The following is a 72,089-nucleotide window of genomic DNA, read 5'->3' as shown; positions in this document are numbered from 1 at the left end:
AAATTCATATGGAACCACAAAAGGCCCCGAATAGCGAAAGTAATTTTGAAGAAGACCAAAGCAGGAGGCATCACAATCCCAGACTTTAGCCTCTACTACAAAGCTGTAATCATCAAGACAGCATGGTATTGGCACAAAAAAGACACATAGACCAATGGAATAGAATAGAAACCCCAGAAATAGACCCACAAAAGTATGGCCAACTAATCTTTGACAAAGCAGGAAAGAATATCCAATGGAAAAAAGATAGTCTCTTTAACAAATGGTGCTGGGAGAACTGGACAGCAACATGCAGAAGGATGAAACTAGACCACTTTCTTACACCATTCACAAAAATTAACTCAAAATGGATAAAGGACTTGAATGTGAGACAGGAAACCATCAAAACACTAGAGGAGAAAGCAGGAAAAGACCTCTCTGACCTCAGCTGCAGCAATTTCTTACTTGACACATCCCCGAAGGCAAGGGCATTAAAAGCAAAAGTGAACTATTGGGAACTCATGAAGATAAAAAGCTTCTGCACAGCAAAGGAAACAATCAACAAAACTAAAAGGCAACCAACAGAATGGGAAAAGATATTTGCAAATGACATATCAGACAAAGGGCTATTATCCAAAATCTATAAAGAGCTCACCAAACTCCACACCCGAAAAACAAATAATCCAGTGAAGAAATGGGCAGAAAACATGAATAGACACTTCTCTAAAGAAGACATCCAGATGGCCAACAGGCACATGAAAAGATGCTCAACGTCGCTCCTCATCAGGGAAATACAAATCAAAACCACACTCAGATATCACCTCACACCAGTCAGAGTGGCCAAAATGAACAAATCAGGAGACGATAGATGCTGGAGAGGATGTGGCGAAACGGGAACCCTCTTGCACTGTTGGTGGGAATGCAAACTGGTGCAACCACTCTGGCAAACAGTGTGGAGTTTCCTCAAAAAATTAAAAATAGACCTCCCCTATGACCCAGTAATAGCACTGCTAGGAATTAACCCAAGGGATACAGGAGTACTGATGCATAGGGGCACTTGTACCCCAACATTTATAGCAGCACTCTCAATAATAGCCAAATTATGGAAAGAGCCTAAATGTCCATCAACTGATGAATGTATAAAGAAATTGTGGTTTATATACACAGTGGAGTACTACGTGGCAATGAGAAAGAATGAAATATGGCCCTTTGTAGCCATGTGGATGGAACTGGATAGTGTGATGCTAAGTGAAATAAGCCATACAGAGAAAGACAGATACCATATGTTTTCATTCTTATGTGGATCCTGAGAAACTTAACAGAAACCCATAGGGGAGGGGAAGGAAAAAAAAAAGAGGTTAGAGTGGGAGAGACCCAAAGCATAAGAGACTCTTAAAAACTGAGAACAAATTGAGGGTTGATGGGGGGTGGGAGGGAGGGGAAGGTAGGTGATGGGTATTGAAGAGGGCATCTTTGGGATGAGCACTGGGAATCCAATTTGGGAAACCAAATTGGGAAACCAATTTGACAATAAATTTCATATATTAAAAAATAGAAAAAAAATTTAAAAAAAAGCTTTCAAAATATCCTACATTCCTTGGCTTTTGAATTTTAAGTGTGTGTGTTTGCGTGTGTGTGTGTGTATGTGCGTTGACAGGGGCCAGGTGGTTCAGGAGGCTTTGTCGATAAGTTTCTAATTCTTTAATTATAAACAAAACCACACCAGAGTAATATGTTTTAATTAGAAATCTAGAACCAGAGAGGGTTATCTCAGGAAAGTATTTATTTTCATGTCTGCAGAGCTCATAGAAAGGTCTTATCATTGGAGAAAACAGTGAAATAAAGAATGTGACAGAAGTATCTAAGAGACAGTAGATACCCTGAGTAAGAAGAAGTTTGGAGAAAGTTCTCCAAATCAAAGTTGATGGTTGTTTGCAAAATATATCTTGAAAACAAATTCTGTTAATATCAGGTTGGGAGATTTTATGGCATTTCTCAGATAATAGGGTGAAAGAAATGTATTACCAGTCTCTGATTAAAATAGTGTAGCTTGTAGTTATTTTTACAGTAACTTGCTTTTACAAGTTGCAAGGGGAGAGTGAGCTCACTGATTTAAGTCTGATTTTGTAATAATAAAAAACATATATTGTAAGCAATGCAGAGAATAATATAACACCCATGTTTTGCAGAGCATGCTGCAATATTGTTGCGAACATCTCTTCTACTGTCTAGAGGTCTTTAGGGTAATTCCTAGAAGTTTAATTGTGTCCTAGGGTGTAAGCATCTCCAACTTTAGTAGAGATTGTCCACTGCATTTGAAAGAAGTAATGCCAATTTATACTCCCACCACCAGCAGTGTTTGGAAGACTGAGTGATCCTCTTTCCTCACATCTTTGTCAACACCTGGCTGGCATTTATTCTTTTAGCAACTGTTTATTGAGTAGCTAATGTGGTGGTATAGCAATAAAATAGTCCTTCTCCTCATGGAGCCTTGATCCCATGGGAAAGAGACAGACACTCTACAAATGTTTGCAGGTGGTTATGAGTAAATAAGGTAAGAGATAGCAAATATAAGGATGGGATGGGAGGGGTATGGTGAACTTTATTAGATCAGGCAAATCTTGCTAGATGAAATGACATTTAAGCAGGAACATGATTGAAATGGGGAAGCAAGTCATGTGGATATATGGGGGAATATGGGTAGGGGAAATAGTAAGTGCAAAGGCCCTGAGGTGGGGAGGATCCTTGTCTTTAAAATTTTTGTCAGTCTTAGGGCACCTGGGTGGCTCAGTAGGCTACGCATCCAACTTCAGGTCAGGTCATGATCTGATGGTTCATGAGTTTGAGCCCTGGGTTAGGTTCTGTGCTGACAGCTTAGAGTCTGGAGCCTGGAGCCTGCTTTAGATTCTGTGTCTCCCTCTCTTCTGTCTCCCTCTCTCTCAAAAATAAATAAACATTAAAAAAGTTAAAATTTTTGTCAGTCTCATAAGGTATGAGATAGTATCCTGTTATTTTGATGAACGTTTCCCTTATTATAAGGTTATTGATCATTCAGTTTCTTCTCTGTGTAGCCAGTTTCATTTTTCATTTTTTCTTATTGGTCAGTAGAATTTCTTTAGATAGTTTAGATACTATTTATCAGTTTCCTGTGTTTTGCACATCTTTCAAAAATAATTAAAATTATTATTTCTTTGCATAGGCCATACACTCAAAAGAGTTTCTAATAATTTATTTCTGGAAACACACAAATCCCTATAAAGCAAACTTAAACATAGGAGACAGTGTTTATAGTAGAAAACCTCTTGGGTATAGAAAAAGTTAATCACCTTAATAATTTTTGGACAAACCAGTAATGAAAAGAATTTGTTTTTGAAAAAAAATCTGAATTCTTTGGAAAATTTTCTTAATTCTCTACTTATAAATTACTTGTATATCCACATCCTTAGAAAGAGTTTAGTCACAATTATTTAGATCAGCACAAACAGAAATATAATGTGAGCCATAAATGGAAGCCACAGATGCAATTAAAAATTCTCCTAGAGTCACATTAAAAAAGGTAAAGGGGTGCTTGGGTGGCTCAGTCAGTTAAGCATCGGACTTCAGCTCAGGTCATAATCTCGCGGTTCGTGAGTTGAAGCCTGCATTGGGCTCTGTACTGACAGCTCAGAGCCTAGAGCCTGCTTCGGATTCAGTGTCCGCCTCTCTGCCCCTACCCTACTTGCACTCCACTCTCTCTGTCTCTGTCTCTCTCTCTCTCTCAAAAATAAACATTAAAAAAAAAAAAAGGTAAAAAGAAACAGGTAAACTTCAATTTAGTTATTTATATCTTTTATTGAACTCAGCATATTAAAAATGTTTGATTTCAGCTTATAATCACTTTAAAAATTGTTGAAATATTTTATATTACTTAAAAAATACTAATTCTTTGAAATCTGATATGAATTTAGTTACAGCATATTTCGGTTGGGATTAACTACATTTGAAAAGCTCAATAGCCACATGAGGTGGATGCCTACTGTATTGGACAGTGTTACTCTGTATCACTTGACATGATACAGTGCCCTCTACCCCCAGTTGTCTGTGAAGTTGTATAGATCTAAAAGCCCAGAGCTTAACAGGATTCCAAAGTAGCTAGGTTAATATTTTCTCCTTGTAAGGAGTGATACATACTGCTACTCCAAAAAAAGGATTTGAAATTTGAACTGTTTTAACACTGCTGGATAAAAGTGGTGCTTGCCAAGAAAACCAAAAAAATACAGTCTGTTTTGAAAAACGTTTCTATGATATCATTTGTAAAATTAGCAAAGAATCAAGTGAAAGATTGCTTTAAGGACTAGAATATACAGATGGCCAATAAGCACATGAATAGATGCTTAACATCACTAATCATTAGGGAAATGCAAATCAAACCACAATGAGATACCACTTCACACCCATTAGGATGGCTGTTATTTAAAAAAACAAAACAAAACAACCAAACCCAGAAAACAAGTGTTAACAAGGATGTTGAGAAATTGGATCTCTTGTGCACTGTTGTTGGAATGTAAAATGTTGCAGCTGCTGTGGAGAACAGTATGGCAGTTCCTCAAAAATTAAAAATAGAATTACTATAAGATGTAGCAATTCTACTTCTGGGTATATGCCCAAAAGAATTGAAAGTGGGATCTCAAAGGGATATGTGTGCACCGTGGTCAGAGTGGCTTTGTTCATAGCGATCAGAAGCTGGAAGCAGCCTAAGTGTCCACCAGCAGCTGAATGGGTAAACGAAATGTGATACATACACCTGATGGAATATTATTCAGCCTTAAAAAGGATGGAGATTCTGACACATGCTATACCATTGATGAACCGTGAGGTCATTATGCTAAGTGATGTAAGCTGATCACAAAAGGACAAATACTCTATGATTTTACACATATGAGATACTTAGAGTAGTCAAATTCATAGAGACAGAAAGTAAAATGGTAGTTACCGGGGCTGAGGAGAGGGGGAAATGGGAAGATACTGTCGAATGGGTACATAATTCCAGTTTTGCAAGATGAAAACCATTCTGTGGATAAATGGTTTGAGATGGTTGCATAACAATATGAATGTACTTAATGCCAGTGAACTGTACACTTAAAAAAATGGTTAAATGGTAAATTTTAGGTTATGTATATTTTACCACAATTAAAATAAGTAAATTTTTAAAAAGTACAAGGTTTCTTTGAAAGCAGTCTGCATTACTATCTTTTGTCTGTTCTTTATTTTCTTTTTCCTCCATTAAAACTTATTATCCTCATTTTCTTCTTTTTAAAAGTTTTTTAATTTTTTTTTGTTTTATTTTTTTATTTTGAGAGAGAGAGAGAGAGGCAGAGGTAGAGAGGGAGAGAGAGAATTCCAAGCAGGCTCTGCTGTGTCAGTGCAGATCCCAATGTGGGGTCCAAACCCAGGAACCCTGAGACCATGACCTGAGCAGAAACCAAGAGATAGACACTTTACCGACTGAGCCACCCAGGTGCCCCTTAATTATCTTCATTTTATTTCTTTCTTTCTTTTTTAATATTTTTATTTATTTTTGAGACAGAGAGAGACAGAGCATGAGCAGGGGAGGGGCAGAGATAGAGGGAGACACAGAATCTGAAGCAGGCTCCAGGCTCTGAGCTGTCAGCACAGAGGCCGACGTGGGGCTCAAACTCATGAGCTGTGAGATCACGACCTGAACTGAAGTCAGATGCTTAACTGACTGAGCCACCCATGCGCCCCATCCTCATTTTCTTAATCCATTGGTCAGTCAATGCTATTTCATATGGGGAGGGGTTACTCCTAGAAAATTCTAAGGTTCTTTCCAATAATTCATATAACATAAAGTCTAAATAGAAAGTCTTGTTGAAAACATGCACATAAAGACTTACATTCTTTTAGCATCTTTACTGGAATTACTGTTTGCCTCACACAAGCAACTTACAGGATTTCAAAAGAGATAAATTATGTAGATTTAAAAAACATAGAAGTAACAACATACTAATAACTGATTTTTTTTCTCTTCTCACTATTTTTAGACCATAATTTTGGTAACTTGAACTAATTATCTGATATTTAATAAGAGCTATGGTTTTGTTTTCTAGCTTATATGTTCTTTGGTAACATACATTCACATTTTCTTTTTTAGGTCCTGAATTTCCCTGAAAGTTCCCCTTATTTCATGAAGAACTTGATTAAATCTTGGTTCTTACTCTACTTGGTCAATTACATACTCAGGTAACACTGGGATTTAGAGCCCTCTTATAAAACATTCTGAGAAGTCCAGATTTTTACTGTGTGGCTCAGAGAAGATTCATAAAATTTAAAGCAAACATGTAAAGGTTAAACATTTATAGGTGCTCTCTGTTTTAAACAAATTTCACTATAACTTCTAACATGAGTAAGTACAAAACAAGTTAATTTTTTATCCCTCATGCTTCTTTAAAATGTACTCTCTGAGGTGCCTGGATGGCTCAGTCGTTAAGCATCTGACTTTGGCTCAGGTCATTATCTCAAGGTTCATGAGTTTGAGTCCCACATTGGGTGAGCAAGAGCCCTGCCTTGGGTGAGCCTGCTTCTCTCTCTCTCTCTCTCTCTCTATCTCTCTCTCTCTCTCTCTCTCTCTCTCTCTCTCCTTCCCTCCCTCTAAGGATTCTCTTTATGCCCCTTGCTCACTTGCACTCACCCCCCTCAAAAAATAAAAATAAAATGAAATATACTCTCTGGAAGTGGATTTCCTCCCTAAGGATGAAATCTGAGCAGGCCCTAAAACTTTTCTTGTGACTTTAAATAATAAAAAGTCCTAGAGTTACATTAAGCTCCAGATAGTCTCAATTCAGAAAATGGAATGCCCAATGTCCCAATAATTTTCAGGATTCTTAATGTGATTTAATATAAATTCTTTTCCCTCCCCCTGGAAGGACCTAAGGCAGCTGCTGAGGATAGAGGACAGGAAGCTTTTTACTTTCTTACATGACATCCTTTCCATTTGCTAGTTTTGGAGTGGGGAGGGTGGAGGGGTGGGAGGATCTGGATGTTCCTTCTTGTACAGACAGTGGAACAGGATGGTGGTGTGTTGTAGTGTAAGAGTCTGATGGTGATTTTGACTGTAATATAAGTGCCCGACACTAAGCTTTTGGTTGCCTAGGCATCCACTTCAAAGACCTTCAGCTCAGATAAACACAATACCAAGCACACAACCAGATGCAGAGCCAGGCTGTCTCACCCATGAAGTCCCTCTTTCTGGAAAGAGCTGGTTGATCTGGATAACTGACCGTTTGACTGCTTGTCTTCCCCTTTCTGCTTTTTATTTTATTTTAATCTTTTTAAAATCTTTATTTATTTTTGCTAGAGACAGAGAGAGGTAGGGGCAGAGAGAGAGGGAGACCCAGAATCTGAAGCAGTCTCCAGGCTCTCAGCTGTCAGCACAGAGACCAATGTGGGGCTCACTCACGAACCACGAGATCATGCCCTGAACCGAAGTTGGCCACTTAACTGACTGAGCCACCAAGGTGCCCCTCCCTTTCTGCTTTTTAATTCCACTCTTTATATATATATGTGTGTATATATATAGTATATATATAAATATATATATATATTTTTTTTAAATATGAAATCTATTGTCAAATTGATTTCCATACAACACCCAGTGCTCATCCCAACAGGTGCTCTCCTCAATGCCCATCACCCTCTTTCCCCTCCCTCCCACCCCCCATCAACCCTCACTTTATTCTCAGTTTTTAAGAGTCTCTTATGGTTTGCCTCCTTCCCTCTCTGTAAGTTTTTTTTCCCCTTCACCTCCCCATGGTCTTCTGTGCAAACATATGGTATATGTCTTCCTCTGTATGACTTAGTTCACTTAGCATAACACTCTCCAGTTCAATCCTCGCTGCTACAAAAGGCCGTATTTCATTCTTTCTCATTGCTAAGTAGTACTCCGTTGTGTATATAAACCACAACTTCTTTATCCATTCATCAGTTGATGGACATTTAGGCTTGTTCTATAATTTGGCTGTTGTTGAAAGTGCTACTATAAACGTTGGGGTACAAGTGCCCCTATGCATCAGCACTCCTGTATCCCTTGGGTAAATTCCTAGCAGTGCTATTGCTGGGTCGTAGGGTAGATCTGTTTTTAATATTTTGAGGAACCTCCACACTGTTTTCCAGAGTGGCTGCACCACTTTGCATTCCCACCAACAGTGCAAGAGGGTTCCCATTTCTCCACATCCTCTCCAGCATCTATAGTCTCCTGATGTGTTCATTTTAGTCACTCTGACTGGAGTGAGATGATATCTCAAGTGTGGTTTTGATTTGTATTTTCTGGATGAGGAGTGACATTGAGCATCTTTTCATGTTGGCCATACAGATGTCTTCTTTAGAGAGGTATTTATTCATGTCTTCTGCCCATTTCTTCACTGGATTATTTGTTTTTTGGGTGTGGAGTTTGGTGAGCTCTTTATAGATTTTGGATACTAGTCCTTTGTCTGATATGTCATTTGCAAATATCTGTTCCCATTCCGTTGGTTGCCTTTTAGTTTTGTTGATTGTTTCCTTTGCTGTGCAGAAGCTTTTTATCTTCATGAGTTCCCAATAGTTCACTTTTGCTTTTAATGCCCTTGCCTTCGGGGATGTGTCAAGTAAGAAATTGCTGCGGCTGAGGTCAGAGAGGTTTTTTTCCTGCTTTCTCTTCTGGTGTTTTGATGGTTTCCTGCCTCACATTCAGGTTCTTCTTCCATTTTGAGTTTATTTTTATGAATGGTGTAAGAAAGTGGTCTAGTTTCATTCTTGTGCATGTTGCTGTCCTGTTGTCCCAGCACCATTTGTTAAAAAGACTGTCTTTTTTCCATTGGACATTCTTTCCTGTTTTGTCAAAGATTAGTTGGCCATACTTTTGTGGGTCTAGTTCTGGAGTCTCTATTCTATTCCATTGGTCTATGTCTCTGGTTTTTTGTGCCAATACCATGCTGTCTTGATGATTACAGGTTTGTAGTAGAGGCTAAAGTCTGGGATTGTGATACCTCCTGCTTTGGTCTTCTTCAAAATTATTTTGGCTATTCGGGGCCTTTTGTGGTTCCATACAAATCTCAGGATTGCTTGTTCTAACTTCGAGAAGAATGCTGGTGCAATTTTGATTGGGATTGCATTGAATGTGTAGGTAGCTTTGGGTAGTATTGACATTTTAACAATATTTATTCTTCCAATCCATGAGCACAGAATGTTTTTCCATTTCTTTGTATCTTCTTCAATTTCCTTCATAAGCTTTCTATAGTTCTCAGCATACAGATCTTGTACATCTTTGGTTAGATTTACTCCTAGGTATTTTATGCTTCTTGGTGCAGTTGTGAATGGGATCAGTTTCTTTATTTGTCTTTCTGTTGCTTCATTATTAGTGTATAAGAATGCAATTGATTTCTGTACATTGATTTTGTATCCTGCGACTTAGCTGAATTCATGTATCAGTTCCAGCAGACTTTTGGTGGAGTCTATCGGATTTTCCATGTATAGTATCATATCATCTGCAAAAAGTGAAATCTTGACTTCATCTTTGCCAATTTTGATGCCTTTGATTTCCTTTTGTTGTCTGATTGCTGATGCTAGAACCTCCAACACTATGTTAAACAATAGCAATGAGAGTGGACATCCCTGTCATGTTCCTCATCTCAGGGGAAAGCTCTCAGTTTTTCCCCATTGAGGATGATATTAGCTGTGGGCTTTTCTTTTTTTAAAAAATTTTTTTTAAATGTTTATTTATTTTTGAGACAGAGAGAGACAGAGCATGAGTGGGGGAGGGGCAGAGAGAGAGGGAGACACAGAATCGGAAGCAGGCTTCAGGCTCTGAGCCATCAGCCCAGAGCCCGACGCGGGGCTCGAACTCACGGACCGTGAGATCGTGACCTGAGTTGAAGTCAGACGCTTAACCGACTGTGCCACCCAGGCGCCCCGAGGTGTGGGCTTTTCATAAATGGCTTTTATGATGTTTAAGTATGTTCTTTCTATCACAACTTTCTCGAGGGTTTTTATTAAGAAAGGATGCTGAATTTTGTCAAATGCTTTTTCTGCATCGATTGACAGGATCATATGGTTCTTATCTTTTCTTTTATTAATGTGATTTATCACATTGATTGATTTGCAAATATTGAACGAGCCCTGCAGCCCAGGAATGAATCCTACTTGATCATGGTGAATAATTCTTTTTATATGCTGTTGAATTCGATTTGCTAGTATCTTGTTGAGAATTTTTGCATCCATATTCATCAGGGATATTGGCCTGAAGTTCTCTTTTTTTGCTGGGTCTCTGTCTGGTTTAGGAATCAAAGTAATGCTGGCTTCATAGAATGAGTCTGGAAGTTTTCCTTCCCTTTTTTTTTTTTGGAACAACTTGAGAAGGATAGGTATTATCTCTGCTTTAAATGTCTGGTAGAATTCCCCAGTGCAGCCATATGGTCCTGGACTCTTATTTTTGGAAGATTTTTGATAACTGATTCAATTTCTTCGCTGGTTATGGCTCTGTTCAAATTTTCTATTTCTTCCTGTTTGAGATTTGGAAGTGTGTGGGTGCTTCAGAGTTTGTCCATTTCTTCCAGGTTGTCCAGTTTGCTGGCATATAATTTTTCATAGTATTCCCTGATAATTGCTTGTATTTCTGAGGGATTGGTTGTAATAATTCCATTTTCATTCTTGATTTTATCTATTTGGGTCATCTCCCTTTTCTTTTTGAGAAGCCTGGCTAGAGGTTTATCCATTTTGTTCATTTTTTTCAAACAACCAACTCTTGGTTTCATTGATCTGCTCTACAGTTTTTGTAGATTCTATGTTGTTTCTGCTCTGATCTTTATTATTTCTCTTCTTCTGCTGGGTTTAGGGTGTCTTTGCTGTTCTGCTTCTATTGCCTTTAGGTGTGCTGTTAGATTTTGTATTTGGGATTTGTCTTGTTTCTTGAGATAGGCCTGGATTGCAATGTATTTTCCTCTCAGGATTGCCTTCGCTGCACCCCAAAGCATTTGGATTGTTGTGTTTTCATTTTCATTTGTTTCCATATTTTTAAAAATTTCTTCTCTTAGTTTCTTAGGACAAATTCATAATATCTAATTGCCTGGTTGAGCCATTCATTCTTTAGTAGGGTTCTTTAACCTCCATGCTTTTGGAGGTTTTCCAGACTTTTTCCTGTGGGTGATTTCAAGTTTCATAGCATTGTGGTCTGAAAGTGTGCATGGTATGATCTCAGTTATTTTATACTTATGAAGGGCTGTTTTGTGACCCAGTATGTGATATCTTGGAGAATGTTCCATGTGCACTCGAGTAGAAAGTATATTCTGTTGCTTTGGGATGTAGAGTTCTAAGTATATCTATCAAGTCCATCTGATCCAATATATCATTCAGGGCCCTTGTTTCTTCATTGATTCTCTGTCTAGATGATCTATCCATTGTTGTAAGTGGAGTATTAAAGTCCCCTGCAATTACCACATTCTTATCAATAAGGTTGCTTATATTGTGATTAATTGTTTTATATATTTGGGGGCTCCTGTATTCAGTGCATAGACATTTATAATTGTTAGCTCTTCCTGAAGGATAGACCCTGTAATTATTATATAATTATCTTTATCTCTTGTCACAGCCTTTAATTTAAAGTTCAGTTTGTCTGATATAAGTATGATTACTCCATCTTTCTCTTGACTTCCAGTATCATGATAGGTAATTCTCCATCCCCTCACTTTCAATCTGAAGGTGTCCTTAGGAGTAAAATGAGTCTCTTACAGACAGCAAATAGATGGGTCTTGTTTTTTATCCATTCTGATACCCTGTGTCTTTTGGTTCGAGCATTTAGTCCATTTACATACAGTGTTTTTATAGAAAGATAATGGGTTTAGAGTCACTGTGATGTCTGTAGGTTTCATGCTTCTAGTGATGTCTCTGGTATTTTGTGGTCCTTACAACATTTCACTCACAGAATTCTCCTTAGGATCTCTTGTAGGGCTCGTTTAGTGGTGATGAATTCCTTCAATTTTTGTTTGTTTGGGAAAATCTTTACCTCTCCTTCTATTCTGACTTGCTGGAAAAAGGATTCTTGGCTGCATATTTTTTCTGTTCATCCCATTGAAGGTTTCCTGCCATTCCTTTCTGGCCTGCCAACTTTCAGTAGATAGGTTTGCTACTACCCTTATGTGTCTACCTTTGTATGTTAGGGCCTGTTTATCGCTAGCTGCTTTCAGAATTCTCTCTTTATCCTTGTATTTTGCCAGTTTCACTATGATATGTTGTGCAGAAGATCAATTCAAGTTACGTCTGAAGGGAGTTCTCTGTGCCTCTTGGATTTCTATGCCTGTTTCCTCCCCCAGATCAGGGAAGTTCTCAGCTATGATTTGTTCAAGTACACCTTCAGCCTCTTTCTCTCTCTCTTCTTCTTCTGGAATTCCTATGATATGGATATTGTTCTGTTTGATTGCATCACTTAGTTCTCTAATTCTCTCTTCATACTCCTGGATTTTTTTTATCTCTCTTTCTCAGTTTCCTCTTTTTCCATAATTTTATGTTCTAATTCACCTTTTGTCTCCTCTGCCTCTTCAATCTGTCCTATGGCCGTCTCCATTTTATTTTGCACCTCATTTATAGTATTTTTTAATTCATCATGACTATTTTTTAGTCCCTTGATCTCTGTAACAATAGATCTTCTGCTGTCCTCTATGCTTTTTTCAAGCTCAGCGATTAATTTTATGACTCTTATTCTAAATTCTTGTTCCGTTATATTGCTTAAATCACTTTTGATCAATTTGTTAGTTGTCGCTACTTCCTAGAGTTTCTTTTGAGGAGAATTCTTCTGTTTCGTCATTTTGTGTAGTCCCTGCGGTAGCTCCAAACTGCAGGGCACTTCTCCTGTGCTGTCCGGAGAAACTTGTGTTGGTGGGCGGGGCCACAGTCAGACCTGATGTCTGTTCCCAGCCCACTGCTCGGGCCATAGTGAGAGTGGTGTGTACCTTATCATCCCCTCTCCGAGGGGCAGGATTCACTGTGGAGTGGTGTGGCCACTGTCTGGGCTGCTTGCATACTGCCAGGCTTGTGGTGCTGCTTCGATGGGATCCGGCCAAGGGTGTATTAGACACGGTGGTCTAGCTAGCTTTGCCCTCGGTGGTCCCCTTGGAGGGGCCCTGTAGCACTGGGAGGGAGGCAGGCCCGTTGGAGGGATGGATCCACAGAAGCACAGCGTTGGGCGTTTGTGTGGTGCAGGCAAGTTTGGTGATGGGAACTGGTTCCCTTTAGAATTTTGGCTCGGTGATGGGAGAGGGAAATGGCTCTTGCCAGTGCCTTTGTTCCCCCGCCGAGCTCTGTCCTTCTGGGACTCAACAACTCTGCCTTCCGTAGGCCCCAGGGAGTTTTTCAAACTGTGGTTCCAGCTGGTATCCTGTGGGCTCTTTGTCCCGCAGTCTTTTTAGAGGGAGGACATGGCATCCTCTTGCCCTGCCCTCCCTGCTCTCTGAGAGCAGAGGTGTTGACTTTTAACATTCTAGTTGTTAAGTCCCGCTGGCTATCAGAACTCACGCAGTCCGGCTCCTCGGCTTTTGCAGGCCAGACCCCGGGGCTCTGCCTTGCCCGGCAGGCTGCCCCTCCACCACCCCGGCTCCCTCCCGCCAGTCCACGTAGCATGCACCACCTCTCCGCCCTGCCTACCCTCTTCCATGGGCCCCTTGTCTACCCTTGGCTCTTGAGAGTCTCTTCTGCTAGTCTTCTGGCGGTTTTCTGGGTTATTTAGGCAGATGTGGGTAGAATCTAAGCAATCAGCAGAAGGAGATGAGCCCAGCATCCTCCTATGCCACCATCTTCCCAGCAGTCTCTCTTCCACTCTTATATTTTAAATTTACCAGTAAAGAATGAACCCGTGAAACTCCAGGCACTCTACCCTTGAACCTAGTGAAGGCAGAACTTCAGGTCTGTGCTTTCTCTTTCTCTTTCCCATGATGACCTCCTTGTGTGACCCTGGCCCTGGCATACTGTGTTCCTTCCAAGACCTGTTTTTTTTTTTTAAGTTCTCTGGTGGATGTTGCTGAAGTAGGTCTTGCAATCATAATAAGAGCCACAAAGTAGTGTGGGCCCTGGTGAGTGCTCCAGACTTTTCTAGCTGATAGCATTTCTTTTCTTTCTTTTCTTTTTTTAATGTGTTATTTATTTTTGAGAGAGACAGAGCAGGGGTGAGGAGGAGCAGAGAGAGAGAGGGAGACACAGAATCTGAAGCAGACTTCAGGCTCTGAGCTGTCAGCACAGGGCCCAATGCGGGGATCAGACTCAGGAGATTTGAGATCATGACCTGAGCCCAAGTCACAGCTTAACCGACTGGTCCCCCCAGGTGCCCCCTAGCTGAAAGAGTTTCTATTGATAGGCTGAGACCAACCCAAAACTTGTGCTCTCTATGCCCAGCAAGCATTTAAAGCTGCTCCTGTGGACAGGTTTGCAAGCACTTGGAGCCTCCCTTGTGAGGCCCTCTGGCTCTGGATGCCAGGATGACCATCCCTCCGGCCCGGCCCGTAGTTCTCAGGCAGAAGGGACTACCCCTCAGGCAGCCCCTCCCTTTAAGACCCCAACAGCTGTCTCATTGCCCCTCCTTTCAGGGTAGGGTTTTCTTGGGTGAGATTCAAAGAAGTGCAGACTGTTTCATCAGAATGGTCCACATCTAGTCCATGGGAGCTGGTCCCATGTTCTTAGACCTACTGTGGGAAGGCAGAGCTGTTTTTTTCTAGATCTGCTAAGTAGCAGATCTTCACTTTCCAGTAACCAACATTGGGCCAGCTTGTCACTCCTAGTCTACACATTTTCTTTTAGCAGTGCCACTGTGTTTCCCAACAAAACAACAAAATGACAGTATTTTGTCATAGCAAAGACTGGTAAGGCCACAAATCACTTTTTGTATGTGATTAATTGTAATTAACACAATAAAGACAAAGACTTTAGGTAATTTCATAGTGAGATTTACCTTAATTACAAATATCTAGGACTCTCTTTAGTATGAGTTGGCAGATAAATAAATTATTTAGATGAATATTTAGATGAATTATTTAGATGAATCCATTTAGAGAATAGGTGATTTCTATAAAACTGTCCGTATTAAGCTGGTGTCCCACTTTTTTTGTTTTTGTTTTTGTTTTTACATTTTATTTATTTTTGAGAAAGAGAGCGCGCAAGTGGGGGAGAGGCAGAGAGAGAGGGAGACACAGAATCTGAAGCAGGCTCCAGGATCTGAGCTGTCAGCACATAGCCTGACACGGGGCTCGAACCCATGAACCCTGAAATCATGACCTGAGCTGAAGTTGGACGCCCAACCAACTGAGTCACCCAGGGGCCCCCCACTTTGGTTTTAAATGTGCCAAGATGTTCATCTCCTAATTCCTCAGGAGGCCAGGGCAGATCTTGTACACATTTTATCATCTGTGTGTGTTCTAAAAAATGTAGAAAGACCCTGTGTTATACTTCATATTAATGAAAGAGACATTAACATGAGGGTTGAAAATAAATTAAAAAAAAAATCAAACTTAGAGGAATTTTATTATGGGCTTTGGATATGCAAATTGCTATTAGTAATTTCTATGATAAGTGATATCTACTGTCAACTCCTTATAAATGTCAGCAATTAACAGTGCATATCATATGCTTTTGTCATTTCCAAAGCTGACTGGTCTATACTTGTTTTGAAAATATGTCACTCTTTGAAGACTTTTTAGGAAGGACGTATAATTTGTCAGCATCAATCATTTCGAGATTTCTTGGATTTTATGTGACGGGTCTTGCAGTGCTGGCCAAAGTTTAAAGTCTCATATTTGATGCCACATAAACTCACTCACATAGATGATTAGTAATGATCAAGTACTTTTGCTAATCTTTGGGTTTATAAGCATTTGCATGCGTATTATCTCATCTGGTCATGTTTCTATATTAAGTATTGGGCTAACTTTCAGCAACAATGTACAGTTAAATTAAAATTTATTTATATTTTATGGAAATGAAATCTATCTTCATCTTGCTCATGATGGTGTACATAAAATATATTTCTTCCCTTGACATTTGTTTGTGCAAAGAGATGGAAAAGGTAATGACTAAGTGTAATCAAAGTGTCTGTGTCTTCCAGTAGATCAAGCATAGGAAAAATTTTTATTTTTTAATTTACTGTTCTATTAAAAACAACTCTTCATTTCTTTTACCATGGAGACCATTGAATTACCCTGCTGGAACCCAGACCTGATTCTGATAACAATATTTAATCAGGGCTGTGAAGTCGAAAATATTCTTTCCTACCTGATTCTTCTAAGGAGATTGAAGGATTATCTGACCTCCTCTAAAATTTTAGAGAGGGGTTAGAGCTCCAGAGTCAGTTATTTGGTTCTCATTAAGATTTCCTAAAAATCACGAAAGGTGGAGAATCCACTAAGCTTGGTTTGTTCATTTTCCCTTCTGATTCATTACTTCCTGAGAGAAACTTGGCTAAACAGATGGACAGAAATCGCAAACCTCTGTTAGATAGAATGCTTTGAAAGTAAAAGCAAACATAGATTTCCATTTCCTTTATATTCTCAAGAGTGGCACAGAGTTTTGATGCACAAAGTAGGCTAAAATGTTGTTTGTTGATTGAATGAACTAAATTTTGTGAATCCTAAATATGCTGTTGTTAAATGATAGACACATAATGAGGTACCCTTGGTAGCATCATCGTGACATCAAATATTCCCTAAATCGTGCCATTTAACTTAAAGAAATGTTTTGATGCTTTTTGAAAATGCAATTAAAGAAGTATAATTTGTGTACATGCTGATATAGATTAAGATCAGTAAAAACTTTTAAATTACATTCAGTAAACCATTGCTCTATATTGTTTTCCTCAGAATGCAGTAAAGATTACCTTCTTTCTTCAATTTTAACACTTATTCATTGTGTAAAGTTATGAAGTCGAAATAATTCAGCTTGGAAAGTACTGGAGGCTTCACAGTTACTCTCCGGTGGTCCAAAGAGATAGTGTGAAAAAGATACCAGAAACCTAGTTCTTATTAATCAGCAATTGCATTTTCACACGTTCCTGATAGAGGGCAGCAAGAAAATTCAGAACTTGGATGACTTCTTAACATGTGTATATGAGTCATGAAGTGAAAAATATTGAAGGTTTAATGAAAGCTACGTTTACTCAGAAAGGTGTAACAATAGTTACCATCTTTCTCATATAGTCATTAGGTTCTTAATGGCACAGAAGGCAGGTCTGGTTTTCTAGTATGGTTTCATACTTGGGAGCACTTATCAAAATGATTGTGTCTCACTGAAGTGTTAACTTTATTTACAGGAGAAATAGGTGACACAGATGAGTTTCCCCCAGAAACTGACCCTGAAACATTTACAGGCATTCCAACATTTGTTGGAAAGTGATCTGAGCATCAACAGCCATGGGGTAGTGAGGAGGCTGGGTGGAGTAGAAGGAAAAGGATCACTCCAATGTGGTTGTGTGATGGTTATTGATTTATTTTTTTAATTTGCATCCAAGTTAGTTAGCATATAGTACAATATGATTTCAGGAGTAGATTCCAGAGATTCATCCCCTATGTATAACACTCAGTGCTCATCCCAACAAGTGTCTTCCTTAATACCCCTTACCCATTTAGCCCATCCATCCTCCCACAACCCCTCCAGCAACCCTCAGTTTGTTCTCTATATTTAAGAATCTCTTATGTTTTGTTCCCTTCCCTGTTTTTATATTACTTTTGCTTCCCTTCCCCTATGTTCATCTGTTTGGTATCTTAAATTCTACATGTGAGTGAAGTCATATGATATTTGTCTTTCTCTGACTAATTTCACTTAACATAATACCCACTAGTTCCATCCATGTTGCAAATGATAAGATTTCATTCCTTTTGATTGCCAAGTAATACTCCACTGTGTATATATGCCACATTCTTTATCCATTCATCTGTCAATGGACATTTGGGCTCTTTCCATACTTTGGCCATTGTTGATAGTGCTGCTGTAAACATTGGGGTGCATGTGTCCCTTCGAAACAGCACACCTGTATCCCTTGGATAAATACCTGGTAGTGCCATTGCTGGGTCATAGGCTCATTCTATTTTTAACTTTTTGAGGAACCTCCATACTGTTTTCCAGAGTGGCCGCACCAGTTTGCATTCCCACCAGTGGTGCAAAAGAGATCTTCTTCTCCGCATCCTCGCCAACATCTGTTGTTGCCTGAATTGTTACTTTTAGCCATTCTGACTGGTGTGAGGTGGTATCTCATTGTGGTTTTGATTTGTATTTTCCTGATGATGAGTGATATTGAGCATATTTTCATGTGTGTTAGCCATCTGGATGTCTTCTTTGGAGAAGTGTCTATTCATGTCTTTTGCCCATTTCTTCACTGGGTTATTTGGGTTTTTTGGGTGTTGAGTTTGATAAGTTCTTTATAGATTTTGGATACTAACCCTTTGGGTAAAGGGTTAGTATCCAAAATATCTTCTTCCATTCTGTTGGTTGCCTTTTAGTTTTGCTGATTGTTTACTTCGCTGTGCGGAAGCTTTGTGATGGTTAATTTTATTCATCAACTTGACTGGACCATGGGGTGTCCAGATACTTGGCTAAATATTATTTCTCATTGTGTCTGTGAAGGTGTTTCTGGGTGAGATAACACTTGAATGATGGACTCAGTAAGGCAGGCAGATTGCCCTTCCCAATGTGGGTGGATATCATCCAATCCAATGGAGACATGAGTAGAAGAAAAGATGGAGGGAGAATTTATTTCTTTTCTGCCTGTTTGAGCTGTCATAGTGGACTTATGCCATCAGTCTGCAATTACCATCAGCTCCCTTGGTTCTTAGGCCTTTGGCCTGGGGACTGAATTACACCACAGCTTATCTGTGTCTGCAGCTTGACAATGGCAGATCCAGGAACTTCTTGGCCTCTGAAATCATGTGAGCCAATTCCTCATAATATATTGCCATCTCTTTCTCTCTCTCATCTATTGGGTCTGTTTCTCTGCAGAACAGTGACTGAAACAAGTTGCAGCGGGAGCCTCAGTTGACCCCACAGACAGTCCTGGAGCAAGGATGGTCCTCTAGAATTGGCCCAAATTCAGACACAGAAACTGGGCTATTATACCTCTGGGGAGGAGACATGATTTTGGGTGGGGTGGCTTTCTTTAGTGAGAGCAAGGCCAGAAAAGGGACTTTGTTGTAAGTACTTCAGTCCTAGAGTGTCACACTGCAAGTCTACTACTGTAGGTAACCCTTCACAGTCAGTAATTCAAAAAACCTCAGCATATCATCTTTTGCAATCCTGTTGGAATCCAAATTTGGATTTCTAGAGATACAGACCCCCTTTCAATGGCTATTAGGTATATCTTGATCATATGCTCTTTGTTTGGCATTATGCCATATATAATAATAAGACCTACGACTTTCCCTGGGGTGTTGACAATGTATTAGAGGAAGGAGAGTCTTCAGTGGTGGAATACTGAGCATTTCGGTAGACTAAGGGTAAGGATGGACTCATTTCCATTATGGAAGACTTGGTTGTCAGTGCTTCCCATATCCCACTACATAGATGGTTAACCCACTCTTCTTGTTCTTAATGTTACCTCTGATGCTTTCATAGAAATGAAATATGTCTCTTTTGAACCCTATGAACTAGCAGACAGTTTTAACAACTAATGTTTCTCTAGAATTTTTCAGTTTATAAAGTACAACATCCCTTTGTCATTATTTGAAAATACGAAAACAGAGGCCCACAGAGGTTATATGATTTGCTCAGGTTCTACCACTAGAAAATGATGGACCTAGCATTCGCTCTTTTATTTCCCTGTATGACTCTGGTCACCTTGTGGAACTGCCAAGGAACCAAAAAAGGCCACTTAGCCCATAACCACCAACCAGGTGAATCCTTCTTTTCAAGACAGCTGGCTAGTTTTCCTGGGCTATTGCAGTATTTAGTCCTATTATGAGAAAGATTGTTAGAATTTCTTTCCTTATCTTCTTAATTGAAGTTTATTGTCTTTGGATGTATTTTTTAGATTAAAAGATTTATTCATACCTACTCTATTCCCCATGTTTTATTTACCTTTTTTTACAAAGTCTTATTTTCCAGTATTGTAGCTTTTACCATACCCTGTTTTTTCTCTTAAAGCATGAAGATCAAACTCGAGGCCACAAGTTTTATTTTTTTACTTATAACCTTATAAAGGAAAAACCATTATCAAATATGGTTGAAAAAAATTATGGTCTTAAGAACTTTTTATTTTGAGGTATTACAGATTCATATGCATTTGCAAGAAATAGTACAGAGTGCACTTACCCAGTCTTCCTCAGTGGTAATACCTTGTGTACCTAATAGTACAATATCACAGCCAAGTTTACTTTCTATAACTTACGTATTATGTTCTTGCTAAAAAATCCTTTTTTTGTATCATGTGGCTAATTTATTCGGTAGTTAGAGGCAATAGAATGATCATGGGCTTTGGAGTCAGAAATAAGTTTGAGTCTGAAATCACCATTTGCAAGTTAGAAAAGTTGGTTCACTTTAGTTTCCTGTTTTGTACAGTTGGTGTCAAAGAAGGATCAGTGAAGTATTGTATGTAAAATCCCTTTGTCAATCCTAAGGACCTATGCCAGTGATTGCTTTTATTGGTATATTATTGCATGCTGTGTTTGTGGGCCACACAGACAACAATTTCTTGCCCATTGTTTTAACAAGAAAACATTAAGTAAAATTCTTTACATGATTTCTTTCAAAGCCATGCTGGTTATTACCTATTACCTTGTGCTTTTTTTTTCTTTAAAATTTTTTTTTAATGTTTATGTATTTTTGAGAGACAGCGAGAGACAGAGAGAGATAGAGTGCAAGCAGGGGAAGGACAGGGAGACAGGATGACACAGAATCAGAAGCAGGCTCCAGGCTCTGAGCTGTCAGTACAGAGCCTGATGGGGGGCTTAAACCCACAAACCATGAGATCATGACCTGAACTGAAGTTGGACGCTTAACCGACTGAGCCACCCAGGTGCCCCACCTTGTGCTTTTTTCTGTTTTATCAATCAATTATAAAAAAAAGTATTTGGAGGAAGTAACAAAGAGTCAAAGTTAAGATCACTATTTTGCAATTTTCAGAGTTGTTTCTCTCTCTCTTTTTTTTTTAAAAGATGAATAAGACATTTTTCCTTTTAAATAATCAAGGAAACCTCTTCATCTATACAAGTGGTCTTAGGTGACATAATTGGCCATTGATTTAGACATTTATCCTTAAATAGTATCTCTTATTTGAAGACCATATGATAAATATGTATCATCTCCCTATTAGCTAAGTGTATGCTGTTTGTGTGTTACAGTTTTGTTTTTACCAAAAGGACATTAAATTTTATAATAGAGGATGATGTTTCTTTTTGAATTACCTGTTATGTGGGTGCAAAGCAGATGTGTAACACATCTTCAGAATTTTGCAAGGATATGGAACTTCTTGGCTTGTCCTTTTTTTTTTTTTTTTTTGTACTAACCTTACTATTCATGGCACCAATTTACTTTTCTACCCACATTTTCTTTTTATCTCCATTTCTTGCTTGCTTGCTTGCTTGCTTGCTTGCTTTATCTTGTATTTTTAAAGCCTCCTTAAATCTTTTATGGGGCAAGGTAGGGTCTACATAAATGAATAATATCAGAGTCTTAACTTCATCCCATGAAGATGTACAGACTACCACTGTAACTGTGGATATGTTAGGTGTTGTCTGTGCATAGGAATTTAGTATTGTTCAAACTTGTCCACAGAGAGTTTAAAATTCATGTGCCTTAAATTGATTTTATTAAATTGATGCCCTAAAAATTCTCTCAAAGGAAATACATGTTTTTAACAGCTGTTACAAATAAGATAGCTAATTGTTGATAATGATATTATGGAAAGTAAGTAATTATGTTAAAGTATTATAATGCAATTTCACAATGCAAGGGGCTCAGCTCTATGGTAGCAAATAATAAAACTTAAAAGTATGAAGCAAACACTGAAAGATTTGTTGATTTTATGTGTTTGAACAATCAAGTTTGCCACGCACTGTTGCCATAGCGACCAAGCTGTCTATATGAAGTAAGCAACTAAATTTCATTGCTCCTTGGTGTAAAAATAGCCGTTGTTAATGGTTCTTGTCTGTGTTGGAGTGCATAATAAAAAAATAAAACATACCCCCCCCCCCCCCCGCCCCCACATACACCTTTATGCAAATCCCAAGCAGAAGTCAATGGTCAGTGAGAGTGACCAACCTTTCTGGTATTCCTGGGGCTGAAGGCTTTTCCAGCACATGAGATTTTCATTGCAAAAACCAGGGCAGTCCTGGGCAAGCTGGGATGACTGATCATCCTACCAGCCCTTGTCCGTAGTTAGAATCACAGTTTGCCCACAGGTGTACTTCATTTTGTGAAATAGAGTTAAGTTTTGAGCAGGAAAATAACACGATGAAATGCTTTGGGGGATGATATCATGTAGCCTACAGGAAGGAAAGTCTGGAGGCAGGGAGACCAGCTGGAAGGCTATTGCAGCAGCCCAAATATGAGGTAATTGGATCTAAAGTGAACTCTTACCTAAATAAATGTGCTACGTCACACACTAGTGTGTGATTATAAAATAAAGCTACACTTCCATTTTCTAACTAACATTTGGATGGGAGAAGGCCCCATTAACTTGATCGGATGTCCCCAAAAGTTGCTTCACGTAGGCCTACAAGTCAGCCTATTGGATGCCACGTGACACCTATTCACACTGTTCTGGTGCTCACTGTCCAAGCCTACTACCTACCTGCAGAAGTGCTTTGCCACTGCCAATCATAAGATGCCAGTGCGCGTGCTGAGTACTACCTTTGGGTTCTTCCAGAGCCATTGCTTCTTGGAGTCTTGAGCACTGGTTTGTAGAGTAGCCTGCTGTTCAGTTCTGGGCCACGCTTGGTCACTGACCAGTACAACTCTGCTGTGCCAGAGTTTCATAAAATCCCCAACTTCCTTCTCCAAAGGGGTCCCAAAGCCAATTCAAGAGAATAGGTAAGGATCAGATGCCATTCTATCCCCTCTGGGCTCTTGCCTTTCTTCCAACCCTTCTCCAATAAGACTCTTCCCTCCTCTCTGTTTATAAAGCCAAAGCTCTCAAAAACATCAGGAAGGGCAAACCAGTTAGAGTGGGAGGAAGGAAAGGGCAGACATGAGACATTGTTTACAATTTTGGAACAATAGCTCAGTCTGCCAGGATTGCTCTGCTTCCCAGACATCATTAAAGGTAGAGTGGCATTTTGGTTGGTGCTCCTCATGACCAGCAACATAGATACTGTGGGGTGGCATTGGGATATATTTTTGTAGCAACTCTTTTTAAGAAATACACATCACCCCCTAATTCACCACCACCAAATATGAGCTCTGGTGTGGGTTAAGAATCCAAGGACTGAATAAAACATACAGCATAGGGAATATACTAAATGGTATTGTAAAAAGTGTTGTATAGTGACATGGTAGTTACGCAGTGGCAAGCCTAGCAAATGTATACATTAGTATGTTGCATACCTGGAACTAACGTAACATTGTTCCTCAACTATACTTCAAATAAAAAAAAGGAGAATCCAGGGACTCTAAGAAAGAAAGTGTTGCCTTTTATAGATTAGAAATAGAAGTAGTCTGGGACAGATTTACTCTGTTCTCTTCACCCACTGTAGATCTTTGCTTTTCCTTTTGCATCATGCCTTGCCCTTGGAATTTGTCTGTTATGTTGCTGATATTTTTAATGGCATCTCCTTCTCCTCTCTATCAGTGCTCCCTTTTCTACTCTAGCAAGATGGGGCCAGCTCCTTATGTCTTTAGGTCCCAGTCTGTAAGGAAGTGAAAAATAGTGGTTAAGGCCCTGGGTGCAGACTGCCTGGTCATACACCCTGATATTTAACTTTCAGTGCCTTGATTTCCTAATCTTTAAAACAAGAATTAAAACTAGCAACTTCTTGGGCACCTGGGTGGCTCAGTCGGTTAAGCGTCTGACTCTTGGTTTTGGCTCAGGTCATGATCTCACAGTTCCTGAGATCCAGCCCCGTGTTGGGCTCTGTGCTGACAGCATGGAGCCTGCTTGGTATTCTCTCTCTCTCCCTCTCTCTCTGCCCCTTGTGGATGCCCATGCTTTCTCTCAAAATAAATACATAAACTTAAAAAAAATAGCAACTTCTTAATTGGGCCATAAATAAATTACAATGTGTAGAGCAATTAGAGCAGTGTCTAGGCATAGTTAGCACTATGTGTTTGTTATTGCTTTTGAGCCAGTGAGGAGCTATGCAGTTTACATGCAGCAGAGACCAGTTACTGTGCCATAGATTTTGTGAGCCATAGATTTTGCAACAACACAAGTTAGCACACAAATGTCTTCTTTTGAGTGGAAGCATTGGGGTCTTTAGCAGGGATGGCTACAGCTGACGGTATGCAGGAGTGATTTTTGTGTTATCATTTTGTCATCGCCTTTTGATTAGAAACACAAATGATGAACAAGTAAGAAACCCTTCTATTCTTCATTTAACAGCACCATGCTCTAATACTGAATAAATGAGACAAAAATTTCAGATTCTATAAATTAAATAAAGTAAAATTTTCCGTTCTCCAAAAATCACAATTTTGGCATAAAACCCAAATATCCCAAAGCCTTACTTTTTGTGTGGGTACAAAAGAAATTCACATTATGTAATCAGTAATTATATAATATAATTCACAAAAAATAGTATTATAACATATTTCAATATAAGATAGTCATTAAATTAAATTAAAATGATATACTACAAATAAGAGTTCACATCAATGTCTTAAGTGCTGCTGGCAACATAGCCTCCTTTCAGTGCAGGATGTCTAGCTCCATGCAAAGTGTCTTTTCTCAAAGTGCCTCTCATGGATTTATGAACAAGTTTCCTCATGTTTTTCTTTTTTTATTAATTTTTTAAAATGTTTATTTTGAGAGAGAGGGGGGGGGCGGGGGCAGGGGCACAGAGAGAGAGAGAGGGAGATACAGAATCAGAAGCAGGCTCCAGGCTCTGAGCTTTCAGCACACAACCCAACATGGGGCTGGAACTCATGAATCCCGAGATCGTGACCTGAGCCGAAGTCAGACGCTCAACAGACTAAGCCAACCAGGCGCCCCTCTCATGTTTTTCAACTCATTAATATTTGCTATTCTGAAGGCATTTGAAACAATGTTTTATCCTTTTCCTTGCCCCACTGTCTTTCCTAAGAGAAATAACACCCATGCCAGGAGTGCTGGCTTTTTGGCATTCCCAAACATTCAAATTCTTAGGTTGGAGAACAGCAGTAATGTCCCTTATGCTGGGGACACTGGATGTCAGTGTTGTCACTGGGTGGAAGCCATGCAGTGGCCAAAACAGAACAGGCGAGAAGTATACCCATGCACAGAGGAAAGGCTGCTTTAATGGGGGAGACTCTGTGTTCACTGGAGGCTCTCCTAAGGGGCTTTGAACCTTTGAATTGCATGCTGTATTCTGCTGGCTATCCTCTTCTTTCCCCAGTTATTTCCATGCAACATGAGTATTTAGCATACTCAAATGAAGGGTGAAGAGAAAGCTCTAAATTTACTCAAGAATGGCCACCTAGGCTGTTCCTTCCTTATGTCTAATTTAAAACTATCACATATCTCCACCATTAGAGTCGTTATTAGTTCTTCAGTGAGTGCATTTATGTCCTAGTTAATCCCAGGGGGGAGATGTTCATGATATGGAGACAGTTTTTCCTTTTCCTGATAACCAATTTGCACTTAATTCTTCTTAACTTCTTCTCATTCTTTCTATTTAAAATCTTTGTGGTGTTTACAGTTCACAGAAAGAGTCCTAGTAAGCTGTTCTTTCCTCAGGCAAACCAAATGTGTTAAATGACGTTATTTTTCACACAAACATCAATTCTCTTTTCCAAATTACTTTTGATGTTCTCACTGGGGCTTTGGGCAAACTGTGTATATTGAGGTATACCTCCACTTTACAAAATAGATGTATTTCTGAAGAGTGTGTTCAGAATTTTCAAATTGAATTCTACTGTTCCATTGACTGAGGTATGAAATTAGAATTGTGTTTCCCTGGGGGTGGAGGGAAATTCCATAATGGTCTTAATTAAAACTCTTGTTAGAGAAAAGGTGTACATCAAGATTAGTTTCGTGTTATTGTACTGTGATGTTTCCTGGGAGTGTTAGTCTCAGTGGTGGTATATTTTGAGATTTCACAATAAAACCGGGGTGTCTCTAAACATTATGGCCCTTTGGCATAGAAGAAAGGCTTGGTTGCTGCAGCTATTTTCAGGACAGAGGCTGAGCAAGGGACTAGTTGCCATAACCTTTGGCCTCTGGCCCAGGGAAGATGGTACCAATGACCGTGGCCGCCTTTATGAATGCCAGTCAGGCACGGCGACTGCACATTTTGGGTTTTTGAGAACAGCCGAATCTTAAATATTGCCTCTATGGGAATACTTAGGCTTTCTACTATTGTTTTACTATTGTGTTCTGAGAGATGTTAACAGTATAAATGTGAGAAAATGACACCACTGAGAAGTGAATAATATTTATTCATCAGTCTAGAGAATGTAGATATGATTTTCCCATAACTTTATTAATGTAGTTTTAGTAAATTTTATATCTAGTTGATTGATTTTTGTTACCAAGAGACTGACTGTTTATTTCTCTTGTGTGTATATGAAAAGAGAAGAAGTAACTATATACTCAGGCACAGAAGAGAAGCAGACAGGAGGTAAACATCACAACCACTGATAGAAGTGAGAGGAAAACTGAGTTTAGGGAACATTCTTTCTGGAAGTGCTAGATGGGAATAAGAAAAAAAAAAGTGGCTGTTACTTTTCTATAAATAACTTTCTAGTTACATTTCTCCTCATCTAACTTTTAGTATTCCACATCGGTATTATTTTCCTTTTATTCATCATTTTTGTTTTCAATTTCCCTGTTCTCTGCCACATATGTAACCTCCTCAACTAATAGCCTTTCTGAGGGCTTGTTTGGGTTGAGTTGGAGATATTTCACCTTTCTGTATTTTATGTTTTATACTTATGAGGGGTCTTAAGCACATATTCCTGAGTATGGTCTGTGAAATTTCTGAGAAACCTTCTAGGGATAAAATAGCGATCACTGAAGGAAAATGAAAAAGGAAAGTCTAGATGGTAAAGGGATGACTTGGTTTGGAAAGCAGAAACCTGATGATAAGCGAAAGGGAAATAAACAAGAAATTCTAGTAGTTTGAGCCAGTCATAATGGCAGTGAGTCTGACTCTGAATGGACATAGAGAAGGCTCAGAATAATCTCCCTCACTCAACTGCTGTGGGACTTGACATACCATCGAGACAGACTGGTCCTATGGATTCACTCCATGGGCATCGTAATTTAAAATGCAGAGTTCATGGGGTGCCTGAGTGGCTCAGTTGGTTGAGCATCAAGTCATGATCTCACTGTTTGTGGGTTCAAGCCCCATGTTGGGCTCTGTGCTGACAACGCAGAGCCTGGAGCCTGCTTTGGATACTGTGTCTCCCTTTCCTTCTCTCTGCCTCTCCCCCACTTGTGCCCTTTCACTCTCTCTCATAGATCAATAAACAAACATTAAAAAAAAATAAAATGCAGAGTTCTTACATGGCTGGCTCTTACCAAGAAGACAGCCATCATAAAACACCATTTAGCAAGTAGTATGTTAGGGTTATTCCTTTTAGGTACATAGGACCTGAGCACTGAAGGAAATGAAGGTTGTTTTTTTTTTTTTTTTAAGTTTATTTTTTATTTTGAATGAGAGAGAAAGCACATAAGCAGAGGAGGGGGAGAGAGAAAGAGAGAGAAGAATCCCAAGCAGGCTCTGAACTGTCAGTGCAGAGTGACTGTCAGTGCCCTATGGGGGCAAAACCTTTATCTATTTTGTTTATAGCTATTTCCTCAGGGTCTGTCATGTAATAGGTTTTCAATAAATATTTGTTGAGTGAATGAATAAATGCAATTTTAAAATCTACAAAACTTGGACTGTACTGAACATGTATTCTGTTTTATAGCATTATATTTTATAAGCTACTTTTGCATAATATAGCATGAACATTTTTTAATACATTAAGCATTCTTCTACAGCATAGTATTTTATTTTAAGGCTGCAATTTATTGCATTTAGTGGATGTGTCATAGTGTATTTAACCCCTATTATTTCTAATATTTTGATTACTATCTGAATAATATTATAATGAGCATCATCACCCTTAAACTCAATGGAGACGTTGGCCGAGTATATCTTGCTCAATATTCTATCCCAGGTGCCTAGAAAATACTTATCAATTGAGTGAATGTATAAATAAGTACATAGAAAATATTTGACTCATTTTTATTATTTCCTAAAGTAAAAACTTAGAAGTTGAATTGCTGGTTTTATATTTTCATTTTGTCAAACCAATTACTATTGTAAATATTAATAATAATTATTAATATATAATATTAATTAGTGATACAAATGATTAATTAATAATAAGTGTCCTCTTGAAAGTGGTCACTTCGTGTTTACACCGGCGGTTATGAGGGCCTACTACTTTGTCAAAAAATGTTCAACAGGTAAAACTTCCAATTTAATTGATGACATATTTTAATTTGCATTATTTCATATCCAGAGAAGTTACATTTTTAACATTTATTGGCCATTTGCACTGCTTCTTTAATGAATCTCCTGTTCTTGTCCCTTGATGTTTCAGACATGGTTAAAAGTCTAGTAATGAGGTCTGGTCCTGCTATTCGCTAGCTGTTTTGTTTTCATAAGTCACTTAGCTTCTCTGAACTTCTATTTTCCTCACTGTAATGTGGGAAGAATAATGGTGCCTGCCTTATTGGGGCTCCACTGTGTAAGTTGGCAAGGTATCTGGGCTCGAGTCAGCTTCGTGCTTATGGTACTATCCTACCCTTTTTGTACAGCCCAGGAGAGTTGAGTTGTGAAGGAAAAAAAATTTTTTTCCTGGGGTTGTGGTAAGGGGTAAATGAGAAAAGGCATGTAAAATACATAGCACAGTGTCTGGTATAGAGTAAGTGCTAATAAATGGAGCTCCTGTTGCTGTTACTTTATCTTTGTGTTACACTGTGCTGTTCTGGGGGAGATAATCATGTTTCCCGTATCTCTGGAATCCCGGGGCCTAACAGAGTGCCTGGGATACTTGTAACTATTAGTAGTGCCTTAGCTGCTCAATGTTTGTTATAAGATGAAAGACTGTGTAAAACCTTTGGTAACAATGAGACTCTTGTCTTAGCTAATGTTTCTGTCTCTTATTTAGCTACCTATTCATCTGGTTTAGAGTATCTGCCTTGTCTTCAAGCCTGCTTGCTCTTCCAAATCTTGACCTCGGGTTAGCCAGGTTATGGTGTAACAGTTTCATACTGCCAAACAGAATTTTCAGACCTGAGTTTTCCTAGAGAGTTATGAGCTATTGCTGCCGATGAGCTGTCTAAACGGAGAGTCAATAGAGCTGTCGTTTCATCTATTTTTTTCTGTCTCAAAGGTATTTCATTACACATAGCTTCTCTAAAAATATCTTTACTATATTTTATTTAATCACCTGGGGAACACCCAGGAGAAAATAGAATTGTATTTATCCATAAATAACCAGGAGAGGGTCTTCTTTAGAAGTAAAGTGCTCTAAGGGGACTGATAACTGATGGCATTTTCTTTGCCTCTCCAGATATCCTTTAGAGAGATGCCCTAGAGAGATGTATGATGAAGTATGAATAACATGGAAAAAAAAAAAAAGCCCCCAAAGGTGCTTTGAAAAATAAGTAGAGAGAGGACCTAAATTCATGAAATCGAATGTTCCATTAAAATATTTTCCTCTCCCTATTGCCATTACCCATTTAATTTCACTGTGGGCTAGTCTTTTGGGGTTTCTGAAGGTCTCAGTTTAATTTGAGACTTTGCTATGGAACCAACTAGCAAAAAAAGAAAGCCCAGTACAATGAATGCTCTGACTGCACTAATTATATTTATTGATTCCGTGTTGAAATGGTGGTCAAGCTTCCTTTTGGGAAATACTTACTTGATGAGAGAGTTCACATTTAGAGTTGACATTCCTGAATTAACATAACTACGGCTAAAATAATTTTTCTTTTTTATCATTCTTTGCCATGCCTTACTTAATCACTAAATGCTGTCTGCTCTGAGCAACCTTGATAGATGAGGGAACACGCTAGTAAATAACAGATATATTTGTAGTGCTTGCCAAATAAAAAAGAAATGCATCTTTGCCATTGCAATGTAACTGGAACAGATGTGTGAATATTTTAAAACATGGTTGATGTTGTAAATTAAGATTTTGGTCATTAGAATAAATTAAAATTTCTACCTAATCAGTTTATGATGTGGTAGAAAACAGTGTTGTTCACATGGTAGCCCTCTTGACAAGTCACCAGCCATCTGGAGAAAAAACAAACACCCCTCTCCAATTAATTATTAAGATGTTTAAAAAAATATGTATTATAGAAATATTTTGTATTCAAAAGAATAATACATAAATTCTGTAATGAAGCAACGTTTACTCTAACATAGGAAATTCCTAACATAGGAAATAAACTTATTGTAAAATGGTACAGAAAATAATAGCGCAAAAGAACCCGAGTTGTTTGTCTTATTAATTAGCTGATTTATATGAAACATGCCTGGTTTCAAAAAAAGTTTTAAGAGTATAAAATGACACATTTAAACACCGAGATCAGATAGCTTTTTAAAAGTGATGAAATAGGGGTAAAAGAAGAAAGAGAATATCTGAAAGTAGCATGAAAACTTCTGGTAAGAGGCACACATTAAAAGTGTGTTGTCCAGTTTTTTGTGAGAGGTGGGTCACAAACTGAGCGCTAAACTTTCTAGTAGCCAAGCTGAGGGAAACATGGTTAGTTACAAGATTCACAGTGTTTACAAGATGAAAATCAAACATGTTGCCCTGGAAAAGTGTAGCTATTCCTGAAATGGAGCCCAGAGAGAATTTTCCCCAATTGATCCTCATGAGAGGATCATGCATAATTAGGGAACAAGATTTCACCTTCAAAAATATCCTTGCATTAAATACAGGGACACATTTCTTAAGTTATCCCTAATATAGGCCAAAGGCATCAGGCTGATGTACAAGTACCAGGCTTGCACAAGGCATGTCCAATGTGATGAGACTGTAGCAGTGGGGTGCAGGGTCCTGAGGCCACCAGAGGTGGGGCTATGTGTGTGGGGAAAAGCTTCAGTTCTCCTTGTGAGGTGTGATTGTGCAGTGCTTCCTATATTAAGACAGGCTTAAACTGAGCACTGAAATCAGAGTAGGAACACCATATGTAGACAGCCTGGTATGCTATTTTATAACACATTCAAATGATGAAATATTCATTTTGCTTTAGCTTTCTCATATTATTTTAGGTAAATATTCCTTTCAAAATAGCATTTATTCTTTTTTTGAAATTAAAAAAAATACACTGCTAAACATTTAAAAAGATAAAAGTATAAAATAAAAAATAAAAGTCACCCAGAAATAAAAATGTTTAGTGTATTCATATATTTTCTTCCAGGTTTTTGTTTGTACATTATGTATGTACGTGTGTCTTTCAAAATTGAGATCATACTGTATGTATAATTTTGCATCCTTTTAAATATAACATTATATTTTTTCTCCTGAGTAATTAACATTAAAAAAAGCTTTAAATAGCTGCATATTATGTACATTTTAGTTCATTATAATCATTTAGGTTGTTTCTACTTTTTCCTAATTAAAAGTATGCTTCAGTAAACATTCTTATACAAAATTGTTTGGATAACTTCTGATTACTTAAAAGTTTTTCTAGATACATTATTATTGAGTTAAATAATATAAATATTTTCCAATCATTTGGTAACTAAATATCAAATTGAAGTGTTTTTACTTTAGTTTACATAAAACTTGTGTACATATATATTTATATATACACATACACACATACATACATACATTTACTAAGTTATATTTGCATATTTGGGAATTTATTATATTCTTATAATAATCAAATGTATTTATTCGTAAAGCCAGATTTTTTTTTAAATTTTTTTTTTTTTTTTACAGAATAGAAAACCTATCAGTAGTCCCCCACCTTATCTGTGGGGGATACATTCCAAGACATCCAAGAGATGCCTGGAACTGTGGTTAGTACAAAACCATATAATATACTATGTTTTTTCTTATCCAGGCATGCGTATGATAAAATTCAGTTTATGCATTAGACACAGTAAGGGATTAACAATAATAAAATAGAACAATGATAATATACTGTAATAGAAATTATGTGAGTGTGCTTTCTCAAAATGCCTTATTGTAGTGTACTGATTCTTTTTGCGATGATGTGAGATGATAAAATGCATATGTGATCAGATGAAGTGAGATATATAATGTAGGTAGTGTGACATACAGTGAGTCTACTCAGGACACATCAGAAGGAGGATCACGGAGCACAGCATCTGAAGCAAGCTTCAGGCTTTGAGCTGTCAGCACAGAGCCTGACGCGGGACATGAAACTGCGAGATCATGACCTGAGCCTAAGTGGACACTCAACCGAGTAAGCCACCCAGGTGCCCCTGGTGTTAACTTTTTATTATTAATATTTTGTCTTCTAAATAGTAGAGCTATGGATGAATTATAAAGTACCCCTTGGGGGAATGGAATTGCATAACAGATAGGAGTTGGTCTGCATAATAGATTTTCAAGGTGATCTAACAGCAAGAGAAAAACAATCTCTTCCAAGACGGCCCTGAAAGGATCCTAGCACCTTTCAGGCAAACTGTTGACGGGCAGTAATGATGGAAGCTTCATTTGGCAAGTCCAGGTGGTGATAATCCTTATGAAGAGAAATGATGAAATAAGGCAAATGAATGGTTCAGCTAAGTACACATTTTCACTTCACATACTGCATTAGCACAGCAAAACCAATTTAATTCCTTGCACTAATGTATCTCATATACTTCCACAAATTTTATTTCAGTTTTTACATGAAGGCATGTATTGAAAGAGAAATTTTGCTCCTTGGACATAATCAAAACTTATGAAATAGCAATGTCCTGAAGTTTGCCTATATATAATGCTTTCTTTGGTTCTTTGCCAGAGGTGGCTTCATAGGGGAGGTCACTTCACATGAGGTCCTCCTCCTGGTTCTCCAGGATAAGAAAGTGCTACATCTAAGAATTCTGCTCAAGAGTCAAGAGAGGTAAATGGTAAAGTTCACTTTTTGGGGTGCCGGAGTGGCAGGTCAGTTAAGTGTCTGACTTTGGCTCAGATCATGATCTCGTGGTTCATGGGTTCAAGCCCCGCATCAGGTTCTGTGATGACAGCTCGGGGTCTGGAGCCTGTTTCAGATTCTGTTTATCCCTCCCCTGCTCATGCTCTGTCTCTCTCTGTCTCAAAAATAAATAAACATTAAAAAAAATTTAAAATAATAAAGTTCATTTCTGCACCGTTGATCCCAAAAGGCTTTGAAAGTGGGAGTATTAAATATTTTGAAGGGAAAGTGAAGCTGTGGATGAGGACTCAGATTCTTTTTAAAAATTTTTTTAAACATTTATTTATTTTTTGATAGAGAGAGATGGAGTGTGAGTAGGGAAGGGGCAGAGAGAGAGGGAGACACAGAATCTGAAGCAGGCTCCAGGCTCTGAGCTGTCAGCATAGAGCTCCATGTGGGGCTCAACTCATGAACTGCGAGATCATGACCAGAGCCAAAGTCGGACGCCCAACTGACTGAGTCATCCAGGTGCCCTGAGGACTCAGATCTTAAAGAATCTTGATCCATCAGATATTTATCACCTTGGAATAAAACTTGTTTCTATCCTCAGAATTTGGAACATAATTGCTTTCAGCTTGAGAAGTCCTTCAGGATACGGTTTTTTTCTTAGTCTTCTATGCAAATATTTTCCAGTCAGACAAGGGGAAGAGTCTATTATCTGTACAAATTTAATTATAACAATACATTTTCAATAGTGTGTTAACACTTAATAAAAATATTAGCATATGAGGAAATAAAAATCCATCCAGAATATCTCTCTGATCATGTATAAATGATATTAACATACAGTATTTCTCTAAATGCAAACTTATTGGACAGCTTCCCAGAGGGAATTTATAGCCCAATGATTTCAGTGCGTGAACTCATTAGAGCATGGCCCATTACCTACTGTGCAGTGGAAAAGCCAGCTACAAATATCCCCACCCTAAGTCCATTAGGAGCAGAGTTATAGTCTGAATTGCCTTTACAGCAAAGGCTGTTACTGAATCTAGTGATCTCAACTCAATGAACTGCTAGTGTGTTCCTGTCCCTCCAGGGAGCTGTGCATTAGAATTGTGTGAGGCCCGCCTGTTCATGCTTCAGGTCTGCTTGGCAATTAATGCCAATGCATGTGAGTTGATGCTTTACCTAGTTCTTAAGAAGGATGATTTTTCCTCTCTCAGTGAGTTCCACTTTCTCCAGTAAAGCCTGGGATTTCACATCTGGGTAAATCCATACATATACTTTAATTTTGTTTGTAATGCATTGATCCTTTCTTGTGGGAGTCAAGCCATTGTTTTATTTGCAAGAAGAAACGTTTGTTTGAAAAAAAATCCTCTGTTTTAAGAGGGCATACACAAGATGTTTTTTTTTAAATAATTTAGTATCTTTTAATGTCATTTTCTACCTTTTGCTTTGGTGCATCCTTGTGATACTGTATTTATTGCTATGGTCAAAAGTCATATCAAATTAACATAAATTTTCCAAGTATGTACAATGTGTTCAGAGTTTGCTGGGCATTGGAAGTCAGGTTGCTTCCTTTGGAGAGCTGGTAATTGAATTAACGAGGGTAGAAAAGAGTAACATATATCTACAACACTAGAAACTCATCTGTAATCAAATACTGGGTTATGTATACACTTAAGTATTGTAAGAGAATAGAGATTGTCAGCTGGTGGAGCAGATCAGAAAGAACACAGTGTGCTGGGTGAAGGAAACAGTTGATCAGGGTGGGGTGAGAATGGAAGGGGGTGTGCCTTGGGTGAGAAATGCATGTAGAGTTGGTAAGGCTTTCAGCACCAGGGTCGAAGAGTTTGGTTTTGATTCTAAAATAGTAGGAATATATTATAGGAATTAGGAGGAATATAGTAGGAATTAGGGAGATATTTTGTTTTAGGAAGATATATATGTCAGTGTTGTGTAGATAAAATTTATAGAGGGAGAACATAAAGGCAGCGTGAAATTTAAAAATTCATTATTCATCTATCTAATGATCTTTTTAAGGTGTCCTAATTTGCCATTTGGTTTATTGTGTAATCAATTTTATGTAGGGTAAAAATATTCATTAGGCTTAGATATTTCAGAGTTTGATGATTGGACTTATTGCTTTGATTATTGCTTGAGGTTGTCTCTAATAATTGTCAAAGTTGATCTATCATACTCTATATTCATCACTTTAACATCATTATTTATGATTTTACCAGCACTTATTATTTTAAAGAATCTTCGATGGTTTACACTTGCTTGTGAGTGAATTTTGAGAGATTTCTGGAATCGTTAAGAAACTGTGTAAGTCAGCATAGGCTAAGTTTGCTGAAGTAACAAACAACCGCCAAATCTCATTGGCTTAACACCATAAAATTTTATTTCTGGTAAATGTTTATTTATGCTAAATGTCTATTGTGAGTCATTGCAATGGCTGCAGTCACTTGCAGCCCTTATCTCAATATGTTCTTCCATACTTGCCAAGGCAGGAGAAAAGGAACTTGGCAAATTATGTACAGTTTCTTAAGGCTAAAGGGATACATGTAATTTTTAGTCACATTTTGTTGGCCAAGGTAAATGACCTAACTCTGCATAACTTCAAAGAAGTAGGGAAGTGCTATGCTATCATATGCTCAAAATAGGGGAAAATAGGGTATGTGTGAACATCTCTAATGACCACCATAGGGATATAACCCCTTTTCAAAGCACTCATGAGCATAGGTCTAGAAAGAATAATATCTTTCAAATGAAATTATTCTACTGAGAATTATTTCATCCACTGCTTAGGTCTATAAGCTCATAGGCCCAGAGCAAATTAGAATTTTAATGTAAATGGACAAGGTGACCCACAACAGGAGTAGAATATGATTCTCTATTATGAATTGGTAAGTGTGAGGAAAGATTGTAAAAACTTCTTGTCATGGAGGTTCAGTATTAGATGTATACTTGTATTCTGTACATTTTTAATGTGAACTTCAGATGGTGAAACAATTTGTATAATATATAAAAGTCAAAAATATTTATTACATAGATACATGCTATTTATGCCTATATACAGACACATATATTATGTAGCTAACAACTGAGGGATGAATGATCAATGGTGGTGGCTCATGGTGACTATGGATTTGTATACAGTTAACTTATATCCTGGATGACCTCTGAGAGCACAGCATGTGTATTTTTAAAGTTTTAAGTTAGAGCATTAGAATATTAGAATAGGAACCATATTTAAATTTATTCCATAATCTTTCAGTTATATGCAACATATGATTTACCATTCCTGCATAACACTTAAACTATCTGTTGTATCTTGAAGTTTCAATTCCATGAAAAATCATTTTATTTGATGAAATTAGCGTGGTCCATAAGGGCTGGCTCAGAAAACAATCCAAGTGGTAGACATCCCTGACTGGTAATGTCAGTCCCTTCATCTCCAATCAGTGTTGTGTGTTTCAATTCTCTGCATCCTTAGGAGTAGCTACTTCTCAGGAAGCTCCTTGAAACCTTCTATGAGCGCATGCAGTGTTTGAGTGGGAGCATCTGCTAATGGGTTTGAAGTAGAAACTTGTGATTTTTAGCAATTGTTTGCATATGCCAAGATAGTGTAAAATATGACCTGTTTCTTTGATATGCTTTGGGTAGCCTTAAGATGTATGCTTAAATTTTTAGGAGTTAGGATTACAGTTGCTAAAGTACTATTGCTGGGGGTGGAAGAGAAAACATGGCCCTTCAAGATGGTATATAGAGGTAGCAATTGTTATTGTTCTTTTTTTTTTTTTTAACTTTTATTTATTTTTGAAAGAGAGAGAGAGAGCAAATAGGGAGGAGGCAGAGAGAGAGGGAGACACAGAATCCGAAGCAGGCTCCAGGCTCTGAGCTGTCAGCACAGAGCCCGACATCGGGCTTGAACCCACAAACCGTGAGATCATGACCTGAGCCGAAGTTGGACACTTAACCGACCAAGCCACCCAGGCGCCCAGCAATTGTTATTGTTCTAATGTCAATACATTGATATTAATAATACTAATCTCAGCATGAGTCATTCTGTTTTGTTAACAGTAATTATGTTGGTAATGTTTATAATAGTTATGAGTTAATAAATGGTAATTGCATTGTCTATTGTATAATAAGTATTAAAGGATAATTTTATGTCAAGTTTCAGAAGGAAACTGAAATATAAAATTGTGAGTTAATAACTATTAAGGATGTAAAATAAAGGGTGTTTGGATGGGTAACATATCTTATTTCGGCTTCCCTATTTTAATCTGACTAAAAATGATTTTCAGATATTGAGTAATCAGTAGACACAAAGGTATCCTAGAGTTACTGAAAACTGCAAAACATCAGTAACACCAAAAAGGACCCAATGTTATGTTATTGGTACCTTCAGTGTTTTATTTGAGCTGAAGAACTGAGATTTCAGACATTTAAGTATAACACTGTTACCTAGACTTTTCAGACTCCTCATAAGGGACTTAGGAAAATGGTTATTTTTCAGAATTGTTTAATCAACTTGAAATCTGGTGTGTTCTGTATACTTTCACAAGATCTATTAGTAATGACGACCAAATAATACATATATCTGCATAAGTATGCACACATAAGGGTGGCATGTTTTCAATCAATTTATGTTAATATAGCAAAATTGATTTTCTCCTGGAGATTTTAAACTGCAAGAGGTACCAGTTTGTTTTGATGGCTTTTCAGATAGTCTTCTGCTGTACTTTTTTTCCTCCTAGGTTATCATCATGAGGACTCATCTCAAGGGGTCTTCTACTGATGATCTCAGCTCTTGCCCTCTGCTTATTCCCCTTTCCAGATTTCTTTCATCCTCCTAGGATGTAAGGCTTTTCTGGTAAGTTGCTTTATTTTCATTCTCTCTCAATTCACTGATATTCCTTATAAGAAGGCAATTCAGTGTATGCTGATGTTTTCATGAGGGAGTGGGTGGGGCACAGAAGCCCAGGCATGTCGTAGTGCTCACAATAGGTTTGCTATCCTATCCTCTATCATATACATCCATAAAAATGGGATAGGTAAGGGGGCACCTGGGTGGCTCAGTCAGTTAAGTGTCCAACTTCGGCTCAGGTCATGATCTCATGGTTCGTGGGTTCAAGCCCCACACGTCGGGCTCTGTGCTGACAGCTCAGAGCCTGGAACCTGCTTCAGATTGTGTGTCTCCCTCTCTCTCTGCTCCTCCCTCACTCATGGGCTGTCTCTCTCTCAAAAATAAATAAACATTAAAAAAAATTTAAAAAATTGGGATAGGTAAGGAAGAGAGGTGTTAAAGTAACTAGATTAGGCCCAAGACAAACTTCCTTATGCTAAACCCCATGTCAATAAACCAAAACATTTTTCTTAGCTCTCCCAGAAAAGGAAGACCTAAGTCAAATGATCAGCACTTGCCTCTTCAACCCATTACCTGACCTGGCTCCAAAACTTTCCTTTGCTCTTTATAAAGAAAGTTACCCTTTTTTAACCAAACAGCAAAGCCTTGTATAATTTCCTTGTTCCTGCTCACGTTGGTTTATAAAAATTTCTCGCCTGTATAGCTCTTAAGTGCTTCTTTCTCTCAGCTACATTGGATGCTGCCTGATTCATGAGTCATTGAATAAAAGCCCATAAAATCAGTATATTGTGGAAGAACTTTCTTTTAACAGAAGCAAGGACTTGGAAGTGTTGTAGGTGGAGTAGGGACAACCAAGGACATGGAAGTGAAATCAAGATGGTCCAGAATGAGGGAATACTAGGTCACACTCCTTTTCTGTATTTTTCCAGTTAAGGAAATACATCATCTTACTGTATCACATATATTAAGGCTGAGTCTACTTACATTCAAGCAGAATATTGAGGCACTTATGCAGATGATTTAAACCAAAAAGAAAAAATTCTCCCTGTTTACTTGGATTTTCTAGATAGTGCAGGCAAACAGGTATTTTAGGTCATGAATTATGCAGAAAATATCTTCAATTCATCATTATATTTTTTCCCTGAGCTTTTCACAAATACCACTTGTGAGTGAAATGTAAAAGGAATAGAAATATGTGTCAGAGATTTAGATTTCTTTTAGATTTATGTCTTACTGTTTGAGCTCTCACCTAATTTCCTCTGGAGATATCATGGTTTTTTATGGTTTTATACCCTGAACACATAGTCATTTGTTTATTTTTTTTGGTGTCTGATGTTTGTTGTACACTTTGGGAAACCCCTTTCACATTCAGGAAGATCACTGGTCACTTGTCAATCTAAAAAGAGACAATATTTACATTCTTTAACGTTTGTATTCTATGCTTAAAGCTTTTTCTTTTACAGAAGTGTGCCTTAGTGATTAGATACAATGTCAGGGAAGTCTAGACCATTCTAGGTGTTATTCAGGTAATGGGTTTGGACAAATGTATAATGACATATATTCATCATTAAAATATCATACAAAGTATTTTCACTGCCCTACAAATTCTCGATGCTCTGCCTATGTGTATATCCACCCCCTCCTCAGCTCCTGTCAATCACCAATCTTACTGTTAACTGTGTCTTCATGGTTTTGCTTTAATATGTATGAATCTTAGTTACATAATATGAAGTGAGAAAAAGTCCTAAAAATTACACACAAAATGATACTCATTTTAATAAAGTTGAAAACAATTAAAATAAGGAAAAATGGAATTTTAGGAGTACATATAAATGCAATACCCTTATATAAAAGGGAAGCTTGGGAATGAGGAATATGTGATTCAGGATGATAGCTACCTTTGGTAGGAATCTGGGTTTGGGCTATGTTGGTACCATAGAGTTGATATAGGTTAATGTCAAGGTCCTAGCTTTGGTTATGGGTGGTAGATTTATAGGTACTTATTGCCTTATTAAAACTAATCAACTAACTAGAAGTGGGGATAAAAGAACAACTTCTGGCATAATTTAAAAAGTTCTCTTAATAAAGACCTGAGAAGATTTTTCTCTCAGATTGTAAAATCTGAGCTTCTATAATATTTCTGTTTTTGTTTTTTAAAAACAATATTAGCTCAGGGCACCTGGGTGGCTCAGTCAGTTGAGCATCCGACTTCAGCTCCTGTCATTATCTCACATCTCATGGGTTCAAGCCCCAGGTAGGATTCTGTGCTGACAGCTTAGAGCCTGGAGCCTGCTTCAGATTCTGTGTCTTCCTCTCTCTCTGCCTCTCCCCCACTCGTGCTCTGTCTCTCTTTCTCTCAAAAATAAATAAACATTAAAATTTTTTTAAAAATTCTGTCAACTCCAAGAATTGTCTGATTGCATGTTCTTTGTTTTGGCTCCTAGAAAGCTCAGAGTCAAATTTACAGGACACCCTTGGCAGTTGTACAGGAACTTATGGTATACGTTTTGGTGTCCAAGTTGTATCCTGATTTCATATTATTATTTTACATAGTTTCTCTTAGTTGTGATTTTTTTTGTCTATTTAGAAAATACCATCTTGGGGGGTATATTTTTTATATGAGCTGCCATAAATCCCCCTTAGCTAGGCAGAGGATATAAATAAATGAAAGCGTGTTTCCCTGTTTTTGGACAGTATCCAGCATCTATTGCTTAAGAATGAGAGTGATATCTGATAATGAGTTGAGACATTATTCCAAGGTATTAGTGTTTATTGTGTTTTAGTTTGTTGGAAAGGAAGTGGTTATATTTGTTAGTATCCATCTGGGGGGAAATCTATTAAATACAGGTGTGTTTTTAAAAAAATTTTTTTTTAATGTTTATTTATTTTTGAGACAGAGAGAGAGACAGAACATGAACGGGGGAGGGGCAGAGAGAGAGGGAGACAGAGAATTGGAAGCAGGCTCCAGGCTCTGAGCGGTCAGCCCAGAGCCCGACGCAGGGCTTGAACTCACGGACCGCGAGATCGTGACCTGAGCTGAAGTCGGACACTTAACTGACTGAGCCACCCAGGCACCCCAATACAGGTTTTTTATAATAATTTTAAGTAGCTCTCTGGAATATCCATCATTCTGTGAAAGTCATCTCTTAGTTGTACTTAGTTATATAGGTTTTAAGTTAAGCAGAACAAATTAAACACTAACCTCAGAAAATGGTGTGAGACATTCAAGACTTGAGAAGTAGAATTGTCTCTTTCCAGGACTGGCATATGGTCATGGACAAAGCCAAGATTTAAGTTATAGGAATAAAGTTTCATTGAGTCTGGACTGCTGGTCCATTGAGAATAGACTCGACTACGTGTAGGAGAACATTTTCCACCCAGTCTCATCAGAGAACTGAATTGTCCAGGGTTGCTTTGTTTTAATGGTTCCCACCAAAAAGTTTTTTTTTTTTTTTTAATATATGAAATTTATTGTCAAATTGGTTTCCATACAACACCCAGTGCTCATCCCAAAAGGTGCCCTCCTCAATACCCATCACCCACCCTCCCCTCCCTCCCACTCCCCATCAACCCTCAGTTTGTGCTCAGTTTTTAACAGTCTCTTATGCTTTGGGTCTCTCCCACTCTAACCTCTTTTTTTTTTTTTTCCTTCCCCTCCCCCATGGGTTTCTGTTAAGTTTCTCAGGATCCACATAAGAGTGAAAACATATGGTATCTGTCTTTCTCTGTATGGCATATTTCACTTAGCATCACACCCTCCAGTTCCATCCACGTTGCTACAAAAGGCCATATTTCATTCTTTCTCATTGCCACGTAGTATTCCATTGTGTATATAAACCACAATTTCTTTATCCATTCATCAGTTGATGGACATTTAGGCTCTTTCCATAATTTGGCTATTGTTGAGAGTGCTGCTATAAACATTGGGGTACAAGTGCCCCTATGCATCAGTACTCCTGTATCCCTTGGATAAATTCCTAGCAGTGCTATTGCTGGGTCATAGGGTAGGTCTATTTTTAATTTTCTGAGGAACCTCCCACCAAAAAGTTTTTTAACTGTCTTGACTCAGAGCCACTTTGTACAAAATTAAGAAAACTAACACCTCCCATTACACTATGTTTAAAAAAGTGTTTTGGAGTAAGGTTGCTAATAGGCAATATTGTATTCACATTCTTTGAGAAATTTATAAGTTTTAGAAAAAATGATTTGTAAAAATTTGCTAATGATCAGTTATAATTTTTCCACTGAATATGGTATCTTCAAAATCATCAGTGAATAAAATTTTTCTCTTTGATATATCCTTATAACCTTATTTTCATTTGTAATAGAAGAATTTAGCTATTTCTTGAGTTTCTAAATCGTTTGGCATTAAACAACATTAATTGGAACGATAATTCTCAAAACAAGTAGAAGCATAGTTTTAGCTTTAAATAAACCATAGAGTTTTAGGAGATAATTTCCTTTAAGGTGTTTATATTAAGGAAAAAGTAAAAGCTTAGATGTCAATTTCTACTTCATTAGCATAATATATCAGAAACCCAGTGTAGAAAGAAGAAAACATTTCTCTAGATTCTAACATGTAAATTCCTGGCATTTCAAGACACAACTGATAAAGATCGGTTGAGAACATGTTGCTAACTAGACTAAAATCTACAAGTAGTATCATGTATCTTTTTTATTTTTTTTTTTTAAATTTTTTAACGTTTATTTATTTTTGAGACAGAGACAGAGCATGAACGGGGGAAGGGCAGAGAGAGAGGGAGACACAGAATCCGAAGCAGGCTCCAGGCTCTGAGCCGTCAGCCCAGAGCCCGACGCGGGGCTCGAACTCACGGACCGCGAGATCGTGACCTGAGCTGAAGTCGGACGCTTAACCGACTGAGCCACCCAGGCGCCCCTCATGTATCTTTTTTAAAAAATGTTTTATTGATTAAAAAAATTTTTTAAATTTATTTTTGAGAGAGTGCAAGCTGGGGAGGGGCAGAGTGAGAGGGACAGAGGATCCAATGTGGGGTCTGTGCTGACAGCAGAGAGCCCAATTTGGGGTTGAACTCACAAACCCTGAGATCATGACCTGAGCCAAAGTTGAACGCTCAACTGACTGAGCCACCCAGGGACCCTTATAAGTAGTATCATTTGAAATATATTTAGTTTTGTTTCCACACATTGCCATAGATAGTACCACAAGTATTTTATTTTAAAATTTTCTCTTTTTAAAGTATTTTAAAATACTTTTTATGGGTGAGGCAATATGGCAGGTGTAGTAATGAATATAAAGATGAGTAAAATATAATTCTTGTTCTTAAAGAGAGCACAATTTAGTAATAGGGGTAAGACAAACATACACGGGTATATCACAAGGATATAGTGGCATAAAAGAAGTATAAGGTAGAAGGGTTTATCTCCAGTTTTGCTAATTATGAATAAGGTGGGCTGGATAAGGTGGGCTTATTCCTGGTTTGCTTGGGATAGTCCTAGTTTCTATCTATAACTGTATATAAGACACCACTCTAATCTCAAAGACATTCCAGCTTGTAAGAAAAATCCTATGGTTATTCTATTTATGGATACAGCCACATTAAAGACTGGCTTTGAAGATTGGATAGGATTTCAACAGATGGAGATATATACTATGGGGACCCTGGAGATGAACTGATTCATTCATATCTGGAAGGGTATAGACTTCAGGGAGAATGCCAAAGAAAGTGTTGCTTGGGCTGAGCGTTGAAAATGATTAGGCATTCATTTGTGGGCAATGTGAAGGAGGCAACATCAGGAAAAGCACAGAGATAGGAAATGCATGTCATATCTAGAGAAGTGCAAGTAATGGATATTAATAGGTAAGTAGTGAGAAATGAACCCGAGGAAGTGGTCAGAGGCCAGGCCTTGAAGGGTTTGCATACTTGCAGGGAACTGGGACTTCATCATGGAAGCAAGGAAGGTAGTGATGGTGAGTGTCATTAAAAACTTCAGTCCAGAGGGTCATACTGAAGTTCGCATCCAAAAATGTGGTGGCAACATAGAAGAGAGATTGGAAATGTATGAGTTTGGAGACATTAGGACCAATTAAAAGACCTTAACAACAGTCACAGTAAGAAAGGATTAAGGCTGAACCAAGATAATGACAATAGAAATCAAGCCATACATCAAAAGATAATATAGAAAATATATTTCCTAAGAGATTTCTCTTAGCTCTTGACCTGCATATAATTTTGCTTTTAAAATTAATTATATTTAAACAAACTTCAAACCTCAAAACATCAAGAACTGTATAAATTTAGTTTGAATTCATGAATTTAGAAAAATAAACCTCATTTTTGTTGACGATAATGGAATTCATTTTGCCATGCCAATAAATTTAAGAAACTGTATCATTCAATGTCTTGTTCTTCATTACCAGCATGGGAAAACATAATAAATTATGTTCCTAAATGCATCCCTCATTTAACAAACACCTGTTTATCTATACATGGAAAGTGAAGTTTAGAATTATAATAATATTTGTGTAATTTAGGATGGAAAACACCTAGATATTTTGGATGAAAACAGAAGTTTTGGGTTTGAACTGGTTAGATAGCATCAATTATCCCATTTATTTTGTGTACAGTCACAGCCTAAGAGTACAGGCTAATAAAATGGACCTTTAAATGAAACATGCTTTGATGGGAAAGGCCTTGGGATCTTGTCTATTTCTTATGTCTTCTACCTGATAAATAGCTCCATATAGCACATGGGTAGAAGAAAGAATAAAACTGCATTTTCTTAACTACTCAGAGGCCATAAAAGTTTTGATATGTTCTTTTGGTTGATCCTAAAGCTGTAATACCCTTCGAGCTCTGGATGACTCATAAAAGTTCACTATAACCTTAGATTTGTACTTTCTTGATCTGCCTTTAACCAAATGGCTTGATTGCCTTTTAAATTGCTTCTTCATGACTACACTACAACTAAGCAGCCATTTGCTCTTTGTAGGATCTCAAAGAAAAAAGCTATATTGATATACGCAACACATGAATTGCGGAATCAAAGCAATTACTGAATAATTGAAGATAATAAAGATTCTTACTGAAATATCTGGATATTTAAAGAAAGAGAAGCCCTTTTCTGCTGACATGAATTATCTGAATGATTCTTGTTAGTCTTTAAATTTTGTTGGTGTGCCTAGACACAACATAATGATCACTCAATGGTTTACTTTAATCTTGTTTCCAAATCTCATTCATTGCTTTCTGACCATCTTAACTTCCTCATGGGACATAGGTTGTTATAAGCCTAAGATGCTGTGACTTTCCTCACCAATCTTAGGTTTTGACAATGTTTATTGAATTCTTTTTAACCTAAACCTGATTTTAATCTTATTCAACTGCCCCAGGACTTAATTTTTCATGCAGCCACTTCATTTAGGCAGTATAAATTTAATTGAAAAAAGCCTCACCTAAAGGGGGGAAAAAAGCACAGAAAGTATAATAATATATACTCTTTACTGAGTATGTTTTATATGCAGGGCTTTTTACATGAGTTATCCAAAGTTATCTTTATAGCAAGATAGGTACCACTATTACCATTTTATGTTGAGAGAGCAAAGACTCTTTCAACAGAGACTGAACCTATGACCTAGCTTGTTTTGACACTCTGCACTCCCATACACTAGACTGTACCCCAGGCAGACTTTGGAATCTATGAGAGGTGATGAAGGCTGGTTTAAAAATGTAGCTCGTGCAGTTTGTCTTATACAATCATTTTCTTGAGAAGCTTCTGTTCTGTTAATCATTCACTTATTCCAATGTATCATCAAAAGATACATAATAAACGTTCAGTTCTGCAATGGCAAATATGGAAGGATTGTCATTTGACCCTCTCATATACCACACATAGAATTTTGTGGGATGGCTCTTGAAGTGTTTGTCTAGCAGGTTGGCCATGCAAAAGAACACTGGCTCTTATTATTTCAAAAATGGAAATAAATAGGAAGAACCACAAGTTTCTCTAACCATTCTTTTCTCCCTTCTTATAATGGGGTCTCTTAAGTGTTTTTTGGGCTCTTAGTAGGAGTCTAATACCTTGCCCCAAATTGCCCTATCAATAACCAACACACTGTGGAAATCTTGGAGATAATTTAAAAAATCAAATTCAGTCAGAAGCTCACTATATAACATTTTTCCTCTCTTGTGTCTCAGAGTAGATTAATTATCAATTCAGCACTGAAAAAGATACCAGAAACTTGCCTTAATAAATATTCTGGTCCTGTTTACTTGACAGTAGATACATGAGCATTTTGGAAAAGACTTAACTGATGCACAGGACCATGAGGTATTAGTTTTTTAATGGGAGAGTTAGCACCAATACTGAAAAACATGACCAGAATCTTGACTTTAAAAAATATTGATTTTGGTCAGATTGAAGAGAGTTGATTAGACCATGACTAGTTGTCAGTATCATAACTCAGGTTTGCACTAACCCTTATTTTTTAACGATTGCTGAGTGGATTAACATTACAGAAGTGGAAAAAATTGAGGTGTAAATAACACAGTGGAGTTTGGAAGGAATTTGTCTTGATACATACAAATATGTGGACTTAATATTTATTTCTTTAACCTTATCCTACATATAGTTCCCAGATCCATTTCAAATATTAGTTGTGGCCTGGGTGTTTGCTCTATAAAATGATAAATGTGAGTCAAATTAGCTCATTATTGCTTTCATTTTCTCCAGGCAGAGCAGCTCTTGACTGTTCATAGTTTTGAAAGTTAAATATAGTTTTTATATCCCACCACAAAACCTACTCATTTTTTAGCATGATCCTACAGGATTGTTTTTATCTAATTGGAAAATTTTAGACTAGGAAGACTTCTTTGTAATTTATATAAACTTGTAACTTATGTAAGTTAGAAGTCTTTGTAACCCGTGTAAGAATAAAGGACGCAAAGAGCTGAAGATATTTGAAGATGGTCGTGGAAGGTAAAGAGACTGGAGTTAGCATTATTAAAAAGGAAACTCATTACTGTGGCCAGGAACACAGGCTTAACTATGGAGAGCCAAAATAATCACTTACAGTTTTCATCGTGTATGTTTTATGTTGAATTGCTCCTTAGTTTAAGAGTAGATATCAAATAATAATAATAATAATAATAATAATAATAAAAATATTCACAGTGGGTTCTGTTTCAGACACCAAAGAATGATGATGATGATAATAATAATGATGATAATAATAATAAAATGGTAAATACTGTGTGTTCTTTGCCAGGCATATTTCTTTTTATTTTCCATTAAAAATTTTTAATTCCAGTATACTTAACATACAGTTTTGTATTAGTTTCAGGTGGACAATATAGTGATTCAACAATTCTATACATTACTCAGTGCTCATTGACATAAATGTACTCTTTAATCCCTTTCATCTATTTCATCCACCCCCTACCCACCTCCCCTTTGGTAACCATCTGATTGTTCTCTATAGTCAAGAGTCTGTTTTTTGTTTTTCTCTCTCTTTTTTCCCCTTTGTTCATTTTATTTCTTAAATTCCACATATGAGTGAAATAATATTGTTTTTGTCTTTCTCTAACTTATTTTGCTTAGCGTTATACTTTCTAGATCCATCCATGTTGTTGCAAGTGACAACATATATATATATATATATATATATATATATATATATACACACACACATACACACACACACACATATACATATATATAGATAGATACACACACACACATGTGTATATATATATATATATATATATATATATATATATATGGCACCTTTTCTTTATCCATTCATCTTTTTATGGATACTTGGGTTGCTTCCATAGTTTGGCTATTGTAAATAATGCTGCAATAAACATAGGGGTACATATATATCCTCGAATTAGTGTTTTCATTCTATGGGTAAATACCCAGTAGTGCAATTACTGGATCATAGGGTGGTTCTATTTTTTAATTTTTTGAGGAACCTACATACTGTTTTCTGCAGTGGCTGTATCAGTTTGCATTCCTACCAACATTGCAAAGTGTTCTTTTTCCTCCACATCCTCACTGACACTTGTTTCTTGTGTTTTTTATTTTAGCCATTCTGACAGATAAGAGATAATATCTCATTATCCTTTTGATTTGCACTTTCCTGATGATGAGTGATGTTGAGCATCTTTTCATGTGTCTGTTGGCTATCTGTATGTCTTCTTTGGAGAAATGTCTTTTCATGTCTTCTGCTCATTTTGAATTGGATTCTTTGTTTTTGTTGTTGTTGTTGAGTTGTATAAGTTCTTTATATATATTTTGGATACTAACCCTTTATCAGCTGTGTCATTTGCAAATACCTTTTTCCATTCATTAAATTGTCTTTTAGTTTTCTTTGTTGTTTTCTTCACTGTGCAAAGGATTTTTATTTTGATACAGTCCCAATAGTTTATTTTTGCTTTTGTTTCTTTTGCCTCAGGAGATCTATCTAGAAAGATGTTGCTGCAGCCAATGTCAGAGACATTTTTGCCTGCGTTCTCTTTTAGGATTTTTATGGTTTCGGGTCTTACATTTAGGTCCTTAATCCACTGTGAGTTTATTTTTGTGTATAGTATATGAAAGTGGTCCAGTTTCATTCATTTGTGTGTAGCTGTCCAGTTTTCCCAACACCATTTGCTGAAAAGACTGTCTTTTTTCCGTAGGATATTCTTTCCTGCTTTGTCAAAGATAAACTAACCATATAATTGTGGGTTTATTTATGGGCTTTCTATTCTGTTCTATTGGTCTATGTGTCTAATTTTGTGCCAGTACCATACTATTTTGATTACTACCACTTTGTAATATAACTTGACGTCTAGAATTGTGATGCTTCCAGTTTTATTTTTCTTTTTTAATATTGCTTTTTTTTGGCTATTCAGGATCTTTTGTGGGTCCATACAAGTTTTAGGATTGTTTGTTATAGCTATGTGAAAAATACTGTTGGTATTTTGATAGGAATTGCATTAAATCTGTAGATTACTTTGGGTAGAATAGACATTTTGACAGTATTCTTTCAACCCATGAACATGGTATGTCTTTCTGTAATTTTGTGTCATCTTCAATTTCTTTCATCAGTGTTTTATAGTTTTGAGTACAGGTCCTTCACCTCTTTGGTTAAGTTTATTCTTAGGTATTTTATTATTTTTGGTTCATTTGGAGTTGTTTTCTTAATTTCTCTTTCTCCTGCATCACTGCTAGTGATGAGAAATGCAGTGGATTTCTATACATTAATTTTGTATCTTGAAAATTTACTTAATTCATTTGTCAGTTCTAGTAGTTTTTTGGTGGAATCCTTAAAGTTTTCTCTCCATAGTATCATGTCATGTGCAAATAGTAAAAGTTTTACTTCTTCGTTATCAATCTGGATGCCCTTTATTTCTTTTTGTTGTCTGATAGCTATGGCTAGGACTTCCACTACTATATTGACTAAAAGTGGTGAGAGTAGATATCCCCACCTTGTTCCTGACAATAGAGGAAAAGTTCTCAATTTTTCCCCATTTAGGATGATATTAGCTGTGTATATGGCCTTTTGTATATGGCTTCTATTGTGTTGAGGTGTGTTCTTTCTAATCCTATTTTTTTGAAGGTTTTTGTTATGAATGGGTGTTGTACTTTGTCAAATGCTATTTCTGTATTGAAATGTTCCATTGAAATGATCATGTGTTTTTTATCCTTTCTCTTTGATGTGATATATCATGTTGATTGATTTGGGAATATTGAGCCACTCTTTCATTTTAGGAATAAATCCCACTTGATTAGGATTAATAACTTTGAAAATATATTGTAGAATTTGGTTTGCCGATATTTTGTTGAGGATTTTGCATCTATGTTCATCAGGGATATTAGCCTTTTCTTGTGGTGTCTTTATCTGGTTTTGTTATCAGGGCAATACTGGCCTCATAGAATGAATTTGGAAGTTTTACTTCCTTTTTTATTTTTTAAAATAGTTTGAGCAGAATAGGTATTAACTCTTTAAATGTTTGGTAGAATTCACCTGTGAATCCATCTGGTGCTGGACTTTTGTTTGTTGGGAGTTTTTTGATTACTGGTTCAATTCATTGCTGGTAATTAATCTGTTCAAATTTTCTATTTCTTTAGTTTTGGTAGGTTTCATTTTCTAGGAATTTATCCATTTCTTATAGGTTGGAATTGTTGGAAAATAATTTTTCATAGTATTTTCTTATAATCCTTTGTATTTCTGTGGTGTCAGTTGTTACTTCTCCTCTTTCACTTCTGATTTTGTTTGAGTCCTCTTGCTCACTGTCTCTTTTTTATGAGTCTGGCTAAAGATATATCAATTTTATGGATTTTTTCAAAGAACTAGCTCCTGGTTTCATTGATTTGTTCTATTGGTTTTTTAAAAAACCAAAGTCACTGTTTCCTTATTGATTTTCTGTTTATTTGCTTACTTATTATTTTATTTTTATTTTCACTTTCATTTTTGAGAGAGAGAGAGAGAGAGAGAGAGAGAGAGAGAGAATGAATGGCAGGGTGTGCGGTGGGCAGAGGGAGAAAGAGAGAATCTTTTTTTTGTTTAAGATTTTATTTTATTTTATTTTTTAGTTTTTTTTTTATTTTCAATATATGAAATTTATTGTCAAATTGGTTTCCATACAACACCCAGTGCTCATCCCAAAAGGTGCCCTCCTCAATACCCATCACCCACCCTCCCCTCCCTCCCACCCCCCATCAGCCCTCAGTTTGTTCTCAGTTTTTAAGAGTCTCTTATGCTTTGGCTCTCTCCCACTCTAACCTTTTTTTTTTTTTCCTTCCCCTCCCCCATGGGTTTCTGTTAAGTTTCTCAGGATCCACATAAGAGTGAAACCATATGGTATCTTTCTTTCTCTGTATGGCTTATTTCGCTTAGCATCACGCTGTCTAGTTCCATCCATATTGCTACAAAGGGCCATATTTCATTCGAGAAAGAGAGAATCTTAAGCAGGCTCCATGTTGAGTGTGGAGCCCGATGTGGGGCTTGATCCCACAAACTGGGATCATGACTTGAGATGAAATCAAGAGTCAGATGCTCAGTTGACTGAGCCACCCAGGAACCCATGATTTTCTGTTTAGATGATCTGTCCATTGATGTTACTGGGGCATTAAAGTCCCCTACTATTATTGTATTAGTATAAGTCACTTCTTTGATGTTTGTTATCAGCCCTTTTATGTATTTGGATGCTCCCATATTGGATGCACAAATATTTACAAGTGTTATATACTCTTGTTGGATTGTGTCCTTTATTATTATGTAGTGTCCTTCTTTGTCTCTTTTATAGTTTTTATTTTAAAGCCTATTTTGTTTGACATAAGTATTGCTTCTCTGGCTTTCTTTTGACATCCATTTGCATGATAAATATGTCTCCATTCCCGTACTTTCAATCTGTATGTTTCTTTAGATGTGAGGTGAGTCTTTTGTAGGCAGCATATAGAGGGTCTTGTTTTTTATCCATTCCATCACCCTATGTCTTTTGATTGGAGCATTTAGTACACTTACATTCAAGGTAATTATTGATAAGTATCTATTTGCCATTTTGTTGCTTGTTTTGTGGTGTGTTTTGTTGTTCTTCTCTGATCCTTTTTTCTCTATCTCTCTCTCATGGTTTGAGGACTTTCTTTAGTGATATATTAGGATTCCTTTCTCTATTTTTTGCATATGTATTACTGGCTTTTGATTTATAGTTACTATTAGGTTTGTATTTAACATCTGCATATAGCAGTCTATATTGACTTCTCGAGTTTAAGATAGTTAACTTAAGATACTTGTTTAAGTTTGAACCCATTCTTTACTCCTCTCCACCCCACATTTTAGGGATATGCTGTTATGCTTTACATCCTTTTATTTTGTGAGTCTCTTGACTGATATTTACAGTTATACTTAATTTTATTTCTTTTGTGCTTCCTATTTTTCTTACTTTTACTTATGATCTCTCCTTCCACCCACAGTCCCTTTTAACATTTTATGGCTGGTTTAGTGGTCATGGACTCCTTTAGCTTTTGTTTGTCTGGGAAACTCTTTATCTCTCCTATTCTGAATGATAGCCTTGCTGGATAGACTATTCTTGGCTGCTAGTTTTTCCCTTTTAGCACTTTGAATATATAATGCCACTCCCTTCTGGCCTGCAAAGTTTCTTCTGAGAAGTCTGCTAATAGCCTTAGGGAGATTTCCCCTGTATGTAACTGTCTTCTTTTTTACTGCTGCTTTTAAAATTCTCTCTTTATCACAATTTTTTTGCCATTTTAATTACTAAGTGTCTCAGTGTGGACCTACTTGGGTTGATTTTGTTGGATGCTCTCTGTACCTCCTGGATCTGGATATCTGTTTCCTCCTTTAGATTAGGAAAGTTTTCAGTTATTATTTCTACATATAAATTTTCTACTCCCTTTTCTCTCTCTTCTCCTTCTGGGATCCCTATAATGTGAATGTTATTATGCTTGTTGGACTTGCTGAGTTCCCTATTTTCATTTGGTATATATATTTTTTTCTTTCACCTGTTCAGAACAGCTCGATTACTTTCCATTACTCTGTCCTTCAGGTTGCTAATTCATTCCTCTGCTTCCTCTGGCAGTGATTTATTCCATCTGGTATATTTTTAATTTCATTTATTGTGTTCTTCATCTCTAATTGGTTCTTTTTTTATGTTTTTTAATCTCTGATAAGAGTCTTGCTGATTTCTTCCACTCTTTTCTCAAGTTCATTGAGTATCTTTATGAGCATTACTTTAAATTCTCTATCAGGTATACTACTTATCTCCATTTCACTTAGGTCTCTTGCTGTGGTTTTGTCCTGTACTTTCATTTGGGACATATTATTCTGTCTACTCATTTTGTCTAACTTTTTGTGTCTGTTTCTCTGTTTTAGGAAAGTTTGCTATGTCTCCTGCTCTCGAAACTAATGGCCTTATGAAGAAGAGGTCCTATAGTGCCCTGAAGTACAATGTCCCCTGTTCCACCAGAACTTGGCCTTTAGGAATGCTCTCTATGTGTGTTGTATGCACCCTTCTTTTGTATCTTGGCCACTTTTTCCTTCAGTCCAGTCATCTGCACTGCCTCTCTGCCTGTTGTGGGCAGTAGCAGTGTTTTGTCTGTGTGGTGTTAGTGGGCCCGTCTGGGGTTGCCTTGGTCTGGAGTTGAGTCAGACTGGGCATTTGCCAGAGACGTAGTAGCATGAAGCTGCCAGGCATGTTGCTTGTGTTGTCCACTGAGAAGTTTTCATTGATGGGCAAGGCTTGTATTCAGATAAACTGTTTGTGCCCATTTCACTGCTAGGGCTGCCATTTGATTGTTGTGTGTGGTTATCTTCCCCATACCCCAGGGAATGGGTCATTTGGAGTGGTTCTGGTGCCTGTTGGAGCTGGTTGCACACTGCCAGGCTTGTGGCACCACTTTGAATGGGGTCTGGCCAAGGGCATATTGGAAGGAACATGCTGCTGCTGGGACCAGCTGATTTTAGCACAGTGCATGCCACAGCACTGGGGTCAGCCTGAACAAATCTGCAAAGCCTACATGAGTGTGATGCACAATTTTAACAAGGTATTTTGTTAAATATCTTGTGAATGATGGCACTGAACTGGTTCCTGCAGATGAACTAGTGTTTATTCTGGTGGTGGGGGTTGGGGGTGGGAGGGAGATCATACTTGCCAACTCCTTTGTTCCTGGATGGGTCTTCCTGTGATTCTTGCCTCTCTGGGACATGTTCTGAAAAGAATAAACTACTCTCCCTTTCATGTGTTTTCCAAGTGCTGCTTCTACACTGTGTCTGTGAAGCTGTTTTTTTGTGCTATCTCTTTAAGGATGGGGACTCAGTTTCCTCTTGCCCTCCAGGCTTTCCCAGAGCTGAGCCCTCTTGATTTTCAAAATTACAGGTTTTAAGCACTGCTGGTTATAAGAACTCATGAAATTTAGCTCCTTTTGCTTTTAAAGCCAGATGTTATGAGTATTCATGTTCCTTGTGTGGGCTCCCCAGTGTGATAGCTCTTTGACCCCTTCTCTTTGTCTGTGGCTTCTTCCCACCTGCCCCCCCTCCCCCATGGCCTTGATCTGTTTAGCTTTCCACCACATCTCAGCCCTTCTTACCCTCTTCAATGTGGCCTCTTCTCTACATTTAATCGTGTGTGGGAACTAAGTTTAAGAATTCTGTACACTTGCACTGGTGGGTTAACAAGGCTTAGGGTGGAAAGCTACCACAGGGTAAAAGCGCCTAATCTTAGTCATAAGGTAAAACAAGGCTTAGGGCGGAAAGCTGTCTCCACAGGATGAAAGTGTCCAAGACAGTTAGAGGTGAAATGCCACTACGGGGCGAAAGCACCCAAGGTTAGCTAGTGAAAAGGGTGCTTTGTTTAGCCTTTGAGGCAGCATGCTCCAACAATCTTATACTTTGGAGATAACAGCTACTTGGCTGTAATTGCCCACAGAGAAACACTGTCCATCTGGCGTCTGGGGCCAATATATCATTGTGGTTTAATCTCAGCTTCTAATGCCACTTGCCCCCTAAACCCTTTGCTTCATACACACACACAAATTAATGGTCACTGTCTCATTGTTTTCTTCTGCATGTTCGCCATGTATGGAAAACCTTGAGAGCTCAATAAAAACAGAGACAAAACCCCTGTTTGGGGCTCTTGTCTCCTCCCGGAAATTAGCTTCTCTTGTATTTAATTCTGTATCTGCTCTCTAGCTGGACAAGAGAGAAGTCCAGACTCAAAGTCTGTGATAGTTGTGGAGTTTGTTCTGCCAGTCTTTGGATAATTTTTTGGGTTATTTATGCTGATGTGAGTGTTATCTATTTGTATCTATGAGACAAGGTGAGCTAAGGGTCCTCTTACTCCACCATCTTCCCAGCCTCCTGCCAAATATATTTCTAAGCCCTTTGCTAATATTACCTATTAGGTAGGAACCATTATCATCCCAACTTCACAGGTGAATATATATAAGGCATAGAAAAGCTAAGTAAACTATCAGAGAGCACAAAAATTAGTTGATTCACCATCAAAATTCAGGCTTTTGAGTCTACAATTTGTATTTGTAACCTGTAAGTGTTAACTGTGAAGAAGACCAGTTTTCATGTTAGTTTCTCTTCTCAGTGCACCTTATGTAGAGGTGACCCCGTTAATAGCTTCCTACGGTTTCTGTTTCAAGTTTTGACTTTTATGTTTACTACCATGTCCTTTTCTGCTTGCTTACCAGCTTGCCTCCTTTTTCTGTTTGCCAAGCATCAGGGAGAACGTGTGGGTTTTTCTGGTCCCAGGAGGGAATGTGATCCGACTCCAGCAGACTTCATAGTACATTGCAGCATACTAGCATCTTTATGGGCAAGTTCATGGGCTCCTCCCCTCATGAATAGCAATGTGACCTTCCTGTCTGAATCAAGGATGTATGTATGATCCTAGATAATCCTGTTTATTTTTTTAAATTGAAGTATAAGTGACATATAACATTATATTAGTTTCAGTGTGCAACATAATGATTTGATATTTGCATACACCATGAAATGATCACCACATTAAGTTTAGTTACCATCTGTCACCATGCAAAGTTACAATTTTTTTCCTTGTGATGAGAACTTTTAATATTTATTCTCTTGGCAACTTTCAAGTATGCACTGCAGTACTATTGACTATAGTCACTGTGTTGTATATTACATATCCATGGCTTATTTATATTATAACTGGAAGTTTGTAACTTTTGACTCCCTTCACCCATTTTGCTCACCTCCCTTAACCCCACTCACCTCTAGTAACCACCATTCTGTTCTCTGTATCTGTGAATTTTTTGGCTTTATTTTGTTTGTTCATTTGTTTTATTTTTGATTCCACATATAAATGAAATGATATAGAATTGTCTTTCTCTGACTTATTTCACCTTGCTTAATGTCCTCAAGGTTCATCCATGTTGTAGCAAATGGCAGGATTCCCTTCTTTTTTTTATGGGTGAATACTATTCTATTGTGTATACACAGAACATTTCCTTTATCCATTCATCCATTCATCCATTGATGGATGTTTAGCTTTCATAACTTGGCAATTGTAAATTATGCAATGAACATAGCAGTGTACATATCATTTTAAATTAGTGTCTTCATTTTCTTTGGATAAATACTTAGTACTGGCATTGCTGTATCACATAGTAGTTCCATTTTTAAATTTTTGAGGGAACTCCATACTCTTTTCCATAATGGCTGCACTAATTTACATGCCACCAATAGTGCATAAGGGTCTTCCTTTCTCCACAGCTTTGCCAAGACTTGTTATTTCTTATCTTTTTGGTATTAGCCGTGATAACAGGTGTGAGGTGGTACATCATTGTGATTTTGATTTGCATTTCTTTGATGTTTAGCGATTTTGATCATCTTCTCATGTACCTGTTAGTCATCTTTATGTGTTCTTTGGAAAATGTCTATTCAAATCCTTTACCTAATTTTTAATTGTGTTCTTTGTGTTTTTTTGCTATTGAGTAATATGAGTTCTTTGTGTATTTTGAATATTAACCCCTTGTTGGGTATATGACTTATAAATATTTCTCCCATTTAGTAGGTTCTTTTAATTTTGTTGATGGCTTCCTTTGCTGTGTAGTTTGATATAGTCCTATTTGCTTATTTTTACATTTGCTGCCTTTGCTTATTGGAGTCAGATCCAAAAAAAAAAATCATTGCCAAGACTGATGTCAGGGGAGCTTATTGTCTGTTTTCTGCAAGAGGTTTTATGGTTTCAGGTCTTATATTCAAGTCTTCAATCCATTTTGAGTTAATTTTGTGTATGGTGTAAAACAGTAGTCTAACTTCTTTTCTCTTTTCTTTTCTTTCTTTCCTTTTTTTTTTTTTTTGCATGTGACTGTCCAGTCTTCCCAGCACCAGTTATTGAAGAGTCTCTTTTTTCCCCATTTTCCTCCTTTATTGTAAATTAGTTGAGCAGAGAATCATGGATTTATTTTGGAAACTCTATTTTGTTCCATTGATCTATGTATTTATGTTTACACCAATACCAAACTATTTTGATTACTGTGCATTTTTAGTATAGTTTGCAATCAGGGAGCATATGTCTCCAGCTTTGTTTTTATTTCTTAAAATTGCTTTGGCTCTTTGGAGTCTTTTGTGGTTCCATACAAATTTTAGGATTGTTTCTTCCAGTTCTGTGAAAAATGTCATTGGAATTTTGATGGGGATTGTATTGACTCTATAGATTGCTTTGAGTAGTATGAACATTTTAACAGTATTAATACTTCCAATCTATGAGAATGGGATATCTTTCCAATTATTTGTTTCATCTTCAATTTCATCAATATCTTATAGTTTTCAGTGTATAGATCTTTCATCTTCCTGATTAAATTCCTAAGTGTTTTATTATTTTTGATATAATTGTAATGGGATCATTAAAATTTTTTTTCTTTCTAATACTTTGTAGTTAGTGTATAGAAACTCAACAAATTTTGGCTGGTTGGCTCAGTTGGTTAAGCATCTGATTTTAGCTCAGGTCATGATCTCGTGCTTTGTGCGTTCAAGCACCACATAGGGCTCTGTGCTGACAGCTCAGAGCCTGGAGCCTGCTCCAGATTCTGTGTCTCCCTGTCTTTCTACCCCTCCCCTGCTCGCATTCTGTCTCCCTCTCTCTCTAAGAAAGAAAGAAAGAAAGAAAGAAAGAAACTCAACAAAATTTTATATATTGATTTCAAACCCTACAACTTTGTGGAATTTATTTATTCTAACAGACTTTCGGTGGAATCTGTGTGGTTTTCTATATATAAAATCATGTTGTCTCCAAATAGTGACAGTTTTACTTTTTCCTGTCCAAATGGTATGCCTTTTATTTCTTTTTCTTGACTAATTTCTTTGGCTAGGACTTAATACCATGTTAAATTTCTCTGGCTAGGATTTCTAATACTATACTGAATACTATGGGGAGAGTGGGTGTCCTTGTCTGCTTCCTGTTCTTAGAAAGAAAGATTTCAGCTTTTCACTATTGGGTATGATGAAAACTGTGGACTTGTCATATTTGGTCTTCATTACATTGAGGTACAGTCCGTCTATATTCACTTTGTTTAGAGTTTTTATAACTGGCTATTGAATTTTGTCAAATGCTGTTCCTGAATCTATGGATGTAATTATATGATTTTTTTTAAAAAAATTTTTAACGTTTATTTTATTTTTGAGACAGAGAGAGACAGAGCATAAACAGGGGAGGGGCAGAGAGAGAGGGAGACACAGAATCTGAAACAGGCTCCAGGCTCTGAGCTGTCAGCACAGAGCCCGACACGGGGCTCGAACTCAGGGACCATGAGATCATGACCTGAGCCGAAGTCCGACGCTTAACCGACCAAGCCACCCAGGCACCCCTGATTTTTATCTTTCATTTTGTTAATGTGGTGTATCATGTCGATTGATCTGTGAGTGTTGACCCATCCTTGGATCTCTAGAATAAATTTCACTGGATTGTGAAATCTAATCCTTTCAGTGCAACATTGAATTCAGTTTGCAAATATTTTATTGAAGAGTTTGCTTCTATGTTCATCAGAGTTATTGGCCTGTAATTTTCTGCTTCTTCCTCTTTTTTTCTCCTTCCTTCCTCCTTTCCTTCCCATTCTCCTCCCCCTCCCCTCTCTTCCCCCTCCCCTCTCCTCTCCCCTCCCCTCCCCTCCCCTCCCCTCCCCTCCCCTCCCCTTTCCTCCCCTCCCCTCCCCTCTCCTCTCCTCTCCTCTCCTCTCCTCTCCTCTCCTCTCCTCTCCTCTCCTCTCCTCTCCTCTCCTCTCCTCTCCTCTCCTCTCCTCTCCTCTCCTCTCCTCTCCTCTCCTCTCCTCTCCTCTCCTCCTCTACTCTCCTCTGTTCTGTAGTGCCCTTCTCTGGTTTTGGTATCAGGGTGATGCTGCACTTGTAATGAGTCTGGAAGCATTCCATTGTCTTCTATTTCTTGGAAGAATTTGAGAAGGATAGGCATTAAATCTTTGAATCCTTGGTAGAATTCACCACTGAATTCATCTAGTCCTGAGCTTTTATTTGTTGAGAATTTTTTGATTATTGATTTGATTGCCTTAGCAGTAGTCAGTCTATTCAGATTAAAAAATTTTTTTTTCCTGATTCAGTGTTGGGAGATCATATGTTTCTAGAAATTTATGCATGTCTTCTAGATTATCTGATTTATTGGTATATAATTGTTCATGGTAATCTCCTATAATAATTTGTATTTTTGTGGTATCAGTTGTAACTTCTCTTTTAAATCTGATTTTATTTATTTGAGGCTTCTCTCTTTTTTCTTGGTTGTGTTTACCTTTTTGAAGAACCAGGTTTTAATTTTATTGATCTTTTCTATTGTCTTTTAGTCTCTATTTCATTTATTCCCACTCTGATCTTTATTACTTTCTTTTTTCTACTAGCTTTGGGCTTTGTTCTTTTTTTCTAGATTTTTAGGTATAAAGTTAGATTGTTTATTTGAGATTTTTCTTGTTTCTTGAGGTAGGCCTCTGTTGCTTTGAACTTCTCTATTAGAACTGCTTTTGGTGTGTCCCATGGATTTTAATATGTTAGATTTCAATTTTTGTTTGTTTCCAGGTATTTAAAATTTTTTCCTTTGATTTTTTTGAGAACCATTGGTTGTAGCATATTGTTTAACCTACACATTTTTTTTCTAGTTTTCTTATAGTTGAGTTTTGGTGTCATACCACTATGGTTAGAAAAGATGATTGGTCTGACTTCAATCTTTAATTTATTGAAACATGTTCCATGGAGAATGTTCCATGTACACTTGGAATACAAATGTGTATTCTGTAGCATTAGATGGAATGTTCTGAATATATCTATTAAGTTTATCTGGTGTAATGTGTCATTTAAGACTAATGTTTTCTTATTGACTTTCTGTCTGGATGACCTTTCTATTGATGCAAGTAGAGTGTTAAAGTCCCCTATTCTTATTATACTGCTTTCAGTTTCTCCTTTTAGGTCTGTTAATACTCGTTTTATATATTTTGATGCTATGTTGGGTGCATATATATTTATAAATGTTACATCTTCTTGTAGCATTGCTTTATCTTTATGTAATACTGTTCTTTCTCTTTTATTGCAGTCTTTGTTTTAAAGCCTATTTTGTCTTATATAAGTATAGCTACCCTAATTTTCTTTTCATTTCCATTTGCATGGAAAGCTTTTTCCATCCCTTCACTTTCACTCTGGGTGTGTTCTTACATTTGAAGTGAGTTTCTTGTAGGCAGCATGTAGACAAGTCTTGTTGTTTTTTTGTTTGTTGTTGTTTTGTTTTAAGTCCATTTAACTATCCTATGTCTTTTGATTGGAGAATTTAGTCCATTTATAGTTAAAGTAATTATTGATAGTTATATAGTTACTAGCATTTTGTTATATATTTTCTGGCTGTTTTTTGCAGTTCCTCCTGTTTCTTTCTTCTTTTTTTTGCTCTCTTCCCTTGTGGTTTGATGACTTTGTTTACTTTTTCAAATTCCTTTCTCATTTTCTTTTCTGAATCTACTGTAGGTTTTTGCTTTGTGCTTACCATGAGGCTCACATTTAGCATCCTACATATACAATACATATACCAGTGATATTTTTACTTTTTATGTTTATCACTTTTACCAGTGATATTTTTACTTTTTATGTTTTCTTGTTATCAATTAGTGTTATTTTTTTTCAGCTTAAGGAAGTTTAACATTTCCTGTAAGGTTGGTTTAGTGGTGATGAACTTCTTTAGCTTTTGCTTGTCTGGGAAACTCTTTATCTCCCCTTCAATTCTGAATTATAACCTTACTAGGAAGAATATTCGTGTTTGGAATGTTTTTCCTTTCATTGTTATAAATATATCATGTAACACCCTTGTTACTTGCAAAATATTGCTGAAAAATTAGCTGCCAGTTTTATGGGGTTTTCTTTATATATAACACATTGTTTTTTACTTGCTGCTTTTAATAGTCTTTCTTTTTGTTTAATTTTGACATTTTAAATTATAATGTGTCTTGGTGTGGATCTCTTTGAGTTCATCTTATTTGGAATTCTCTGGAATTGGACTTGGGTGTCTGTGTTCTTCTCCAGGTTAGGTACGTTTTCATCCATTATTTCTTCAAATAAGTTTTTGACCCCTTTTCTCTTCCTTCTCCTTCTGGGAGCCCTATGATGTGAATGTTAGTATGCTTGATATTTCCCACTGGTCCTTTAAGCTATCTTCATTTTTTAAAATTCTTTTCTTTTTGTTGCTCTGTTTGGGTGAGTTCCGTGGGCCCTGTCTTCCAGATTACCAATCTATTCTGCTTCATCCAATCTGCTCTTGAAGCCCTCTACTGTATTTTTTAGTTCAGTTATTTTATTCTTCAGTTTTGTGACTTCTGTTTGGTACTTTCTTATATATTGCATCTCTTTGTTGATATTTTTAATGTATTAATCTAGTTTCTTTTTTTAACTTTATTTTTTATTTTATTTTAAGAGAGAGATAGTAAGCAAGTAGGGGAAGGGCAGAGAGAGAGGGAGACAGAATCTCAAGCAGGGTCTGCACTATCAGTGCAGAGCCTCGTGTGGGTCACAAACCCATGAACTGTGAAATTATGACCTGAGCTGAAATTAAAAGTCAGATGCTCAACCAACTGAGCCACCCACGTGCCCCCTCATCTATTCTTTTTCCAAATTCAGTGAGCATCTCTATGACTATTACTTTGAACTCTCTGAGGTATATTACTTATCTCTTTTTCATTAAGATTTTTCCTGAGATTTTATCTTGCTTATTTATTTGAAACATATTCCTCTATTTCCTCACAATGATTAACTTCTTTTTCCTGGACCTTAGCTTAGAAATTTTGGGGGCTCCTCCCTATAGTGCAGGTCCCAAGGGTTAGAATGCCTGCTATGGGACATGAACCCCTTGTCCTCAGGGAGAAGCTCCTGCTTTCTGAGATCCCTCTTGATTGTGGGTTTGCTGCACTGAGTGGGGTTTTGGCAAGATTGTGGCTGTTCTTCTCTTACCTATCTTGATGTGGCCCTTTTATTCTTTGTTGTATAGTAACTAGGCCCTGTTCACTAGTTTATAGGGTTTTTGTTTTTTTTTAATTTGTTTTAATGTTTATTATTTATTTTTGAGAGAGAGAGTGCAAGTGGAGGAAGGGCAGAGAGAGAGGGAGACAGAGAATCTGAAGCAGGCTTCAGTCTCTGAGCTGTGAGCACAGAGTCTGATGCAGGGCTTGAACCCATGAACCACGAGATCATGACTGAGCTGAAGTCAGACAATTAACCCACTGAGCCACCCAGGCACCCTTATAGGTATTTTTGAGAGGGAATTTTCCCATATGTAGCCATAGATTTGTTATGTCTGTAGGAGGAAGTGAATTCAGGATATTCCTATGTTATCATTTGGACCTCACATTTCTTTATCTTTATTCCCTTTTGAGATTATTAAGGTTTAATTTTATTATAAGAGTGCAGTAAATACAACTTGCAAAATTTTGGGGATTGTACAGCTTTTGGCAGTAAAAGTAAAATATGCCTTAAGAGTGACTTCCTTAGCACAAATGATAATCATGACAGATGCTGATTCTTTCCAAGGACAGAAGCTGAAACCTAAATACAGTTTTCATTAAAACCTAAAGCATTTCACCCAGCCCACCCATGCCCTGAAAAATGCAGACCAACTATTGAACATTTATAAGCTAGGAAAAGGGAAATAACATTCAGAAGACTCTAATGAGAGTGTGTATGGTGATCCATCTGTAAATATGGCTTGTGTACAGTATAATCGCTTGGATTTGGAAGGAAAAGAAGGATTATTTACAGGCCTTTCTTTGCAGATGGTGCATGGCCGGCAAATGGATGTATTTGCATGCTATTCAGGCTATGACTTCATTAGGTCCATGTTTTCGTGACAATAGGTTTGGAGCCATCTGAAGGCTATGATGAAAACAATAGCAAATTCATTTTGAAAAAAGTATGTGTTACCATATCCAATTGATGATTCCTTAATTTTGAGAATTATCACTTGTAAATGTCAATAAGAGACATGCTCCTGTTATTGCCTAATACCCCGCCCCTGCACCCCCCCCCCCCCCCCCCGCTCCAACCCTTTTCAGAACTTCTTTAGTGAAGGTTATGTTCTGTAGCCCCAGCATTTCAGAAACTTGAAATCAGTGATGCGTCATGTCACTGCAGGGTTGAACAGAGTTGTAGCTCTCCAAAGTCAGTAATAACTCTGAAGCCAAAGGATGCCTTTTGAAAGGCACAAATTCTGGCCCAGAGGTGTTGGTGGGGAGATCAGATAGAGGGGATCATTTAAATAAAAGTGGGAAGACTGTAGGGAAATTGCATTCCAGATGGAAGTTGAAGGGAAGGAGAAACACCATGAAGGAAAGATCTCTGGATTGATGGTTCAGGTTTAACTGTAATTAGTGGAAGAAAATGTCAGTTACCCTCTGTGAACTCTCTTAAAAAAAAAAGTGATAATAATCTGCTTATTTCAGAGGTTTGTTATGGGGACAAAATGGGTTGGTACTTTATGAAGGGGGTATTGAAATACTTTCTCATTAAATTCAGTGTGCATGACATTGTGCTAAGCACTTCAGGGGATGAAACTGAATAATACTTGGACTCTCACTTGAAGCTTATCAGGTAGATAAAATAAGCATCTAAATAAAAACAACTAGTAGGCTGCAGAATCAGTAAATTGTTTTATGTAAGTTAAAGATTGATTTTCACCCTTTAAGACAGGATGCCTCTAGAGCAATGACTCTTAAATCTGGTTGTGCATTATAATTACCTGGGAGTTTTTAAAACATACCAATGCCCAGGCCCCAGTGCCAGAAATTTTGATTTAATTAGTCTGATATACCCTGCCTCCCTGTCCTGCACATTTTCATTGTTAAAAAAAGTGCCCCGGGTGTTTTTAGTACTCCATGCTTCTCAAACTTCAACTTCGTCAGAATTGCCTAGAGGGCCTGTTAAAATCTCAGATTGCTGAGCCCCTCCCCAGATATTCTGATTCACTAGATCTGAGGACAGGGGTGAGAATTAACATTTCTTGCTATATGGATTGTCTGCAGATCGTACTTCAGAGCCAATATGTGCTTTTGATTTTACTATGTATGCAGTCCATACATTTATTTCTTCAGGCTGAAGAACATATGTGGACACAAAAGTTCATCTTTTGGTCAAACAATAAGAATAGTTTTATTAGTGGGAAAATTAACACTGTGTGGTTAAATGAATGCAATTATCACTTGATCAGAGAGATAAACTCACTGACAAAAAAATGTTTTTGTACAAAGGATGCTTGCTTTCAAATGTGCTAGTATGAGATTATCCTTTATGAAGAGAAGACATTATTGAGTGGACACCTGGTAAGTAATGGCATGTTCAACAAAACAGATTTTGAAAAAAAATTTAGATTTGGAAGGCAATTCAGAATTTTTTTTTTCTGGAAATGTCTTCCTAAGCAACAGAACGAATGATTCACCTTTCTAAATCCTTGTGTATCAGAATAGCTAAAGCAACACAGCATAATTTTCAGAAATAGAACCCTATTAAACTTTCACAGCCCATGTGAGATGCCAGTGAGAAAATGTGCAAAATTGATCATCGTGTCTTTATTACTTGAAGAAGGATAGAAGGGCACTCAAGGTTGATTTGAGTGTTAAAATGTATGAATTGTCTATTTCCCAAAGAGTGTAAATCCTAAATGTCCATGAACAGCAGTTATAAGAGACTCTAGGGCTCCAGTCACCTTGAAATTAGGAAAATGAGAAATTTGCCTTGCTGATTTCTTCCTGAGGATGGATAGTTGAGAGCTGAGGCTGTGCAGATGTGTGGATGGAATGACATCAGTGACTGGGGAGAGCTCATACTATCCTATTTTATCATCTTTTTTCATCTTAAATATGTTTTATGAATAAAAGACATGAGGCTTTTTGACAGTCATTCTTTTTTCTTGTCATGCTCCACCAATCACAGATTGGGAAAAAGGGGGGGGTTAAATACCTATTAAAGTCAAAATAAAGAGGAATTTCAGGAGAAAATATTTATATCTGATTAACTTCGTTTTATATACAAAAAATAAAGGCAACGATGTATGTACTTGCCCTTATGGAATAGATAAACTCTAAGTAAGATTTTGTAGACTTTTGTTTCTCTATTTAGAGCTGGGTGGGTGGAACATCTGTAGTCTTTCCAGACCTGCATCATATTAGTTCAAGATGACACTGTTTAGGGCAAGTGTATTATTAAGGATGACTGGAGATAGCTTAATAGGATATAAATGAAGATTGTGTTATATTATAAAGCAAGCGTTGTAATACAGATTATGTGGTCTATAATGTTCAAAAAGCCTTTAAAAATACACTTAAGACAAAAAAGAAGACTACAGAAATTATCAAACAAATACTAAAGTGGCATCACAGGTACAGTCATGTTTTATCTCTCTAGCAAGTTTATAATGAAAAGGAACTAGCAGCAACAAAGTCCTATTTTTAAATAGGGGCTTTAAAAATACTTGAAAATCTCCTTTTCTGGGTTTGGTGGATACTGAATCAGACAAGTGGAGATAACAGTAATACATGTGAAGTTTGGCAGACCCTAGTAGGTCTTTATTCCTCAGACCTGGATCACTTTCTTAAGCTTGTATGTATGATTGCTGCCTTGCCAGTGTCTCGTTAATTCTGTTTGTGGGCAAATGAATTAAATGTTCTAACACCCAAAGTTTATTACAGCTCTGCATTCCGTGTTTTGATTAATGGTGGCATGATTCTTGCTGCTTAAGCCCCAAACTTGATAATCTTAAAGGACTATCCCTCCTTTATCTCCTTCAAATGGCCAGTAGATTCTGTTAGATTCTACTCAAATGTCTCTTGAAGCTATTACCATTATTCTTTCTTTAAAAATATTAATTTTGTTAAATTTAAACATACAGGAAAGTAGAAGGAAGGCAAATAATAATGATTCATCCTATCTTGTTCTCATTCATCTCCACCACTTTACCTTGTTTCCATCATCCTTCTCCTGGATTATTCCAATAGCCTCCTCATTCCCTCTGTTTCTACCCTTGCTTCTTATAGTCTGTTTTAGATTATTTTAAGATATGTCACTTCAAATAATTTCTTGTTCAAAATCCTCTAAACTTATCACACTCAGAGTAAAAACCAAACTGCTTGTAGATCCCACAAGTTTCTTTACGACAGTCCTACTCTCCCTTCCATCCTTTCTCAACCCCTCTGACCTCAACTCCTCTATCCATTCCTCTGGGCCTTGTTTGTGGTCTTGGAAGATGCCAATCATGCCCTGCCTTAACGTCTTTGTTCTGGCTGCTCTTTTTGTCTGGTGTACTTCTTCCTTTAGATATCTCCATGGCTTTCTCCCTCCCTTTCTTATCATGAGGACTTCTCTGGCCATCCTCTCTGACCCTCCCCGTAGAGCATTTCATACCACCCTTGCCTGGAATGAACATATAATTTGTCATCCCAAATAGGATACTTAAAAAATATATTTTAGAATACTAGATGTTTTAATGGGTTAAAAATCAAGTTTGTAGGAAGATTCTTAATGCTAATGATTTTGGTTGTTCTTCCCCCTGCTGCCACCCCTTTCCCTTATTCCTTTCTCTCCCCCTATTCCCTTTTTCCTTTTCAGATTTTTATTTAAATTCCAGTTAATTAACCTACAGTGCAATATTGGTTTCAGGAGTAGAATTTAGTGATTCATCACTTACATACAGTACCCAGTGCTCATCACAACAAGTGCCCTCCTTAATGCTCATCATCCATCTAGCCCATCTCCCACTCTCCTCCCTCCATCAACCCTCAGTTTGTTCTCAGTCTTTAAGAGTCTCTTATGATTTCTTTCCCTCTCTGTCTTTTTCTTCCCCCCTCCATAAGTTCATCTGTTTTGTTTCTTAAATTCCACTATGAGTGAAATCATATGGTATTTGTCTTTCTCTGACTTACTTCACTTAACATAATATACTCTAGCTCCATCCATGTTATTGCAAATGGCACGATTTCCTTCTTTAAGATGGCTGACTAAGATGGTCTATATATATATACACCACCTCTTCTTTTTCTATTTATCAGTTGATGGACACTTGGGCTATTTCCATAATTTGGCTATTGTAGATAATGCTATAAACGTAGGGGTGTATGTATTTCTTTGAAGTAATATTTTTGTATTCTTTGACAAATGCCCAGTGGTGCAGTTGTTGGATCATAAGATAACTTTCTGGGTATCTTCCTTACTGTTTTCCAGAGTGGCTGTACCAGTTTGCATTCTCACCACCAACAAGAGTGTTCTCCTTTCTCCACATCCTCACCAACACCTGTTGTTTCTTGTGTTGTTGATTTTAGCCATTCTGACAGTTTATGGTTTTGATTTTCATTTCCCTGATGATGAGTGATGTTGGGCATCTTTTCATGTGTCTCTTGGCCATCTGTATATCTTCTCTGGAAAAGTATCTATTCATGTCTTCTGCCCATTTTTAATTGGATTATTCATTTTTCAAATAAATAAGTTTTTTATATATTTTGGATATTAACCCTTTACCAGATATGTCATTTGCATATATCTTCTACAATTCTGTAGGTTGCCCTTTAGTTTTGTTGATTGTTTCCTTCACTTTGGGAAGCTTTTTATTTTGATGAAGTCCCAATAGCTTGTTTGTTTATTTATTTACAGTTTATTTATTTTGAGAGAGAGCACACACATATGGCAGGGAGGGGCAGAGAGAGGGAGAGAGAGAATCCCAAGTAGGCTCCACACTGTCAGCATAGAGCCTGATGTGTGGCTCAGTCTCACAAACCATGAGATCATGACCTGAGCCGAAATCAAGTTGGACGCTTAACTGAATGAGCTACCCAGGCACCCCTCTGATAGTTAATTTTTGCTTTTGTTTCCTTTGCCTCAGGAGACATATCTAGAAAAATGTTGCCACGGCTTATGTCAGAGACATTTCTGCCTGTGTTCTCTAGGATTTTGATGGTTTCATATCTTACATTTAGTTCTTTAATCCATTTTGAGTTTATTTTTGTGTATGGTGTAAGAAAGTGTTCCAATTTCATTCTTTTGCGGGTAGCTGTCCAGTTTTCCCAACACCATTTATTGAAGAGATTGTCTTTTTTCCATTGGGTATTCTTTCCTGCTTCATCAAAGTTTGATCAACCATATAGCTATGGATTTATTTCTGGGTTTTCTATTCTCTTCCATTGACCTATGTGTCTGTTTTTGTGCCAGTATCATACTGTCTCAATGATTACACCTTTGTAATATAGCTTGAGGTTAGAATTGTGATGCCTCCAGCTTTGCTTTTCTTTTTCAAGATTGCTTTGGCTATTTGGTGTCTTTTGTGGGTCCTGTAAAAAATTTAGAATTTTTTATTCTACTAATGTGAAAAATACTGTTGTTGTTGTTTTTTTTATAGGGATTGCATTAAATTTTTAAAAATTAAAATTTTTTTTACAGGGATTGCTTTGAGTAATATACACATTTTAACAATATTTGTTCTTCTAATCCATGAGCATGGAATATCTTTCCACTTGTTTTTGTAGTCTACAATACCTTTCATCAATGCTTTATAGTTTTCAGAGTACAGGTCTTTTATCTCTGGTTAGGTTTATTCTTAGGTATCTTATTTTTGGTGCAATTATAAATGGGATTGATTTTTAAATTTCTCTTTCTACTGCTTCATTATTGTTGTATAGGAATGCAACAGATATCTGTATGTTGATTTGTATCCTGTGAATACTGAATTCATTCATCAATTCTAGTGGGTTTTTCATGGAGTCTTTTGGGTTTTCTATATATATCGTATTGTATCATGTGCGTACAGTGAAAGTTTTATTTCTTTTTTGTTGATTTGAATGACTTATTTCTTATTGTTGTCTGATTGCTGTGGCTGAGACTTCCAGTGCTATGTTAAATAACGGTGGTGGAAATGGAAATCCCTGTCTTATTCCTGACCATAGAGGGAAAGCTCTTAATTTTTTTTCCCATTTAGGATGATATTGGCTGTAGGTTTTTCATATATGGCCTTTATTATGTTGAGGTATGTTCCCTCTGAACTTACTTTTTTGACAGTTTTTATCATAAATTGATGTTTATTTGTCAAATGCTTTTCCTGCGTTTATTGAAATTATCATACTGTTCTTATCCCTTCTTTTACTAATGTAGTGTATCACATTGACTGATTTGTGAATATTGAGCCACCCTGGCAATCTAAGAATAAATCCCACTTGTTTGTGGTGAATGCTTTTTAAAATATATTGTTGGATTTAGTTTGTTAGTATTTTTTGATGATTTTTTTGCATCCATGTTCATAAAGGATATTTACCTGTAGTTCTCTTTTTCAATGGAGACTTTATCTGGTTTGGTTTCAGGATAATGCTGGCCTCATAGAATGAATTTGGAAGTTTTCCTTCCTTTTCTATTTTTTTGGAATAGTTTGACAATAATAAGTATTATCTCTTTAAATATTTGGTAAAATTAACCCGTGAATCCATTTGGTGCTGGACTTTGGTTTGTTGGGAGATTTTTGATTACTGATTCAATTTATTTGCTGGTTATCAGTCTGTTCAAGTTTTCTATTTCTTCCTGTTCTACTTTTGGTAGTTTATGTTTCTAGGAATTTATCATTTTTTTCCAGGTTCAATTTGATGGCATATCATTTTTCATAATATTCTTTTATAATTGTTGGTATTTATGTGGCATTAGTTGCTATTTCTCCTCTTTCATTTACCATTTTATTTATTTGGATGCCTTTTCTTTCCTTTTTGATAAGTCTGGCTGGAGGTTTACCAGTTGTTTTTAATGTTTAAAGAACCAGCTCTTGGTTTCATTGATCTGTTCTACATGGTTTTGTTTTTTGTTTTTTTGTTTTTTTTAGTTTCTATATCATTTAGTTCTGTCCATCTTTGTTGGTTGTTCTTTTTCTAGTTCCTTTAGATGTAGGGTTAGGTTGTTTATTTGAGATTTTCTTTGCTTCTTGAGGTAGTTCTGTATTACTATATACTTGTCTCTTAAAGATCAGTTTTGCTGTATCCCAGAGGTTTTAGATGATTGTGTTTTCATTTACATTTTTTCCATGCATTTTTAAATTTCTTCTTTGAGTTCTTGGTTGATCAGTTCACTGTGTAGTAGCATGTTGTTTAACTTCCATGTATTTGTGGTCTTTCCAAATTTTTCTTTTGGTTGACTTCTAGTTTCATAGTACTGTAGTCAGAAGCGGTGCATGGTATGATTTCAGTCTTTTAGTATTTGTTGAGGCCTATTTTGTGAGCAAATATGTGATCTACTCTGGAGAATGTTCTGTGTACACTTGAAAAGAATGTGTATTCTGCTATTGGGGGATGGAATGGTCTGAAAATATCTGTTAAGTCCATCTGTCCTAGAGTGTCATAAAGCCATTGTTTCCTAGTTGATTTTCTGTTTAGATGATCTGCCCACTGATATAAGTGTGGTGTTACATCCCCTACTATTATTGTGTTATTATAAATTACTTCTTTATGTTTATTATTAAGTACTTTATGTATTTGGGTACTCCCATGCTTGGTGCATAAGTATTTGAAATTATATAATCTTTTTTGGATTGTTCCCTTTATGATTATATTTTGCCCTTCTTTGTCTCTTTTTACAATCTTTGTTTTAAAGTCTAGTTTGTCTGATATAAATATTGCTACTCTGGCTTTCTTTTGACATCCATTTGCTTGACAAATATATCTTTACCCCCTCACTTTCAATCTGCATGTATCTTTAGGTCTAAAATGAGTCTCTTGTAGGCAGCATATAGATGGATCTCTTCTTGATCCACTCCATCACCCCATGTCTTTTGATTGGAGAATTTAGCCCATTTACGTTTAAAGTACTTATTGATAGATATGTTTTTATTGCCATTCTATTGCCTGTTTTGTCATTGTTTCTGGAGGTTTTCCCTGATCCTTTCTTGCCTTTGTCAATTTTAATCTCTCCTTTCCATTCAAAGAGTTTTCTTTAATATTTCTTGCAGGACTGGTTTAGTGGTCATGAACTCCTTTAGCTTTTGTTTGTCTGAGAAACTTTTTATCTCTCCTTCTATTCTGAATGAGAGCCTTGTTGGATTGAGTATTCTTGGCTGAATTTTTCCTATTCATCACTTTGAATATATCTGGTCACTCCCTTCTGGCTTGCCATGTTTCTATTGAGAAATCCCCAGGTACCTTTATGTAAGTTAAGGATTTTTTTTGTATTGATTCTTTTAAGATCTTTTTCTTTATCACTAGATTTTGCAAGTTTCATTACAATATGTCTTGGTGTCGGCCTACTTTTGTTGTTTTGATGAGAGTTTTCTGTGCCTCATGAATCTGGATGTCTGTTTCCTTCCTCAGATTAGGGAATTTTTCTGCTAATATTTCTTGAAATAAAATTTCTGCCCTCCTTTATTTCTCTTCTTTTTCTGGGACTCCTATAATATGAATATTATTATGTGTGATGGAGTTACTGAGTTCTCTAAGTCTATTCTTGTGTTGCATAATTTTCCTTTCTCTCTTTTATTCAGCTTCATTATTTTCCAGTATTTTATCTTCCAGGTCACTAATTTGTTCCTCTGCTTCTTCCAGCCTATTATTCACTGCATCAAGCCTGTTTCCAGTTTCATTTATTGCATTCTTCATCTTTGATTCTTAACTTTTTTGTTTCTGTAGTAAGGGTCTCACTGATCTTTTCTATTCTTTTCTCAAGTCTTGTGAGTGTCCTCATGATTGTTGTTTTAAATTCTTCATCAGACATGTTACTTATATCTGTTTTATTTAGATCTCTGGCCTTGGCCTTATCTTGTTATTTTATTTGGTGTATGTTCCTCCATCTTGGTATTTTGTTTAAGTCTGTGCCTTCTTCTTTGTGTTAGAGAAGCCAGTTATATTTCCTGCTCCTGAATGCAATGGCCTTATAAAGAGAAGGTCATGTGGTGCCCAGGGCTTGGAACTTCAGGGAGCGTCTCTGGTTTGTGCTATGTTGTTGTGTTCTGGCCACTTTACCCTAAGGGTAGTCCTCTGCAGAGGCTCTTCTTGCCTGCTATGGGCAGTGTTTGGTCCCTGGCT

Source organism: Panthera tigris, chromosome B3, assembly GCF_018350195.1.
Source record: "Panthera tigris isolate Pti1 chromosome B3, P.tigris_Pti1_mat1.1, whole genome shotgun sequence".
Classification (NCBI taxonomy): domain Eukaryota; kingdom Metazoa; phylum Chordata; class Mammalia; order Carnivora; family Felidae; genus Panthera; species Panthera tigris.
This window is presented reverse-complemented; position numbering follows the sequence as displayed.